Raw genomic sequence first — 72,089 nt, forward strand, 5'->3', positions numbered from 1 at the left:
CAACAGATCCAAAGCTACCCTCATGCTTTGGCACCGGTTTTTCTGAAGGTATATAAACCTCAGAATAGTTACTTCCAACCCTCTTTTTCAACTGTTCTTATTCAGTTTTCTACAAAGCACTCTGAAAGAGTTTGGCTTGCATTCTTTAAGCTCTTCGCCGAAAGGTGAATTCTACAGGAACTCAATTTTGAAAAGAGAGGTGTATTGTCAGTTGCTTTAGACCAGCAGATGTTCAAAGCTGCACAATATATATATTTTCTGTATGAACTGTGCATCTCATGCGGCTTGTACTATTGTCAGATAAATCACTGCCTTTTTTGTTGCCCTATTTCAGAACAAAATCACAGAGGTTTTTTTTTTTTTAATTTGATTTATATGCCGCCCTTCTCCAGAGACTCAGGGTGGCTTACAATGCGCTAAGCAATAGCCTTCATACTTTTGTATATTTATACAAAGTCAGCTTATTGCCCCCACAAACTGGGTCCTCATTTTACCTACCTTAGAAAGGATGGAAGGTTGGATAGCTCAGCAGACTAATGCATTGTAATTTAACTCCAGCTGTCTACAATTAGTAAGTTCAAATCTTGCCAGGCTCAAGGTTGACTCAGCCTTGGTTGATCTTCTCTGCACTCTTTCCAGAGTCTCCATATCTTTGAATATTCCTGGCTACATAGGCCTGACCGACAGATTATAAACAGTGTGCACTTTTGTAATATAATATAAAATTCCTTAGTTCCTTTATCTGACAGACTTGTCAAACCATCTCTCCCAATTGCCTTGCCTCTGATAACTTCATTAAAAGGAAGTCGCAAAGGGTAAGCATTCTCCCAATTATTTTCATCTTTATCCAAAGCCTGCATGCCAAAACAAAACTTTATATGATCTAACACATTAAGGAACTGCCGTACGAATGTATATAATTTGTACCATCTGTGTGATTGGGAGGAATGGCTGTGGGAATCTAAGACTTCTTTTCACCCTCACTGACTCCGTCTTTCCACCATCTGGCTCCATACAGTAATATTAACAATTAGCTATTAATTATCACCTTCTGTTGGAAATTTAAGTAGGGATACAGTGTAAATCGTACACCACAGAAACGAAAACATACAACAGTACCAGTGGTGGGTTGCTCCTGGTTCGCACCGGTTCGCAAGAACCGGTAATAAAAATTTCTAGTAGTTCAGAGAACCGGTAATAACATTGGCTGGCCATGCCCCCGAACCGGTCCCCGGCCCAGTCACTGCTCACTTACCCCGCCCACCTCATCAGAGGCTTTTTTTTTTTTTTTTACTTTTAAAAGCATTTTTTTCTGCAACCTCTTCAGCCGAAGAGGCTGTAGGAGAAAAAATGCCTTTAAAAGCCTCTGGCAATCTCAGCTGAGTTGCCTGATCGTCAGAGGCTTCTAAAAGCATTTTTTTCTGCAACCTCTTAAGGTTGTAGAAAAAATGCTTTTAAAAGTAAAAAAAAAAAAAAAGTTGGCCACGCCCACCCAGTCACATTACCCCCCACCAAGCCATGCCCACAAAATAAGCCACGCCCACAGAACCGGTAGTAAAAAAAATTAGAACCCACCCCTGAACAGTACCTCTGCTGTACCATCAAAAACCTGCTTTTCAGAACTGTCTATTTGGGCAGGACAGATTATTAGTCCTATTTTTAATTGGAGATAAACCACTGACGATATTCGCTGCGTAAAACTTTCATCTACAGGGAGCCCTCAACTTATGACCCATAATTGAGCCCAACATTTCTGTTCTTAAATGAGGCGTTTGTTAAGTGAGTTTGGCCCCATTTTATGAATTTTTTTGCCATGGTTGTTAAGCGAATCACTGCCGTTGATAAGTTACTAACCCGGTTGTAAAATGAATCTGGCTACCCCACTGACTTCGTCTGTCATCCATTTCATGGTTGTCCCAAAGGTGTTTTTTTTTTTCAAGAGAAAACTGGACTTTCTGGTTTTTCTTTGAAGACATTTCGCTTCTCCTCCAAGAAGCTTCTTCAGCTCTGACTGGATGGTGAGGAATGGAAGGATTTATATTCCTTGCAGACAGCTGGTCATTTGCATCCTTTTAGAGAGTCATTGAGGCCACTTGGAAGTTTGTCTGTGTCCTCAGAGTCACCTGAGTGGTGCAAATGAGTGTGGAGCCTTCTTGAAACTGTTGAAAGGACTGTGTTGTAGAGTGGGGATAGATGATGTCATATCCCTCCCTCTCTGTTGAGATAGGATCCGCTGCTCAGTTCTCTTCAATCGACTGTACCCTAATATTTTAAAAGATCAGTCAGTTGTGGGTCTATTGCAGCAAGTTTTTTCTATCCTTTTTGAAAACAAACTATTTATACCTTTCTTCCTTTTTTTACATTGATGTCAGCATTCTAATGCTGCCATAAAGAGAAGACGAAGAGGCTTGACTTTTCACCTACTTATTTTCTCTGTAGATAATATCCCCTAGGAAATGGGATGGGAGGGGGGACATTCCTGTGGGTTGAAGTCAGGAGGTGGGGAGACTGACTTGGAAGATGGCCAATGAGACGCTGAGAATTGGGGAACAGAAAGGGAAGGGTTTGGGGTCAGAGGGTTAGTATCGGCTACGACGGAGTCAGGACCAGATTGTTGTACTCAATAAATGGAAGATTTCAGCAAAGATTAATTGTTTGGAAATGCAATTTATTTGAGATGACATCGAAACCTAACAATTGCTTTATTCCGTTCCCCACTACAGATCCCTCTTTTCTAGAAGTATGTTGTGGGTCCTAAACAGAATTGACATCAAACGATGATGGACAATCCATAAGCTCAGAGCAATTCACAGGTGACACCAGCACCCTTCCAAATTAAGAGAAAGCTGCACTGTATTTTAGCGCATAGAACATAGAATAACACAGAGCCTTGGTGGCGCAGCAAACTAAAGTGCTGTTAAGTAGCACCAGCTGCCTGCAATTACTGCAAGTTCAAATCTCACCAGGCTCAAGGTTGACTCAGCCTTCCATCCTTTCGAGGTAGGTAAAATGAGGACCCGGATTGTGGGGGCAATAAGCTGACTTTGTATAAAAAAAGAACACCGCTTAAGGAGGGCCGAAAGCCCTATTAAGCAGGTATATACAAAAGTATGAAGGCTATTGCTCAACGCATTGTAAGCCTCCCTGAGTCTCTGAAGAAGGGCGGCATATAAATCAAACCAATAAATAAATAAATAATAAAGTTGGAAGGGATCTTGGAGGTCTTCTACTCCAACCCCCTGCTGAAGCAGAAGACCCTATGCCATTTCAGATAAATGTCTATTTTTGAAAGGCTCCAGTGAATCTCCAACTTCTGAAGCTATTCTATTGGTTGATTGCTCTCAGCGTTAGGAAATTTCTCCTGAGTTCTAGGTTGCATCTCTCCTTGGTTAGTTTCCAACCATTGTTTCTTGTTTTGCCTATTGCTACTTTGGAAAATAGTTTGACTATTAATATTGCTATCAATTCCCCCCTAGTCCTTCTTTTCATTAGACTAGACATATCTAATTCTTGCAACTTTTCTCTACTGTATATGCTTTAACCTCCAGCCCTGTAATTATTTTTGTTGCTCTTCTCTGCACTCTTTCCAGAGTCTCAACATCTTTTTTTATATATATAATGTAGTGACCAGAACTGTTCAAAATATTCCAAATGTAATCTTACAAAGGCTTTGTAAAGCAGTGCTTGGACTTCATGGGATCTTGATTCTATCCCTCTATTAATGCAGCCCAGGATTGCATTGGCTTTTTTGGCTGCTGCCTTATATTCTTGGTTTATATTTAAGCCCAACACAGTTCTGGGATGCAGAAACAGAGGGATAGAATCAAGATCACGTGAAGTGTTAATACCAGCTTATAATGCCTTGGTAAGGCCATACTTGGAATCCTGCATCCAGTTTTTGTTGCCATGATGTAAAAAAAAATGTTGAGACTCTAGGAAGAGTGCCGAGAAGAGCAACAAAGATGATTAGATGATTAGATGGAGGTTAAAACATATGAAGAACGGTTGCAGGAACTGGGTATGTCTAGTTTAATGAAGAGAAGGACTAGGGGAGACATGATAGCAGTCTTCCAATATCTCAGGGGCTGCCACAAAGAAGAGGGAGTCAAACTATTCTCCAAAGCACCTGAGGGTAGGACAAGAAGCAATGGGTGGAAACTAATCAAGGAGAGAAGCAACTTAGAACTAAGGAGAAATTTCCTGACAGTTAGAACAATTGATCAGTGGAACAACTTGCCTCCAGAAGTTGTGAATGCTCCAACACTGGACGTTTTTAAGAATATGTTGGATAACTATTTATCTGAACTGGCGGAGGGTTTCCTGCCTAGGCAGGGGGTTGGACTAGAAGACCTCCAAAGTCCCTTCCAACTGTGTTATTCTATTCAAGTGATTGTCCATTAGGATTCTTAATGGCATTTAGGGAGAACAGTTACACAGAAGGTACAGAGAGATGGACTTTATATTCCACTAGCTGATAAACCGGCATTGCCTGGGTATTTATTTATCCCAATCCTGTTTTATACAGGAAGAGCAACTTCATCCTGAGCTCTGATTTCATCGAGAATTAAATTAGTCAAAAACATTTTCCCTGTGCCCCCAGAAGCATCGAGTAAAATGATGCCTCCTTGTTGTTTTGATAGCTGATCTGTGATCATTTGGTATGCTTTTTTCTGATCTTGATTTAGAAGTGGCTTCTTGTCCACAATATATGCACTAAGCTGTTCAACATTGTAGTTGTTTTCTCGTATGTAATCTTCATGACGTATGTCGTGTCAGTCTTGTAGTGGTGCAGGCAGCCCGAGTTGCAGTAATGTTTTATTGATCATGGCCATATATTTGTCCTCAAGAATAATCAAAGCCTTGTTGAAAATGTCCCAACCAAACGTAATTTCTAATGTTGGATTTTCCCCCTTACTAGAGGGAGCCCCCTTGTGGAGTACTGTGAAACCATTACCATGGCAACTCCACTGTGCTGTACAGTAGAAGCCATTTTAAGGCAATCCAGTAGAAGCCATTTTAAGGCACAATTTAACAGAACACACACCCCAAAGGGGGTTAGGGGTGTCTTACCCCCACAGTATTTCTTTCCAGAGAGTAAGTCATCTGTGTACCAAGTTTGGTTGAAATTTCTCGAGGCGTTCCGGAGTTATGCTGGAACATACACATATACAGCCATTTTTATATATATAGATTGCTATGAAATTTTAAAGGCAAACTATTGTGGCAATAGCTCCAAGGAGGTTTATATTGAGGGCAGCCATTGTACCATAACAAAATCAGCTGTTTTACCCTTTGCTAGCACATTAAGGTTCTTAAGAGACATTTCACTTTTTTTTTTTGGCCCCATGCCACATTTCTTCCTCCAATGTAAGGGGGAAAAAATCATACATATTTAACAGCTGATCTTCTGTATAACTTCCCAGACAAATGTAACTCTGTGTCTTTTGCTGTTTTGCCAGCAAGTTATTTAGCCTCGTCAGCCTTGCTGTAAATTTCTAAACACCCACCGAGACCGAATTGAATTCAATCTTTTATGCATCTTGGGACATGTCCAAACATTTCCGATTTCCCCCCTCAAATCTCTCTGACTTGGAGCAGGTGTGCCTTAAAATGATAGCAACTCATCAAGACTCAATTGTTATCATTCTGACTGTGCTTTTTTTAACCGCTTCCTGTTGTGCACACCTGGCCCTAGAGGGAATGTTGCATTCATTGGAACAGACAACAGCCAATCTCGGAGTGGATTTTTCTTTTCTTAAATACTGTCAGTGAAAACATGAAAGACTCGTTGAGGCAGCAGGTGGTGAAAGGGGGAGGAATAGAATTAAACCTGGATGAGAGATAGAAACGGACTTGATTGTATTTGCAGAAAACGTTACGCACTTGTGTGTTTCTGGCACTAAGGGGTGAATATTTGCATTGGCGTTCGCTCGCAACTATTCTCTTTCTATTCCATCGGTAAAGAAAAGCATCTGAATCAGAGCTGACCTACTTAAAAAAAAATACCATCCTAAATTGTTGCAGTTTAATGTCTTGATGTGAATATTTGGGGGAAAATATTCCGTAATAGACCTGACTATTTTGGATCCTCTCTGCCGGAGAGGCAGAAGAAGCAACGGAACTACAACTTTTATGTTCATCTCAAAGACCAGAACTTAAAAGTATAATAACCTACTTGAAATTTGCAGTAGACACATCCCAATGAATGGCATTGAGCCGAAATGGCGCAGCGGTTAGAGTGCAGCACTGCAGGCTACTTCAACTGACTGCTAGCTGCAGTTCAGCTGTTCAAATCTTATCGGCTCAAGGTTGACTCATCCTTCCATCTTTTTGAGTCGATAAAATGAGAACCCAAATTGTTGGGGACAGTATGCTGACTCTGTAAACCGCTTAGAGAGTGCCGTAAAAGCACTATGAAGCGGTATATAAGTCTAAGTGCTATTACTATTGCTATTGTTTTGGAAAGTGGAGAAGAAGGACAGAATTACAGAGCTGAAAGAGACCTTGGAGGTCAATCAGAATCGAGTTGGAAGGGACCTTGGAGGTCTTCTAGTCCAATCCCCTGCACAGGCAGGAGACCTTATACTATTTCAGAGAGGTGGCTGTCCAGTTTTTTCTTAGAAACCTCCAGTGATGAAGCCCCTACAACTTCTGAAGGCAAGCTGTTGCAGTATTTAATTGTCCTGACTGTTAGGACATTTCTCCTTAATTCCAGGTTGCTTCTCTCCTTGATTAGTTTCCATCCATTGTTGCTTCTCTTGCCTTCTGGTGCTTTGGAAAATAAGCACAACCTATACTAATCTGGACAAAGGTTGTCCAATCTCTTCCTGAAAAGCTCCAGTGATGGAGAACCCACAACTCCTGGAGGCAAGTTGTTCCACTGATTAATTGTTCTCACTGTTGGGAAATGTCTCCTTATTTCAGACCGAACCTCTTTTTACTTCTTGTCCTGCCTTCAAATGCTTTGTAGAATAGGTCGAACCCCTCCACTTCTCTTTGACAGCCCCTCAGATATTGGAAGACTGCTATCATGTCCCCCTTAGTCCTTCTGTTTTAGACTAGACAAACCCAGTTCCTGCAGCTCTTCATCTTCTCTATATATAAAAGCCAAATACCACTCACTCATCACAAAATCTCCAGAACGATAAAGCCTACAAACTTAAAATTTGGCACGTATGTTCCTCTTGGCTTCTAGGTGCTCGCTAAGAAAGGATTTTTTTGAAATGACCATCAGATCATTAGTATTTCTATTTTCAGCCAGCACCTTAACAACTTCATCATATTGTCTCTCCTACCTCACCTTAACATGTTCATTAATGAGCGAAAACTATTTATTTTTTAACTTTGCATAATCTAATTCTTTCCCGAATTCACACAATTGTTCATTATATGCTTAAGCCTCCAGGCCTCTAATCATTTTTGTTGCCTTTCCCTGCACTCTGTCTAGAGCACGGGTGTCAAACTCATGGCATCATGTTGCCATCATGTGACGTTTCGTGATGTTTTTTCCCGTCATGGAGCTGGGGTGGGTGTGACTTGTGCATAACGGATCCGGCCTATGGGCCGCCAGTTTGACACTCCTGGTCTAAAGCTTCTTCATCTTTTTTGCATCATGGTGACCAGGATTAGATGCAGTGTTCCAAGTGTGGTTTTACCAGTGCAGTATAAAGCGGCACTACCACTTCACATGATCTTGATTCTGTCCCTCGGCTGATGCAGCCTCATCATCATCTTCATTTCCATCATCATCATTCATCAATGGGAAAACCTTCCACTGAAGCAGGAGTTTATCTGTAGGAAATAATCAGGCTGAAACCGAAGGAGGGGTCAAATGCGTCAGCAGTCTCGAGTCCCTTCGTGCCACGAGAGATCTAAATCCAACCCATCTTGAATTCCATTTGCTTTGACTGTTAGTAGTTCAGATTCTTGTAGAAAGCTTAAGCTTGCAATAAACTTTTATATATTCATTTGAACTGTCCGGACTACCTGATTTTCCCATGATTGACAGCAGCCCCTTCATGAATTAACTATTTCCAGACCAAAAGTCTGTAGAGATTCTCAGTCATACAGGTCAGGGATCCCCAACCTTTCGGACCTAAGGGACCACTAAATTCATAATTTTAAATCCTACAGACTACTAATATGATTACCTAATGACCGGATGGATGGGCGTGGCTAGGTGGTCATGTGACTGGGTGGGCATGGCCAATTCAATGTCACTCAAATCGAGGGGCAGCTTGCCGGCCTCTACTCACCCCTCTCCTGCCAGACCGGGCTCCTTAGAGCCCCAACAGGAAGCAGTTGTTGGAGCTAAGCAACCACCACGAAAAAGAGTTGGCAAAACAGCTCAGTTCAAACTGGATCTGACTGAGAAGGAGGCTCCTCAGTGAGGAGTATAGGAGCATAGGCTTTCCAAGCTGAGGGAAGACCTGCAGGAGTGCAAACCAGGTACCGGCGCCTGGAGGCCCAGCAGGCTGAGATGGTCAGCCAGTTCCAGGCCACAAGGCAGTCCCACTGGAACGAGGCCCTCTGGCTCATCACCACCAGCGACACTTCCCTCCAGCCTTTGCCCAAAGCCCCACACCAGGAGACCCCAAGTTGGAATTTCTGCCCCCCCTCCAACCCGTACAAAAAGACCCCGAAGAGGGAGACTCTCTCCAGCAACACAAACATTCATTGCACATATCTGGCCCAGGGGCCACAGTTTGAGGACCCTTGATTTAGTGCAATATAAAAAAATGCAAATAATTTTTCTGAGGACCACCAAAATTTTCTCACGGACTACCAGTGGTCCACGGACCAACAGTTGGTGACTGCTGTTCTAGTCCAACCCCCTGCCCAGGCAGGAAACCTTACTCCACTTACGCAAATAGTTATCCAACATCTTCTTAAAAATTTTCCAGTGTTGGAGCATTCACAACTTCTGCGAAAAACAAGCAAGTCCAGTTGTCTTCTGAAAAAGTACTTTTGGGATATTTCCATACCAGCTTTGAGAGGACTTGGTAGTGGAGACAGTGCTAAATATGCCACCTCCGTTCTGTCTTATCTCAAAAAATAATTAGAGCCGTGAGGAAAATAGTCATTTCTTCCTCTGCTTTGTATGGATGGAGGAGCTCTCGTGTTGGAGTTTGTCATCCCATAGATGGGAAAAAAATAATCCATTTTTTTACCCCCCCTCAGTTAGAGGAAAATGAATGAATTTTAATTTTATATAACCCTATTCAGGGTTGGGTTATAAGTGTTAATGGAATTTAAATGAATGTACCTTTACAATGCTTCCCTCACAGATAAAATACAAGCAGGGTGAGGGGACGAGGTTGGGAAGCCAAGATTATGAACTGTATTGCTATATTTGAATTTGTCATAGAAATCCTTCAAAGGACAAGTCCATTGTTCCATGACCTTCTCATTAAATGAACACAAATTGATTTAAAGTTCAGTTGGATTGATTTCTCCCCACTGTTTCCCCCATTCCCTATCTGGAAGTAAATAGCATTAAAATTAATGATACCATGTAAAGAGCTTTCCGACTTGGGTGCCAAAATATTTTGCCACCTCTTGCTTAATTTTGGATTGGAAGCCATCAATGCAGGCGGCTTTAACATTTGGAAATGTTGTACGCCCCATGGCTCAGCGGAAATGCTGCGGTGCTGTGGCATAAGGTACCAGCTGCCCGTGGGGCTATCCGGAAACTTATGAAATGCTCACAGTAGTCTCAGGTCTGTCCAAATCTAAAAAGAATGATTGTTTTACTTCACTCTGTTTATTTCTAATGGCTGCAGCCCGAAGGAAAAATAGTGCATGGAAAGAAAGAGGATAAATCCAATTTTTTTTACTGCCAGTTCTGTGGGTGTGGCTTGGTGGGCCTGGCAGGGGAAGGATACTGCAAAATCCCCATTCCCTCCCCACTCCAGGGGAAGGATACTGCAAAATCCCCATTCCCTCCCCACTCCTGGGGGAAGGATACTGCAAAATCCCCATTCCCTCCCCACTCCTGGGGAAGGATACTGCAAAATCCCCATTCCCTCCCCACTCCAGGGGAAGGATACTGCAAAATCCCCATTCCCTCCCCACTCCTGGGGGAAGGATACTTCACAATCTCCATTCCCACCCCACTCCAGGGGAAATATACTGCAAAATCCCCATTCCCTCCCCACTCCTGGGGGAAGGATATGGCAATCTCCATTCCCACCCCACTCTGGAGACAGCCAGAGGTGGCATTTGCCAATTCTCCGAACTACTCAAAATTTCTGCTACTGGTTCTCCGAAGTGCTCAAAATTTCCGCTACCGGTTCTCCAGAACCTGTCAGAACCTGCTGGATTTCAACCCTGATAGAAGCTCAGTTCAGAGCTACTTCATAGGTGGATTAATGCTGATCTACCCTGTAACATCAACAGTTCGATGTGATGAATGCAAATGGCATGGTTGCAAAATGGACTGCACGCTCTACTTTGAAAGTAAAGTTTACCAAACTGCAAGAGAGAGAGAGAGAGAGAGAGAGAGAGAGAGAGAGAGAGAGAGAGAGAGAGAGAGAGAGAGAGAGAGAGAGAGAGAGAGAGAGAGAGAGAGAGAGAGAGAGAGAGAGTTTTTTTCTTGTCAATTGCTTTACAGAATAATAGACTTGGAAAGGACCTTGGATCTTGGAGGTCTTCTAATCCAACCCCCTGATCAAGCAGGAGATGCTATACCATTTCAGACAAACGGCTGTCCAGACTCTTCTTTAAAAACTTAAGTAACGAAGGACCGACAACTTATCAAGGAAAGCTATTCCAATCTGGTAGATTGTTCTCATTGTTAGGAAATTTCTCCTTATTTCTAGCTTTCTTCTTTCTTTGATTAGCTTCCATCCATTGCTTCTCTTCTTGCCTTTTGGTGCTTTGGAGAATAGGTTGACCCCCTCCTCTTTGTGGCAGCCCCTCAAGTACTGGAACACTGCTATTGTCAGGGTTCCAAGTAATACCCCTAAGCAAGTAAGACTCCGGGGCAGGCAATTCCTCAAAGTTCCATTTTATTAGCGATGTCATATTGACACATCTGGAAAGACCTGAATCTGAAAGCTCCTGGGTTTTCCCCATCCAAAGGAAAGTCAAAGTCCCTTCCTCTGCACCCAAATGTCCATCACAGGGTCCAATAAATCCACCGTCCCAACTGGAGATGCCTCCCAGTCACTCCACTCCAAGTGCAGGCTGAACGTCCTTGACTCTCAGAGAAAAGAATGTCGTTATGGCTAAATATCTCTACCACTCCATGCAACCCCCCCCTCCCAGTTTCCCACATCACTAAGTGTGGCAGCCCTGAAGAGCCAAAGAAAAAGATGGCCTCCAGCGCTGACGGCTATCATGTCCTCCCTAGTCCTTCTTTTCTCTAGGCCGTTCTGACCTAGCCTTCCTGAGACAGTAAAAAGTACACAATTAGTCCCAAAAACCCTCTTTTTATTTCAATGGCTGTGAATTCTGTTCATTCACAGCCCATAATGAGTCACAAATAGTTTGTAAAGAGTCCGAGAGAAGTCTGCCACAGTCCTTCAGGATAAGGCTGATAAGCACCCACCTTTATCTCCCTTGACACGCTGCCAAAGATCTAATTGACAATTAACTTTGCAAGGTCACATGGAGCACAGAGTCAAAACGGAGCTTCAGAATTTAAACCAACCAGAACAAACAAAGTTGCTTCCTGCAAAGGCTTACGTGCCTTTGCTCCTTCTTTATGTCTTATGGGAGGGGCCAATCATCTCCAAGCCTTACTCCCGAGTTGCCCCTTTTGTTTTAACTGTTCTTGCCTTCTGGCAGCTCTGCGCATGCGCGCACTGGGAAGATGTTCCCCCTGTTCCTCTGTCTTGCTGAGGTCTGAATCTAGAGGCTCCGAAGTCCGCACATAACTTCCAGGTGGCCCTGATCTCCTCTCTGCCTCTGATATAGATCCCTCGTCCAATCCCTGCCCAGACTCCAGAACTGGCCCATGTTCCTCCCCAACCTCCTCACTGTCCGACTCTGCCGCCAGCTCTGCAGGCCGCTGGCGGACCACAACATAGACTTATGTCATGGACATGGTTCTGGATGCAAGTTAAGAGGAGGAGGAGGAGGAGGAAGTGGTGGTCCTGGCACCTCTGGAGAAGTGACTTTTTAAAGATCTCTTTAGAGCAGAGATGAACTACTCTTGCTTAATTTCAAAAGCCCTCTGAACATGGAGCTTCTCAAGAGACAAGTGGTGTCATGTGCATCGTGGTGTCCCTGAGCAAATGATGCCAATTATGCAATTTGCATGATGATGTCATGATTCTGGGTCTGCTTCGGGGATCCAGTGAAGGGGTGGACAACCCATTTTCCAAAGCACCCAAAGGCCAGACAAGGAACTGATCAAGGAGAGATTCAACCTAGAAATAAGGGAAAAAAATTTGACAGTGAGAACAATCAACCCATGGAACAGAAGTTGCCTTCGGAAATCATGGGAGCTTCATCATTTGTGACTTTCAAGAAGAGATTGGGCTGCCATTTGTCAGAAATGGTGTAGGGTTCTCCTGCTTGGGCGAGGGTTGGACTAGATAACCTACAAGGTCCCTTCCAAGTCTGTTATTCGGTTAATTGCAAGCACAACAGCCCCCTGTCTAATGAGACTATGAAACCAAAGACTGGAAGACATCTCTCTAAGTTGCCTGTTAGTTATGTTTGTCTCAGTCTTATGTCTGGGCCCCAGCAAAAGAGTAGAGCGTAATTTATCTGAAATTGCTAGGATCATCGTTCTCAACCCATTAAGCCCCATTTGGGAAGGGGGAATAATCTGATTGTCCAACGAGTAATAAGTAAATAGTGTTTGTTGAACAATGCATTCCCTGGTAATGAAATAGATAATTATGGTTCTTTCGTGCTATGGGTATATATCTTATTGCCTCTCCTGTTCCATGCTAATTCTAGGTTTCAAACTTACGAATAGTCAAAGGTTGGGGTGAGAGAGAGGGGGGGAGGGCTGGGGCACCAAATCAAAAACATTAGATTATTCCCATGATGGCGAACCTATGGCTCGTGTGCCCACAGCCATATCTGTGGGCATGCGAGCGTTGCCCTAGCTCAGCTCCAACGTGAATGCGTATGCCAGCCAGCTGATTTTTGGGCCTTTTGGGCCCACTGGAAATCAGGAAACGGGCTGTTTCTGGCCTCCGGGGAGTTGGGGAAGGCTGTTTTCGTCCTCCCCAGGCTCCTAGAAAGCCTCTAGAGCCTGGGGAGGGCCAAAAACAGGCCTACCGAGCCCACCGTGCCATCGTGGGCCAAAAGCGGTGGGAGCGCAGGGGGGGGCATGCGTGCATGCACGGGGGCGGGGCACATCGAATTATGGGTGTGGACACATGCGTGCTCAACCCCGCACTCCCCCCCCACTTTTGGGACACAACGGCAAAAAGGTTAGCCATCCCTGGATTATTCCATTCATCCCCTTCCTTCTTTTTCCCGCACCGCACTATGATTTCTTTTACTTTACTTTTACTTTTATTTGATTTATATACCACCCTACTCCCGAAGGACTCAGGGCGGTGAACAGCCAACAATAAAATACATACATACAAAATTTAAAAAGCAGAAATAAAATCGAATTAAATTGTTTGGCCCAGACAGATTAAAACCCCAATCAATTTAAAACAAATTTCAACACAAACAGTAAAATTAAATGGAAAAGGCGCTCAATTACAATGGAGCCAGGGAGCCCCAATTATCCTGAAATATTCTTCAAAGGAATCCTGGGAAAATACCTGCTGTTGTGAAGAAATCTGGTTCTTCGGAGCCTCTGCCGTTCCTCAGCAGAATCGTCCTGAAAACAGCAGAGGTCAAAGGACTAGGAAACGAAAATTGTATTCAGATTTATTTAAGAATCCAGCAGTAGATTCAGGAGCTACACGGACAAGGCTGTTCTTTTGTGTGTTAGAGAAATTTGTCACTACCACCATGGTAACAGCTGCAAGATTAAATGGGGTTGGAAACCATTTAAACATGTTTTCCTGATAAAGCCAGCAAAGCAGCTTCCATATTAGATTAGAGACTAGGTACCTCTGGATGTTGAATGCAAAGGATAACATCTCTATTACAGCCGTATCTTATACAGGTGCTTTCCGTTCAAGCTACCTTCCCATGATTGACAACTGCATGAATTATTATGCGGAGGTGAGTCTGATCCAGCAAACATGCTTGTATTCTTAAAATAACTTTTATATTTACCGGTATATTCTAAACAAAAAAAGAGAAGACGAAGAATCTAGAGAAATGATAAGTTTTGTTTTTGTTTAAAAGCAATATTAACCTTTTTCTTTAAAAAGTATTTTTTTTTTTTTAAGGAAAATACATAGAAAAATAGATCATGCAGGTCTGCCTTTCGATAGAAACAATGAAAGGAAAACAGAGCAGTTACAGAGTTGGAAGGGACTTTGGAGGTGATCTAGTCCAACCCCTACTCACGCAGGAGACCTGTACTAGGGATTCGAACCGGCGAACTGCCAACCTTTCTGATCGACAAGCTCAATGTCTTAGCCAGACCTGGCTGGTTAAAACAATGTGAGGAAGGAAATTCCGCCAGGCTGGGCTATCAATGTAAAGATTCTAATTGGTTTTAAATGGGATTTTAAATTTGGGGTTTTATAAATTGGGCCTATTATTTAATAATTCTAATTATTTTTAAATTTTGTCTGTCTTTGTGTTTTTAATTAGGCTGTACACCGCCCTGAGTCCTTCGGGAGAAGGGCGGTATAGAAATAAAATTAATTAATTAATTAATTAATGGGCTATTGAATCAGATTCAGAAGGAAATTGTAAAGTTTCTTAGGAGTTTTTTTTAAAAAAAAAACAATTTTATTAAATATTAATTTTACAATTGTATAATTGCAATTGTATGCAAACTAAAAGAAAGACGAGCAGAAAGGAAGAACAAAAAGTGTAAAAGAAAAGAAGAAGAAACAAAAATAATAGAAAGAAGGAAAAAAAAGAAAAGAAAGAATGCAATAAGTTTAACAGAAACATATAAAGAATTGACCTTTATTACCAGTATAAACAGTTTTATAGTAACTTTTAACCTCCTCTTAATTTGCAACTAGTGATATCTACATCCCATATATCCCATCTCTTAATTGTAAACCAATTTATGAAACATCACCTTTCAGTCCTAGGATCAGCAAAAGTCCAGTAAGCCTTATCAGAAACAATAACTTATATATTTCAATCTTAAACCAATTTAAATTCTTTTCTTTAAATTCCAAAATCTTACCTTTATTCCGTTCAAATAATCGTAAATTTGATTTCATATTTCACTTCTTTTTTTGATACCCCTTCTCACAGGATTCATTCAGACTTGAACAAACCTCTTCAATAAATTTAGACAAAAGAATTCTGCAGGGTATTCTATAAGTTTATTATTTGTAATTCCCTTTTGATTTTTAAAGTATCGACCAATTTTTTTCAGATGTCCAATGAAATGTTTTTCCATGTTATTCTTGTAGCCTGTTATTTATAATTCCATCTCTTCTATATCTATCTATCTATCTATCTATCTATCTATCTATCTATCTATCTATCTATCTATCTATCTATCTATCTATAATCTATATTGATCATCCATCCATCCATCCATCCATCCATCCATCCATCCATCCATCCATCCATCCATCTATCTATCTATCTATCTATCTATCTATCTATCTATCTATCTATCTATCTATCTATCTATCTTGATCATCCATCCATCCATCCATCCATCCATCCATCCATCCATCCATCCATCCATCCATCCATCCATCTATCTATCTATCTATCTATCTATCTATCTATCTATCTATCTTGATCATCCATCCATCCATCATCCATCCATCCATCCATCCATCCATCCATCCATCCATCCATCCATCCATCCATCCATCTATCTATCTATCTTTCTATCTATCTATCTATCTATCTATCTATCTATCTATCTATCTATCTATCTATCTATCTATCTATCTATTTATCTATTCATCTATCTATAATCTATATTGATCATCCATCCATCCATCCATCCATCCATCCATCCATCCATCCATCCATCCATCCATCCATCCATCTATCTATCTATCTATCTATCTATCTATCTATCTATCTATCTATCTATCCACACACACACACACACACACACACACACACACACACACACATTCCCAGAGACAAATTGCAGACTACAGGAACCAGGAATGCTACTCAGGTGTCCCTGAGAACACTGATAAATGTCCAAGGCCTGGAGGAACATTGTCCATAGGGTCATGATGGGTCGGACATGACTTCGCAATTAACAAAAAAAAAAGGTAGCCATTTGTCTGAAATGGTACAAGGTCTCCTGGTTGAGCAGGAGGTTGTGCTAGAAGATCTCGAAGGTGCCTTCCAACTCTGATATTCTGATATGGAGAAGTTGAAACTTTCAGCCTCCTGAAGGTTTTCCATAAGCATCAGTTCAACAGTGTGGGAAATAGAAGTGAAAAGAACTGGACAACCAAGGACTTTACGTTGAGAAGCAGCAACCCAACTGAAAGAGCCTTGAATCACAAAATTAGGCAACTGGAACAGGCTATTTAGGCCACAGAATAGAATCTCCTTGCAAATGGAAGAGAAGAGAAGAGAAGAGAAGAGAAGAGAAGAGAAGAGAAGAGAAGAGAAGAGAAGAGAAGAGAAGAGAAGAGAAGAGAAGAGAATAATGGAATGAAGAATAGGATGGGATGGGATGGGACGGAACGGAACGGAACGGAACAGAACAGAACAGAACAGAACAGAACAGAACAACAGAGTTGGAAGGGACCTTGGAGGTCAGGCAGGAAATCCTATACCATTTCAGACAAATGGTTGTCCAATTTCTTCTTAAAACTTTCCAGTGTTGGAGCGTTCACAACTTCTGGAGGCAAGTCGTTCCACTGATTAATTCTTCTCACTGTCAGCAAATTTCTCCTTAGTTCTAGGTTGCTTCTCTCCTTGATTAGTTTCCATCAGTGCAGCAGTACCAATTAAAGTATCCTTAATAAAGGCCTGTTGGTTGAAGCCTATGCTTAAAATGAATCCATGGACATGGAAGTCCGCAATCTTTCTGGCTCATTCATTCTATTGCTCAACTATTTTTATTTATTTTTTTTACTATTAGAACATTATTTTTCCTCCTTAACATTCAATATTGATAGGTTTGCAATTGCAATACTCCATATGGGCTGTCCTTCAGTCCTTCTGATGACCAAGCCAAATTATCCATGAATGATTCCCCAAGAAGACCTTGTATATTTTGCAAGCCCAAAATGGATATACGGTGTGTGTGTGTGTGTGTGTGTGTGTGTGTGTGTGTGTGTGTGTATGATTTCTGAGGTTTTTGCGGGTGTTTGTATGTAGGTCTTTGGTTATTCGGGTTTTCTCCCGCGTAAAATTGGAAGTGTCTTGGTGACGTTTCGACGAAGACTCATTCGTCATCTTCAGGCTGGTGTTTTCGGCTTCGTGCTTCTAGGAGCAATGTGTGATCGCAGCTGTTTCTTCCTTTTAACTGCCAGTGCAGGTGTGAACTGATTGGGTGGGAGCTTGGCTGTGTTCTGATTTGGTGGAGGTGTGTTCTGATTGGTTGGGGGCTTGGCTGTGCTCTGATTGGATGGGGGGTTGGCTGTGCTCTGATTGGATGGGGTGTGTTCTGTTTGGGTGGGAGCTTGATTGTGCTCGGGTTAGTCTGAATTGCAGGGGGATTTGAGCTGGTGAGCTGCGTTGCTGTTGTTCATCGAAACGTCGCCAAGACACTTCCAATTTTATGCGGGAGAAAACCCGAATAACCAAAGACCTACATATATATATATATATATATATATATATGCATATGCACATGCACATGCACACGCACACGCACACGCACACGCACACGCACACGCACACACACACACACACATATATATATATATATATATATATATATATATATATATATATATGTATATATATATATATATATATATATTTGTTTTCTATATATATAGTGACATTCAAGAAGCATGTGTATGTGTCACTTTATTTCACAGCACACTAGTTTAGGACAGCTTCCTGTAAATTACTGTGCAAATCTGCACACATAAAATGCTGTAAAAGATTATATATTATGAACGAGGAACCAGAAATTCAATTAAAAACATCGCTCCATAAAACGCAACCGTATCAAAATGGGCGGAGGCTAAAAAATTCAACCCCCCCACAAGAATGACTAGGTGAACAGTCATTTTCGTTCAGATAAAAATCATGCTTAGAAATTTTTTTAAAAAAAAAAAAGGGGGGGGGAAGTGCCATAAATCATGAATAAAATTAGCAATTCGATTTCGGCATATGCATATTGGCGCTATTCTCCCGGCTCTTATCTGTCTCAGATAATCACGGAATACCTTGGAGATGGTCTTTCGCCTCTCTTTAGTTTGTAAGGATTACATTAAGGCTATCCGAGGTGATGAATTGTATGCTGGAATTATTGTAGAGCATTTGTCGGTAAGTCGTATTAGATCCAACGACTCGTAATTCCACCAGGTAGGCTCAAAGGTGATTAATCATGTCTTCTTATTTTAGTTTAGTGACTAATTTGCATTTGATGTAAAAGAGCATCTAAGATTTTTAGCTCGCCATCTGGCACGTGACGGAGAGGCTCCTGGACGATGTACTGCTGTATTTTACAGTACAATGAATTGTGGGGTTTTTTTTCCCCCTACATCCAGCTGTCTTCAAGAAAACCCACAGGAGCTTGTTAAGTGAGCCTCCCTTCCATTCAATCAATTATTAGAGAAAAATTGGGATTTGTGGGCGAGCTTTATGCCTGTGTATGCATTGCAAGCCTCCTCTAAAACACGAATTCTCCCAAGTTGCTGGAAAACAAAACAATCTTGAAATAAAACAAAGCCTGAAAAATATATATATATATGAACCAAGTAGTGCCTTAAATTACTTATTTGGGAAACATCTAACTTGCATATTGATTACTCAGTTGGGATTTTGAAAGAAAAAAACACGATTAGAAAGCAATAAGATTTAGATTTATATACCTCTTCACAGTGCTTTATAGCCCTCGCTAAACGGTTTACAGATTTAGCATCTTGCCCCCAATAATCTGGGTCCTCATTTTACTGACCTTGGAAGCAGTGATGGATTTCAATTTTTTTTTTACCACCGGTTCTGTGGGCATGGCTTGGTGGGCGTGGTGTGGCTTGGTGGGCGTGGCAGGGGAAAGATACTGCAAAGTCTCCATTCCCACCCCACTCCAGGGGAAGGATACTGCAAAATCTCCATTCCCACCCCACTCCTGGGGGAAGGATATTGCAAAATCTCCATTCCCACCACACTCCAGGGGAGGGATACTGCAAAATCTCCATTCCCACCCCACTCTGGGGCCAGCCAAAGGTGGTTTTTTCTGGTTCTCTGAACTACTCTAAATTTCCGCTACCGGTTCTCCAGAACCTGTCAGATCCTGCTGAATTTCACCCCTACTCGGAAGGATAGAAAGCTGAATCAACCTTGAGTCCCTTGGGAGTTGGGCGGCATAGAAATGTGATAAATTAAATTAAATTAAATTAAATTAAATTAAATTAAATTAAATTAAATTAAATTAAATTAAATTAAATTAAATTAAATTAAATTAAATTAAATTAAATTAAATTAAATTAAATTAAATTAAATTAAATTAAATTAAATTAAATTAAATTAAGCTGGTCAGGATCGAACTCTGCGAATACTGCATTTTAACCACTGCACCAACATAGAAGGAAGGAAGAATTCCTTCCTTCCTTCCTTCCTTCCTTCCTTCCTTCCTTCCTTCCTTCCTTCCTTCCTCCCTCCCTCCCTCCCTCCCTCCCTCCCTCCCTCCCTCTGTAATATTTCAAAGTTCTCCTGAAAGTCACCAATAATATCATCTAGAGTGAAATTGAACTGTGTAGAATTTCCCTAGTGTCATGAGTGGGCCAGAAAGAAAACAAGATTTAGGGTGAAGTTTTGATTAAAATAGTCCTCTAGTTTGTCTGGCCATTAAAAAAAAAAAACTAGAAGAATTTCAAGAAGCAGGTGCTAAGTTAAATGACATGGATAGAAAACAATTAGGAGTATGTCGCGTTTAGGTCCTAATGAATAAAATGTGTTATCCAAGTCACTTCAAACAACTTCAGATATTAACAGGCACATAACTCAGCATGAAAACCCTTTGAAGGTTTTTGTACTGTTAATAGAAAGTCACTTTAAGAGTTGATCCCAAGCAGAAGATTAAATGTTTAGCACTAAGACCCAATAGTCTCTTTGTTTCCTAGATTAATTTATTTAAAGTATTGCATTGCTTTGATGTTAAAAATTAACACTATTAATTTCCAAGCTTTGGGTCTATGTCTTTTCCCCCTCCTCTTAATGGTGCTAATAATAGTAGAAGTATAAAAAACATTTCTTAGCATTACTTTTCTCGTTTAGTACTTAGGCACATAATAAATCATTAAGAAACACCCAGCTCTTTCTGGAGCATAATATAAATTGCAACCGTTTATAAATAATGAAAGAGAAGAGAAGAGGCTCAAAAGTTCAAATATAATTCTACAAGATATCTTTCCTTGTTATTTGATGGTCATTGAACCTCAGGAAATGCTGCATAATTGTCTCTACAATGATGCCTCTGGAGGAGAACTCAAAAGTCACTATGTGTTGTGGTCCGTCAGCAGCCTTTGGAGCTAGCAGCGGAGTTGGACAGTGAGGAGGCTGGGAAGGAACATGTGCCAGTTCTGGAGTCTGGGGAAGGCCCAGACAAGGGCTCTGCGTCGGAGGTAGAAATGGGGCCAGGGCCATCTGGGAGTGATATGCGGACTCCGGAGCCTCCAGAGTCGGACAGCAGAGAGACAGAGGAACAGGAGGAGCCTGTTCCTAGTGCGCACATGCGCAGAGCTAACAGAAGGCACAAACAGTTAAAACAAAAGGGACAACTTGGGAGTAAGGCCTGGAGATGATTGGCCCCTCCCATAAGGCTTAAAAGAGGAGCAAAGGCATATGGACACTTCATAGGAAAGCAATGTTGTTAATTCTGTTCCCAGTCGGCATCTCTGTTTGATTCTGGACTCCGTGTGGCTTTGCCAAGTAGGTCTTTGGCAGAGTGTCAAGGGAGATAAAGGTTGGTGATTATCGCGAAGGACTTCTCCCAAAGGACTTTTTGCAACCAATTGGGACTCAGCTGTGAATGAACGTAATTCACAGCTGTTGCAATAAAAGAGGTTTTTGGGACTACTCATGTGTTTTAATGACTCAGGAAGCCCTTGAATTTGACACTCCTGGTTTAGCTCTGCTTGATATTTATATTTATTTTGTTCTGCAGTCTTACACGTGCCTAGCAAATATCTGCTTGGGTCTCTTATTTCAGATTACTTTGAAAAAAGTAAAGGTCAAACCTTTGCAATTTATCTTAGAAATGAATGTTTTGGCTGGACATAAAGTTCCTAGGTAGGTAGGTAGGGGACATGGTGGCTCAGTGATTAAGATGCTGAGCTTGTCGATCGAAAGGTCTGCAGTTCAGCGGTTCAAATCCCTAGTGCCATTTAACGGGGTGAGCTCCTGTTACCTGTCCCAGCTTCTGCCAACCTAGCAGTTCGAAAGCACATAAAAAATGCAAGTAGAAAAATAGGGACCACCTTTGGTGGGAAGGTAACAGCGTTCCATGTACCTTTGGTGTTGAGTCATGCCGGCCAGATGACCACGGAGACATCTTCGGACAGTGTTGGCTCTTCGGCTTTGAAACGAAGATGAGCACCGCCCCCTAGAGCCAGGAATGACTAACACATATGTGCGAGGGCAGTGGTGAAATCCAAATTTTTTTACTACCAGTTCTGTGGACGTGGTTTGGTGGGCATGGTGTTGCTTGGTGGGAATGGCAGAGGAAGGATACTGCAAAATCCCCATTCCCTCCCCACTCCTGGGGGAAGGATATTGCAAAATCTCCATTCCCAGCCCACTCTGGGGCCATCCAGAGGTGGTATTTGCCGGTTCTCCGAACTACTCAAAATTTCCGCTACCGGTTCTCCAGAATCTGTCAGAACCTGCTGGATTTCACCCCTGCTTGGAACGATGGAAGGCTGAGTCAACCTTGAGCTGATCAGGATCGAACTCCAGGCTGTGGCCAGAGTTTGCCTGCAATACTGCATTCTAACCACTGCACCAACATAGAAGGAAGGAAGAATTCCTTCCTTCCTTCCTTCCTTCCTTCCTTCCTTCCTTCCTTCCTTCCTTCCTTCCTTCCTTCCTTCCTTCCTTCCTGTGTGAGGGGAACCTTTACCTTTAAAGTTCCTTAAGATTTTGTGAATGGCGAATCTTCATGCCGTGAAGTTATGGATTTCTATTTTGTATAGCGGAATGTCTATCATTGTTAGCTTTTTTCTTTTCTTTTTCTTTTCCTTTTTTTTTTTTGGTGGTGAGAGAAAAACCTCTTCCCTTCTATTACTTGTGACTGGATATTAGCTTAATATACCCTACTTGACCTTCAACTTTCGCACAGCAGTTGTATGGTCCAAATGACAGCAGGATTTTGATTGTTTTTCTCTATCCAGTGTTTACCAGTCTTCTACCACTGACAGCTTTCAATGGTATAAATAAAAGTTAGGGCTGCCCTGATTATTTTTTTAATCTCAGAGTGTCCTTCAAAAACAAGGCACCACAGCAGAAATCAGTGGAAATGTATTAAAACCCCTGTAGTCTATTAAATTTCTCTGAGCTATTGATGGTTAAATTACAGTGGATGGGGCATTTCACCAATTTTTTATTTTTTTTTTCTACAGAAGGAAGAATGTTTCCAACAATTGGCTCAGGATTAATAGTATAAGAGATGGTGGATCTAAGATATGTCTTCTATTTAGGCTAGGAATCAAAATGGATTTCTCATTCCAAATCAGTTTTGATTGCACTCAAGACCAATCAAAGTATTCTGGCATCTGTGAGCCACCTATATAAAACACACACAATAATAGCTAATAACCCAACTCCACTCTTTTTTTTCCGCCCCACGATTGTCAATGTCGTTTTCTTGAGAGAGTAGACGGATGCTTTCTCTGTGCTTAAAGAAGAATGGAATGGTATCTGTTGGGCATTTGTAAGGGTTAAGGTAAACTAAAATCAGGAACATCTGGAATTAAGGCTACTATTGGCATGGGGTTTCTATTGGAAGACTTAGAATCTTAGGACTGGAAGAGATCTTGGAGTCTTCTAGTCGAACCTTCTGGCCAGGGCAGGTTGTCCTTATTTCATCCTGAACAAATCGTTGTCCAAAGTCTTTCAAAAGATAGAGTAGAATAGAGTAGAGTAGAGTAGAGTAGAGTAGAGTAGAGTAGAGTAGAGTAGAGTAGAGTAGAGTAGAATAGAATAGAGCCTTGGTAGTACAGTGGTCTAAAGCACCCTGTTATTAAGACCAGCTGCCTGCAATTACTGAAGGTTCGAATCTCGCCAGGCTCAAGGTTGACTCAGCCTTCCATCCTTTCTAAGGTAGGTAAATTGAGGACCCAGTTTGTGGGGGCAATAAGCTGACTTTGTATAAATATACAAAAAGGATGAAGGCTATTGCTTAACGCACTGTAAGCTGCCCTGAGTCTCCGGAGAAGGGCGGCATATAAATCAAATTTAAAAAAAAGAATAGAATAGAATAGAATAGAATAGAATAGAATAGAATAGAATAGAATAGAATAGAATAGAATAGAATAGAATCACAGAGTTGGAAGGCACCTTGGAGGTCTTCTAGTCCACCCCCCTGCTTAGGCAGGAAACCCTACACCACTTCAGACAAATGGTTATCCAACCTCTTCTTAAAAACTTCCAGTGTTGGAGCATTCACAACTTCTGGAGACAAGTTGTTCCACTGGTTAATTGTTCTAACTGTCAGGGAATTTCTCCTTAGTTCTAAGTTGCTTCTCTCCTTGATGAGTTTCCACCCATTGCTTCTTGTCCTGCCCTCAGGTGCTTTGGAGAATAGCTAGACTCCCTCTTCTTTGTGGCAGCCCCTGAGATATTGGAACACTGCTATCATGTCTCCCCTAGTCCTTCTTTTCATTAAACTAGACATACCCAGTTCCTGCAACTATTATTTATATGTTTTAGCCTCCAGTCCCCTAATCATCTTCGTTGCTCTTCTCTGCACTCCTCCTAGAGTCTCAACATCTTTTTTACATTGTGGCAACCAAAACTGAATGCAGTATTCCAAGTGTGGCTTCACCAAGGCCTTATAAAATGGTATCAATACCATTTGATCTTGATTCTATCCTTCTGTTAATGCAGCCTAGAACTGTGTTGGCTTTTTCGGCAGCTGCAGCACACGGCTGGCTCATATATAAGTGGTTGTCCCATTGTGGCAAGAATTGGAGCGATTTTCATTTAACAACTCTCTCACTTAGCAACAGAAAGCTTGTTGCTCAATTGTATATACCTGTACGTATATATTATTTTATTTTATTTTTTTTATTATGTCTAAGCTGTCTAGAGTTACTCTGGACAGCCAGTTGAGCAGCATATAAATTTTCTTTTCCATCATGCCTACATTTCTAAAGAATCAAGGAAGGACAGAGAAAGCTTCTAAATTACTGGGAAAAACACAACAAAGTTTTTGTACCTTCCTTCCTTCCTTTTCAAGGAATGTGTTGTGGTGCGTCAGCAGCCTGTGCAGTTAGTAGCTAATTCTGACAGCGAGGAGACTGGTGTGGTGCTGCACCAGCAGCTGGCACTCAAGTCAGACAATGAGGAGGCTGGAGAAGATGTGGTGCCAGAGGCGGAGATTCAGCCAGGGCCTTCAGAACCTCCAGAAGCTCCCATAAGTGAAGAGGACGAAGAGGAGGAGCCTCTTCTCGATGCATGAGTGCGCAAAGCTGTTAAAAGGCAGGAGTGGCTCCTCAGGAGGAGGTCTCCTCGAGAGTAAGGCTTGGGGCTAATTGGCCACTCCCCTAGCCTATTTAAGGAAGGACAACGACTGAGGCAATTTGCAGGAAACAACTTCGTTCATATTCCTTCGCGTCTTGATTCCAGAAACATTTGATTCGACTCTTGTTTCTCTCTTCTCAGTTTTCCTGCAAATTGCTTCTGGGCATTCTGCCAACCATAGTAAGATTACGGTTATCTGAAATACTGTGCCTCAGAATTGAGTTATTATTCTTTGGATTCTTGTCGGCTGTTAATGAAGTTAAATTAACAGCCCTTGTTCAGAAAAGATTGATTTAAACTGTACTTGTGTTCGAACAACTACTAAGAAAGCTCATTAGTAGTCCTTAATTAGTAAACTAAGGTTTGTACGGACTTTGTGTGTGCTGCATTCTTTGGGGTCCGTAGCTGGGACGGAACTGAATGATAAGTATTGCCACTTAACTGAGTCCTCATATGACTTGAGGTGGTCATGAAAAGTATGTATTTCAGAATAACAGATGCTATTTTCTAGGGCCCAGCAAGATTTCTTCGTAGTCCCAGAAAAAAGACTTTGCACCTTTAAAGTCTTGCAAACAGTCCCTGCTTCTCTATTCTTTGGTCTTCTTTAAATAGCTCTTTCAAACGGAATACAAGATATTGCTATTGTCAACCTGGTGTTAGCTTTCATCACATGCCTGCACAAACACACACACACACAGAGAGAATGCAGATGAAAATTATATAAGGCAAGATGGTTTTTAAACATGGCACAAATCGAGGCAACAAGAAAATGATGGCCTTTTCTTTTTTTAACTAATGTCTCAATATCAGATGCAAGGTACATCTGATATGACATAGGTAAATCATAATATTTGCAGTGCTATGTCATATATACGTTTCAATAGTTTCTCCCTCCCTTCCTCCCTCATTCCTTCCTTCCTTCCCTCCCCCTCCACTTCCTTCCTTTCCTCCCTCCCTCCTTCCCTCCACTTGCTTCCTTCCCTCTCTCCCTCCCTCCAGTTCCTTCCTTCCCTCCCTCCTTCCCTCCCTCTTCCCTTCCTTCATCCCTCCCTTCCTCCATCCTTCCCTCCCTACCTGCCTGCCTGCCTCCTTCTTTCCTCCCTCTCTCCTTCCTAACTTCCTTCCCTCCTTCCTTCCTTCCTTATTTCTTTCCTTTCTATTCCTTCCTTCATTCTCTCACTCCCTCCTTCCTTCCCTCCTTCCTTCCCTCCCTCCCTCCACTTCCTTCCCTCCCTCCCTCCTTCCCTTCCTGCTTACCTGTCTCCTTCTTTCCTCCCTCCCTCCCTCCCTCCCTCCCTCCCTCCCTCCTTCCTTCCTTATTTATTTCCTTTCAGTTCCTTCCTTCATTCTCTCACTCCCTCCTTCCTTCCCTCCTTCCTTCCCTCCCTCCCTCCTTCCCTCCCTCTTCCCTTCCTCCATCCTTCCCTCCCTCCCTCCCTCCACTTCCTTCCTTCCTTCCCTCCCTCCCTTCAGTTCCTTCCTTCCTTCCCTCCCTCCCTTCAGTTCCTTCCCTCCCTCCCTTTTTCCTTCCTTCCTTCCTTCCTTCCATCCTTCACTCCCTTCCTCCAACCTTCCTTCCCTTCCTCCCTCCCTGCCTCCTTCCTCCTTCCCTCCCTCTCTCCTTCCTTCCTTCCTTCCTTCCTTCCTTCCTTCCTTCCTTCCTTCCTTCCTTCCTTCCTTCCTTCCTGATGTCTCATACAGTATCCTTTCTAATTGGCCACCCAAAAATACTTACATATATAGTCTTAGCAACATAAATTCTGGGCTCAATTGTGGTTGCAAGTCAACAACTACCTGTGCACACCATCAAGACAGACATTATATATACATATACATATATATCTATGCATATACATATAGCTCCCACCCAATCAGTTCACACCCCCACTAGCAGTTAATAGGAAGAAACAGCTGCGATCACACACATTGCTCCTAGAAGCACGAAGCCGAGAACACCAGCCTGAAGATGACGAATGAGACTTCGTCGAAATGTTGCCAAGAAACCTCCAATTTTACGCGGGAGAAAACCCGAATAACCAAAGACCTACATATACATATACATATACATATACATATACATATACATATACATATACATATACATATACATATACATATACATATACATATACATATACATATACATATACATGTGTTTTCCCTCTAGCCAGGTTTTTCCTACGTAACCAAGGTTTTTCTGCAGCCCTAGCTCAGTAGAATAACATCCACTCGATTCTGGGCTTTTTTCTTTTCTGGCAGCCAGCAAGTTTCAGCTGCCAGGTGAGAGACTTATATAGATCTATTTCCAGCTTGTTAGCTTTCATCAGTAAGCCACACCCACATCTCATGTATCCTCCCTGTAAAGGTATAGTATCTATTTTCTTACTTCTTCGTAGGGATTATGTGTGATTTTCCTCTAGCTAGGTTTTTCCTACGTAACCAAGGTTTTTCTGCAGCTCTAGCTCAGTAGAATCACATCCACTCGATTCTGGGCTTTTTTCTTTTCTGGCAGCCAGCAAGTTCTTCCTGCTAGGTGGGAGACTTATATAGATCTATTTCCAGCTTGTTAGCTTTCATCAGTAAGCCACACCCACATCTCATGTATCCTCCCGGTAAAGGTATAGTATCTATTTTCTTACTTCTTCATAGGATCTATTTCTATATAGATCTATAAACCTTGGTTAAGTAGGAAAAACCTGGCTAGAGGAAAAACACACATAAATCCTACGAAGAAGTAAGAAAATAGATACATATACATACATACATACATACATATATATATATATATATATATATATATATATATATATATATATATATATATATATATATATATATACACACACACACATATATATTTATCTTTTTAAAATTCATTCATTATTGAATACTTGCCCTGCCTTTCTGCTTATTCCTACTCTTAAATTTATCCAAACTATTCCCTCGTATGTATGCGACTCCTGATAAAATAATATGCGATTACTGGATAAGGATTTTAGAACAGAACTTCCGAAAACTCAAATCTTGTTTGTAATGTTCATTAGCACGGATGGTACAAGAGGTCAAAGATTAAAAAGACATGGCAATTTAGCACAAATTAAACCATGAATATGTATGCAAAACAGCGCTTATTATTAAGAGTGAGTCTCGTGTAGGAATGAGTCACGTCTCTTTCTATTGATATTGAAATAATAAGATGCATACATTGCGTACATTGTAGTTTGGGAAGACAAAGAAAGAAAATAAGGATGTTCAAAGTTTTCAAGAAAAAGTGTCCCTTTTTTTGTTGAGAACTTTGAGCATACTTATGAATAAGAAGAATAGCCGATGTGAAAATATGTGCCCGTATTTTCTCTACTATGAGTAAAGAATGAATGAGCAAAGAGGACTTAAAATAAGACAGATGGTTGTATCTTGACTGAAGGCGGCTAAGAGAAAAGGAATCGGTAACAGATGTTCATTCTGTGTTTGATTGTGGTTTGTAATTGGATCAAAATTAACCCAACATTTATCTAATTTGGGGGGAAAAAATCACTTAATTGATTCCAAATAAATCTACACCTTAGGGTAGATTTGCTTACAGCACATTGTAAGTAGCTTGAATTCAGCCCGAATGGTAATTTATTTTATATGTTTTTTTTTAAGTACAAAGACAATGAAGTTTACAATGCAGCCAAGACTTCAAAAATCAAACAAGAGCAAAACAAATCAACAATATAACTGAAAATAAAACAAAAGAATTAAGTACAAAAGAACTGTAAAAGGCTGCATTTTTTTTCTTGTTTTCTTTTTTAAGTTACACACCAAAGCTGCAATTGTATATACATATTATTGGCTGCAATTCCCAATGAGCATAGGACTGCATTGCTAAACTACTCTGTATTGATTACATTATATGGTATCATTAATATATTCCCTAACGTGTTATGCACTTACCCAAGAGCATGGCAGAAATAATAAATTATATCCTGTATAAATAATAAATTATAGGGAACTGAAAAAATAGTAAACGATATGGTAACAATGGTAAACAATATGGTAAACAAAACAATTTATGACCACAACTGAGCCCAAAATTGATTGATTATGCATGCCATTTGGACCTTTCTCTAACATGATTGTTCAGAGGTTTAAAAATAGCAAATGCTACAATGCATTGTTATGCTGCCACAGCCAACTTGCCCTGGCCAACTCACCATGGCCAACTCTCTATGGCCAACTCATCATGGCCAACTCATCATGGCCAACTCCCTATGGCCAACTCATCATGGCCAACTCCCTATGGCCAACTCTTTATGGCCAACTCATCATGGTCAACTCTCTATGGCCAACTTGCCATGACCAACTCACTATGGTCAACTCTCTAAAGTCAACTCACCAACTCTCTATGGGCAACTTGCCATGACCAAATCTCTATGGCCAACTTGCCATGACCAACTCACCATGGCCAACTCTCTAAGGCCAACTCTCTAAGGCCAACTCACCATGGCCAACTCACCATGGCCAACTCACTATGGCCAACTTGCTATGGCCAACGCATCATGGTCAACTCACTATGGCCAACTTGCCATGGCCACCTCTCTATGGTCAACTCTCTATGGCCAACTCTCTATGGCCAACTATCTAAGGTCAACTCACCAACTCTCTATGGCCAACTTGCCATGACCAAATCTCTATGGCCAACTTGCCATGACCAACTCACCATGGCTAACTCTCTAAGGTCAACTCACCAACTCTCTATGGGCAACTTGCCATGACCAAATCTCTATGGCCAACTCACCATGGCCAACTCTCAATGGCCAACTCATCATGGCCAACTCTCTAAGGCCAACTCACCATGGTCAACTCTCTATGGCCAACTCACCATGGCCAACTCTCTATGGCCAACTCACCATGGCCAACTCTCTATGGTCAACTCACCGTGGCCACTGCTTGCCATGAAGAAATAATGGAATAGATTCATTAAAGAAAGGATACCAAAAGAAGGGAAAAATGAAATGTGAATGACAAAAATTAAAATATATTTTTTAACTGTTTTAAATAAATAAATTGAGTTGTTGAGTTGTCCCACAGCGAGTTGGCCTGTGCGAGATGAACATGGCTTGTTGCCGTGGTAAGTTGTCTTATTCCCTTCCCCATCTTGAATAGGAGTGCAATATGTGCACTGCATGTAGTAGAAAGGGGGCAGGGGCAAGGGTGAAATCCAGCAGGTTCTGACAGGTTCTGGAGAACCGGTAGCAGAAATTTTGAGCAGTTCAGAGAACTGGTAATGGGAATTTTGAGTAGTTGGGAGAACCTGCAAATACCACCTCTGGTTGGCCCCAGAGTGGGGAGGGAATGGGGATTTTGCAGGATCCTTCCCCTGCCACACCCACCAAGCCACGCCCATCAAGTCACGCCCACAGAACCGGTAGTAAAGAAATTTGGATTTCACCACTGAGCAGGGCTCGCGTTGCCCCAACATCATAGTGCATTGGTCAAGCTGTCCCATTTAATTCCCACTGCGAACGTTGCTAGTGACACATTGAGAGTCCCAAGCTTTTCTTCTGCAATAGACTGAGCAGTGAACACTAGAACAACTACAGAGTTACTGTCATCTGTAGGTTTATTAGAAAGTAAGTCCTTTTTTTATTTTTGCAGTTCACCAAAGTTTGCCGCCGAGCAAACATATCTTCTCCCATTTATTTTCTGTATGTTAATCCTCCTGCATACTTGGTAAAAGACAGCTTGTGGGGTGCCTTACGGAGTATCACTTTAATTCCCTTGGCTTCAGCTGGGGAGCTATAATGCAATGGAAGTTGAACGAAATTGCCCTCGTGTTCTTTCTCTACACTGTAATGCTGGAGTATTCAAACACAGGATATGCTGAAAATTGTTTTTTTGAGGTTTTTTTTTTTGCTGGGAGTAGAGGAAACTTTTAGAAAGAAAGGGGGAATTTTTTTAAAGAAAAGAAAAGAAAAGTAAAAGCCTGGGGAAGGGGAAACCTAATAAAAGTTTAAAAACTTTTTACCCACCTTGGAAAGATGGAAGGCTGAGTCAACCTTGAGTCGGTCAGGATCGAACTGTTGGCTGTGAGCAGAGTTAAGCTGGCTTCTACCAATTGCAGGGAGGGAGAGAGAGAGAGATGAGAGATGAGAGGGGGAGAGAGAGAGATGAGATGGGAGAGAGTGAGAGAGTGAGAGAGAGATGAGAGATGAAAGGGAGGGAGGGAGAGATGAGAGATGAGAGGGAGGGGGGAGAGAGAGAGATGAGAGATGTGGGGAGGAGAGAGAGAGATGAGAGGGGGAGAGAAAGATGAGAGGGGAGAGAGATGAGAGATGAGAGGGAGGGAGAGAGAGATGAGAGATGAGAGGGAGGGAGAGAGAGATGAGAGATGAGAGGGAGAGAGAGATGAGAGGGAGGGAGGGGGAGAGAGAGATGAGAGATGAGGGGAGGAGAGAGAGAGATGAGAGGGGGAGAGAGAGATGAGAGGGAGGGAGGGAGAGAGAGATGAGAGATGAGAGGGAGGGAGGCAGAGAGATGAGAGGGAGGGAGGGAGAGAGAGATGAGAGATGAGAGGGAGAGAGAGATGAGAGGGAGGGAGGGGGAGAGAGAGATGAGAGATGAGGGGAGGAGAGAGAGAGATGAGAGGGGGAGAGAGAGATGAGAGGGAGGGAGGGAGAGAGAGAGATGAGAGATGAGAGGGAGGGAGAGAGAGATGAGAGATGAGGGGGGAGAGAAAGATGAGGGGGGAGAGAGAGATGAGAGGGAGGGAGGGAGAGAGAGAGATGAGAAATGAGAGGGAGGGAGGGAGGGAGAGAGATGAGAGGGAGGGAGGGAGAGAGAGAGATGAGAGATGAGAGGGAGGAAGAGAGAGATGAGAGATGAGGGGGGAGAGATCATTATGGAATTGACTCCAATTCCATCTGCGTTTGGCCAAAAGAAGCACTAAGGTGAATGTAGAGGTAAGAATTCTAGACGTCTCAGTTTAGGATAGCTTTCTTATGTATATGGTGACTACTTTAAAGGGATGGAACCTAAGAATGAAAAAATAAAGCAATTAAATAGAACATAGAATAATAGCATTGGAAGGAACCTTGGAGATCCTCTATTCTAACCCCCTGTTTGAGCAGGAGACTTTATTACTATTCCCGACAAATAGTTGGGTGGTCCCTTTTTGACCGCCTTTTACCGCTGATCAGCCGTAGGGCGGCCCTTTGAAGCGGCAAGAGTTTAAGCAGTTTTTTGCCGCTCTGCCACCACTGAGAGCATCAGAAACCACTTTCAGGCAGCTTGGCCTCAATTGCCAATCTACCACCACCGAGCGGTTTACAAGGAGCAGATCGGTTCTATCCGATCAGTTCGGAGGCTTCTTGGCTTCTCAATTTAAAGCTACGGTGTCTTTTTTCTCTCTCTCTCTCTTCTTTGTCAAGTGAGCCCTGATTTTTTCCTTCTAGCCGATCAGCTGGAACTCGGGAGGCAGCAAATAGATTGCGGGCGGGGCCAGGCAGAGGTGGTATTTGCCGGTTCGCCGAACTACTCAAAATTTCCACTACCAGTTCGCAAGAACCGGGAAGAACCGGTAGCAACTCATCACTGGCATGTTCACATTATCGGTGATGGGCGAACCTGTAGGCAGATTATGTGAATCCCATCTCTGTCTGTAATCACATGTATTTGTGGAAATAAGATGGGGATGAGGTGAGAAATTGAATCATCGTATCATTATCCAAAGTAAGATAATACTGACTAAAAGAAGGAATCATCTATTTAGCTCTTCCGTCCCACACAACTTGCCCTCTCTTGAGGAACACTAGATTTTGATGGGCTTGTTTTGGAGCAATTACTTCACACGTTGCAGCTGATATTTTACCCCAAGTAAATTATTAGCTTATTTAATGCCTTTAATAATGTAATAAGGACGTATGTAAAAATTAATTACGGACATAAAACAACCCCGTACAAACATTAACACATGTCACTAACTAATTATGTGCAGCCACGCTTTTGTGACAGCAAATGAACGCACTTTTAATATTGAATCCAATCTTTTCCTTCACATTTAGCTCAGCCATAATTTTTTTCTCCTCCTCTCGGGCTTTGCTGTCTCCTACATATGATGAATTCTCGTCTCCTACATATTATGAATTCTCGTTATCATTATTTCACCTCATCGACAATAGGTAGAAAGAGAGGTGGTGGTTTTTTTCCCCCCCTCAAAAAAGCAAATTAAACAAATAGAGCAGATCGTGTAACAGAGAATCGATGCATCCAATATACGATATTTTTCGGAGTATAAGATGCACCTTAGTTTTTGGGGAGGAAAATAAGAAAAAAGCTGATTGGTGGGTGGATCGGCATCCCAGAATACCCTTAATCAGGTGTTCCCAGAGGTGAATTTTAGCAACAGGTTTGTTGGTTGTGAGCTCTGTGATTTGCTTTTTTTTCTGCCTCCGAAAGGCTCCGAAACAGAGATTCAGAAAAAAAGGCTTTTTTTTACTGAAGCTCTGTTTGAAGGCTCTTTTTCTGAAGCTTCGTTCAGAGGCTTTTTTTTCTGAAGGACTATCTGTACTCTGTTCAATCTCCTTTCTTTGGTATTGGTACGTAGATTAACCTCCTCCGATCAGTTGGTTATTGTGTCATTCTCCAGATTTGTTAGCATAGTTTGGTTAGAACCTTTACTGATTCTTCTTTTGTTGCTTGCCATATTCTTTTAGATAAAAGCCTTTCAGAGGCTTTTTTTCTGAAGCTTCTTTCAGAGGCTTCTTTCAGCCTCTGAAATCTCCATTTGTGAGGCTGGGCGGGGCTACATTCGGAGTATAAGACGCACCCAGATTTTCAACCTCTTTTTTTGGGTGGGGGAAAGGTGCGTCTTATTCTCTGAAATACGGTATATATGAATACATTATAAAAACGGATAAAGAAAACATGTTTGGAACTTTTAGTTTTTAATGTATTTTAAAGAATATATATAGTCTTCCTTCCTTCCATACAGCTAGATTCCACTTAGGAGAAGGCTGTAAAGCACTGTGAAGCAATATATACAGTAAGTCTAAATGCTATTGCTATTGCCCTTCCTTCCTTCCTTCCTTCCTTCCTTCCTTCCTTCCTTCCTTCCTTCCTTCCTTCCTTCCTTCCTTCCTGTCAGATGTAAATGCCTTATTCTCCAATGTGTAAATAATGTATATATGGAACATCAGAGGTTAACTTATTCTTTGGACTTTAATGTATTCATAACTTACCACTCCCATTCCTAGCTCCACCCCTTGTATATATAAGGAGCCACCCTCACCATTCTCGTCGCTTCTACCTTGAATATTCAGTGAATATAGAATGCCTATCATAATTAAAAAGAAATATATTTAAAGCTCTAACTCCTATTATCTTTATTGAGTCTGATCCTGAAAATATTGCAACAAGCTGGTAGCAGAGGATGGTTAATTGACTCAATAAGTAATTAAAAATGTCCAAGAAAGATAGGCCCAACACCAGGGCCTACAGCAAAGAAATAGAAACTGATCAAGAGATGATCAACGAATCCACCAATGCGATTTCGAGAGAATCCGAAGAATACACCACTGAAGAAGAAGAACTAATGAGTGAAAATAATGACCAGAAAGAAATCGAAATAGAAAATAACGAACTCAGGTCGGAGATATTAAAGATACTAAAAAGCCAAAAGAATGATGAAAGTCTCATCGCGGACCTCCAGGAGATGCTGAAGAACAGCGGAGCAGCGAGAGAGAAAAACGTCATTAAAGAAAAACCCAAAGATCAAAAAACCGTAAGTGAGATGACTACTGAGAAAATAGTTGTTAAAAAGAAAAGATGTGATCCCGCGCGAAATTTTGAATGGCAGCCATCTTGGTTTCAACGAACTTCAAAAGAGAATGGAGCAGAGCCAATCAAAACGCTCAGTTCAAAATTTCTGGCGCGAAAAACACTATCAGACGAAGAAAGTGAGAAAGAAGTCTCAAACTCTTCAGATGATCCAAAATCAGAAAGTGAAGACGATTTAACAAAATCTCAAGTAAAATCAGCAATGAAAACGCTCTTTGCTGCTTTTGGGCCAAGACTGAAAATTACCAAGACATCTACGAAGAAGCAAGAAATCAAACCGGCGACTCAAGACCTGCACGCTCCCATCCTGACTTCGAAAGCGACGACGCCCGAGCCCAGAGAGCCATGCCGATTTCGCCCTACACCACAGACAAGATCGAATACCAACGCACACAAAAAGAAGAAAAGAACCGTCGCCACCACCAGAACCCCAAAAACCGAGCCAGAGACCGACTCATCTGAGGAGGAGCGGATCGAGAGAGCTGAAAGGGAGAGAACCTTCCACGACGCCACCAAAGAAGAAATGAGCAACGCGCATGTGCGAAACTACGTAGACGACCCAGAAGGACTTGAACTGGCCAGAGAACCGCGCAGACTCATTGCAAGCATCCCAATGCCGTTCTGTAATTTCCTGCACTTGAGAGATCACGGACTGCCCCAGGTTGTAAGTAATGGACAGAATAATGTAGGTAACTTACCCAGTGACTTCCCAAAACTTAGAATTGATGGCATTAATTTACAAGAGTGGTACCAACAGCTTCAGGTTATTTTCATGAAAGAAAATTTACTATTCTTTATAACTAGCCCTCCAAGAAGACCTTGGACTTTGAAAATAGATTGTTTACATCATAGAGCATTTTTCATAATAATATCTAGCGTGTCTCCTGCAATGTATCATAGCATCAAACCAAACCTAACTGTATCAGAAATAATTCAATGCATGTTTAATCTATTTCACAGCGATAGCGTAGCTACAACCACAAGAATGTCTAAGGATTTCTTTTCCTCTAGAGTAAAACCAGGGGTTTCTATAAGTGAGCATTTGATAAATCTAAACAAAATAAGAGCTGAGCTACAATTGAGGGGGGAAGTGATTTCAGATCAAACAATGAAAAGTGTTATTATCAATTCACTTGATCCATCATGGGATAGCTTTATGTCACACTTAGATACCATTAATTTGGGATATTTATCCATAGAAAGTCTATCTAACAAATTGATAGCAGAAGACAATTCAAGAAAAAATCGATCCAGTAACCAAACAGACCACAAACCTTTTAGGAAAGTAGTCTTTCAAGATAAACATAATGAGGCCTTTAGATGCTACAATTGTGGATCCAGGGAACATAGTAGAAGAGACTGCCCCAAAGTCTCAAGAGAGAGACATAGACCAGAATATAGGAGCAAATATAATTACAGACAATCTTCCACAGATAGACACAAATATAGAAGTCCACCAAATTACAAAGAAGGTAGAGGGGGTAGAGAAAATTCAAAAGAGAGGAAATCTGGGTCACTGAATGGGCTAAATAAACAAGACAGCACCAGAACACAACAGGATGAGAATAACAATTGGCTTATTGATTCTGGTGCAACAAATCACACCACCAACAACAAAAGTATATTATCTTCATTTATAGAAGATAAGTTTGTGATAAAGGTAGCTAATCAAGAAAAGGTTCAAGTACTAGGCAAAGGAAATGTGACCTTGCCTGGTCTAGGGAAAATAGAGGGGGTATTATTAATCCCAGAAATACCTCACAACATACTAAGTGCCATAAAATTAAGCAGAGAATCTGATATCAATATAGTTTTCTCAAAGGGGAAGGCAACTATAGAAAAGAACAAAACAAATGTAGGTACTGTAATGATAAAAGGAGGTCTACCTTATCTGATAACTAAAGAAAGATGTTTACATAACATTGATTCAAATATGGAAGATTGTATTGAAGCAGATGATGAAAATGTCAGTAACAGTGACAATGATGAGTGTAGAATAACTCATGATCACAAAAATACATACAAGGAAAAGAAACCAAAAATAGGTAAACCAATTCATGATGAGTGTGCTCACATCTTACACAGGAAGTTAGGACATGCAAGCTTTCCTGTAGTACAAAAAATGACTGAACACGCAGAAGGTGTCAAAATAAAAAATTGTGAAAATTATTTGGAATGCTCAGTATGTAAATCCACCAAACTAAAAACCAGTCCCAGACCAAAAAAATCTAACAGATCAACTAACAATATTTTTGATTTGGTACATATGGACTTAGTTGGTCCATTAAGTCCCTCAATTACCTATAGAAAACGTTACTTCCTAACAATAGTGGATGACTACAGCCGATATGGTTTTGTTTACACATTAAAGCACAAGGATGAAACATTTCAGAAATTTAAGGAATTCTACAAACGTATAGAAACACAACATAATATCAGAATAAAGCAAATTATGACAGATAGGGGATGTGAATTCATGTCTAAAGAATTCTCCCAATGGTTAAAGGATAGAGGAATGTTACATTTCACGTCCAATCCTTTTTCTGCATTTCAAAATGGAGTTGCAGAGAGGAAAAATTCCACACTACAAACCATGATTAGGTGCACATTAGAGGATGCTGGTTTAGGCAAACAATTTTGGTCAGAGGCATTACATTATTCGAATTACACTCAAAATAGAACCTGGTCCAGTATTGTGAATAAGACACCATATGAGGTGATGTACAATAGAAAACCCAAATTATCACACATGCACATATTTGGAGTCACTGCAGACGTACACATACCTAAACAATTGAGGAGAAAGGGAGAAAACGTATCCAGGAGATTAAGATTCATGGGATACGAAACTGGAACCAAAGGGTACAGATTTATTGATAGTAATAACAAATTTATAGTATCCAGAACAGCTGTGTTCCATGAACAGGCCAATTGGTCAAAATTGCACCTTAATGAAATATTTCCTAATAAATGTAAAGATACGATATCTTGCGAGGAAGGAACAACAGAAAATCAAAATATTAACAAAAGTAAGAACAAAACCAAAACTTGGACTAATAGTCAGCATAAAATAAAGACAGACACATTAACAAAAAAGGAAGCTAGATATTTGCATGATAACCATAGCAAGCCTGAAAGAACTATTAGAAACAATAGAAACCAAATACCAAATAAATACAAAGATTACGTAATGCATATGAATGGAGAACAAATAACACCTAATACATATGAAGAAGTATTGAAACTTCCACATGAAGAAAGAGAAAAATGGGAACTAGCTATGGAAAAAGAGATGGAAAGTTTACAAGGATTAAATGTATTCACACCTGCGATCGCACCTAAGGATAAAACAATTATAGGTACCAGGTGGATTTATAAAATTAAGAACTTAGAAGGAGGCAATACCTTATACAAGGCTAGACTAGTTGCACAAGGCTATGCACAAAAATATCCAGAAGACTATACTGATACATATTCACCCACAGTGAGAACAGAGAGTGTCAAAACAGCCCTTGTAGTAGCATCTGCACTCAATCTGGACGTATTCCAATATGACATACAGACCGCATACTTACATGCAAAATTAGATAAGGAAATATATGTAAGAGCACCACACAGTCAATACACTAATAAGAACGAAATTTGGTTATTAAATAAGAGTCTGTACGGATTAAAGCAATCCGGCAAAAGATGGTACGATTGCTTGGTAAAAGTACTTAAGACCATGGATTTCAACGCCACCACTGCTGATAACTGTTTCTTTGTAAAAAAGAGTAATGATCATATTGAATTTGTATTAATTTACGTGGACGATATTTTATACATTGGAAAGCATAAAGAGAGCAGGGAAATCTTTGTAAATAAGTTAAATGAACACTTCTCACTGAAATCTCTGGGTAAAGTGAATAAATACCTTGGTGTGCAAATTAACAAAACTAAAAGGGGATTCAAACTTACACAGAAAGATAAAATCATCGAACTCCTAAACAAATGTAACTTAAATAATGCCAAAACCTGTGACACCCCTATGCAAACTGATTTTCTTAGAAACACTGATGAATCTTCCCCTGAGTTTAAAGACAACACATTTTACAGATCAGTTATAGGTTCACTCCTTTATATATCTAATTGGACTAGGCCAGATATTGCATTACCTCTCAATCTATTGTCAAGATATGTTAGTAAACCAACCTTGTATCATTGGGAAGCTGTCAAAAGAATTCTAAGATATCTGAAGGGTACATTAGATTTTTGTTTAATGTTGGAACCCAATAATGACAGAGAACCAAAAATTACTTGTTATGCTGATGCAGATTGGGCTGGTGATACATCATGCAGAAAGAGTACTTCTGGTTATGTTTTTCTATTGAATGATTGTCCAGTTTACTGGTATACTGGTAAACAAGAACTAGTAGCCACTTCTACTACAGAAGCGGAATATGTTTGTTTGTCCAAGGCTGCAAATAACCTTGTATGGTTCAATGATCTGATCACTGATGTTTGGAAGAAACCCACTTTACCATTTATTATGCATGAAGACAATAAAGCGGCCATTGAAATATCCAGATCCGAAGCAATTGGACAAAGGTCCAGGCATATTGATATAAAGTTTAAGCATGTGAGACAACTGTCTCAAGACGGATTCATTAAAGCAATACATTGCGATACTTCTGAACAATTAGCTGACATATTAACAAAACCCTTACCTTCTAAACAACACAAATATTTAACTTCTAAATTATATGTATTATATTGTCCTGAATCAGAATGTAATTGGTGTTGTGTAACGAACCGGCATTTAGAGGGGGATTTGTCAGATGTAAATGCCTTATTCTCCAATGTGTAAATAATGTATATATGGAACATCAGAGGTTAACTTATTCTTTGGACTTTAATGTATTCATAACTTACCACTCCCATTCCTAGCTCCACCCCTTGTATATATAAGGAGCCACCCTCACCATTCTCGTCGCTTCTACCTTGAATATTCAGTGAATATAGAATGCCTATCATAATTAAAAAGAAATATATTTAAAGCTCTAACTCCTATTATCTTTATTGAGTCTGATCCTGAAAATATTGCAACACTTCCTTTCTTCTTTCTTTCTTTCTTTCTTTCTTTCTGTCTGTCTTTCTTTCTTTCTTTCTTTCTTTCTTTCTCTTTCTTCCCTCCCTCCTTCTTTTCTTCCTTTCTTCCAACTAGATTTCTACTGAGGGTAGAACAAGAAGCAATGGGTGGAAACTAATCAATGAGAGAAGCAACTTAGAACTAAGGAGAAATTTCCTGATAGTTAGAACAATTAATCTGTGGAACAACTTGCCTCCAGAAGTTGTGAATGCTCCAACACTGAAAATTTTTAAGAAGATGTTAGATAACCATTTGTCTGAAGTGGTGTAGGGTTTCTTGCCTGGGCAGGGGGTTGGACTAGAAGACCTCCAAGGTCCCTTCCAACTCTGTTATTCTATTCTATCTGGATCTTTCATTCAACAAGAAACCAAATCAAAATGCTCTGAATTGAATTCCTCTTAATCTTCAATAGCTCCAGAAGATACCCAACATCTGAGCAAGCCCAAACTTTTTAATCAAGATGAACATTGGAAAGAGTCACCTCATTTGATCTCCCAAAATAGTTACTTAAGATTTGCTCTATCCGTACAGCTAAAGGTAAGTAGGATTTCTTTTTTAAAAAAATGATCCTGGGGTGTCCTTAAATTTTATTTTTAATTAATGTTCAATATTGGTCATTTTTTAAAATATATATATTTGTAAGAGGGGCTCCTGGCTGAGAACGCTTGAAACATTCTCCTTTAAATGCTTCAAAGCTCCTTTGAACCCTAAAATATGCCTTGGTATTAAAAAGTATCACGATAGCAATAAAAGTTAGTGACTGCTGTACAACTACTCATTCAGAGACACCTTCAAATGGTTTTAATGATACTTTAAAAAAATAGCTGCTTTTTATTGCAATTACAGTCCATTTCAGAATAGGCACATGCTTTTAAATTTTATAGAATAATGGCTGCTTATCATTTTTGATGCCTCTGCATCAGAGGTGGGTTTCAGCAGGTTCTGACCAGTTCTGGAGAACCGGTAGCAGAAATTTTGAGTAGTTCGGAGAACTGGAAAATGCCACTTCTGACTGGCCCCGCCCCCATCTATTCTCTGCTTCCCGAGTCCCAGCTGATTGGGAGGAAATGGGGATTTTGTAGTATCTTTGCCCTGCCATGCCCACCAAGCCACGCCCACCAAGCCAGGCCATGTCCACCAAGCCACACCCACAGAACCGGTAGTAATTTTTTTTTTAATTGTATTGAACTGAAATGAACAATTTCCAAGTTTAAAAACCACAAGGAAAAAAAGGAAAAAGAAAAAAAATATAGAAAAAATAGAAATACAAACAAATAAAAAACACAAGCGTAATGTAATTTTACAGCTTTCCGTATCAACATGTATATTCTGTTGTTGTCATTCACTATTCAGTATTTGCCTTCTCGTATATTTTAACAATTCTAGTAATAGTATAATAATAATTATGTTGTAATACTGTGTTATGTTCTAATTATACGTGTATACATTTATCTTTATACTATAGTCAGTGGTTTTTATGGTTTTATTTCTTCTTTTGGCTTCTATTCTCTAGCCACTTGTACAGTCTACTCCAAATTTTATAATAGTCTAACTCAGTGTGAGATCCAATTTTTTTTTACTACAGGTTCTGTGGGCATGGTGTGGCTTGGTGGGTGTGGCAGGGGAAGGATACTGCAAAATCCCCATTCCCTCCCCACTCCTGGGGGAAGGATATTGCAAAATATCCATTCCCACCCCAATCTGGGGCCAGCCAGAGGTGGTATTTGCCGGTTCTCCAAACTACTCAAAATTTCCGCTACCGGTTCTCTGAACTGCTCAAAATTTCCACTACCGGTTCTCCAGAACCTGTCAGAACCTGCTGGATTTCACCCCTGATCCTACTCTTCTCTTTCTTTTAACTCCATGGTCATCCTGCCTATTTCAGCACATTCAAGTATCTTTCTAATTACCATTTCATCTGAGGGGGTAGTTTTTTTGTTTCCAGTTTTGTGCAAAACCAGCGGTTAATATGTGTAATATTATGTATTGATCATTGTTATCTGTTTTTGAATCCAGTATGCCTAATAAACATAATTCTGGATTTAATTCTATCCTATGTTCCGTGATTTCTTCCAGCCATTCCTTAATTTAAATCCCACCGCTGCTCGGCATTCTTGTGGAGAATATGCTCTGCAGTTGCATCTCAGCTATCTAATACTCGTGCAATATGTCCTTAGATTTATTTATTTATTTATTTATTTATTTATTTATTTATTTATTTATTTATTTATTTATTTATTTATTAAATTTGTATACCGCCCTATTCCCGAAGGACTCAGGGTGGTGAACAGCCAGATAAAATACATATAATATAAATGTTAAAAAGCATTAAAATACAATTAAATAATTTGGCCCAGAAAACAAAATTTAAAACACCCCAAATTCTTAAGACAAATTTAAAATTTAAAATATTTTAAAAGTTTAAAAGTTTAAAAGAGAGGTTAGGCCAGGCCGGCCTGCTGAAAAAGAAATGTTTTGATGTCACAGCCATCAAATTCCCAGTTTTATGGGAATTCCTTGTTTACCATCGATTCATCGTCTAGCGTTTTGCCTACGATGTGACGCTTTATTTTGTGAATTGTATTTGGACCCATTAGACTGACAAAACCTTCTGCAATATACATTTATTTTAGACCTCTAAGATACTTTACAAATCGGGACCGGGGAACTTCTTAGCAATGATAAATATCTTTGCACAGAGTTGCTCGTACTTTCAATATCCCGTTAGCCAGATTTGCATTCGTTTGCAAATGGGGCACAGGGGAAGAGGATCACAATGTATGTATTTCAGCAGATTTGTGCAAGTATATGGATTTTTTTTTTTTAAATTCATATCGTGCACAGATTTTAGAAATCATTTTTTTCCCCTCTAACGCACCGTGCTGGAAAAATCTGCTATTTTCCTCTTTTGCATATTTGTTTTTCTTAAATGTCAACATTTCTATGCACGTATTTGGGGTTGCAAATAAAATTGCTGAGGCAGCTGTCTTTGCACATAGGTTCAGGAACAAAATAAGGTTCAGAAAAAGAAGAAGGAGAAGGAGAAGGAGGAGGAGGAGGAGGAGGAGGAGGAGGAGGAGGAGGAGGAGGAGGAGGAGAAGAAGAGGAGGAGGAGGAGGAGGAGGAAGAGAAGAAGAAGAAGAAGAAGAAGAAGAAGAAGAAGAAGAAGAAGAAGAAGAAGAAGAAGAAGAAGAAGAAGAAGAAGAAGAAGAAGAAGAAGAAGAAGAAGAAGAAGAAGAAGAAGAAGAAGAAGAAGAAGAAGAAGAAGAAGAATTTATATACTCCTCAATTCCCAAGTAAACTCGGTTTTTTTTAAAAAAAAAAAATCAGGCCAAACCATTTTTTCCCCATTTCTTCCTCCTTTGGATCTGTCTTTACTGTCCTCTGTATTTTGTGGTCACCAATAAGAAAAAAAGCTACATCTTTTATTTTAATTTGGTTACATCAGGCGCCTTATCCGAGTGGTGCGGTGGCCTAGAGGTGGAGCTCTCGTCTCACAATCAGGAGGCTGTGAGTTCGATCCTCGATACAGATATTTCTCTCTCTGGGCACAATGAGAATATATCTGCTGAATATAACTCTGCATTGGCAACAGGAAGGGCATCCAGCCAGTAAAAACTCAGCTCCATTCAGTTGACCAGACTCCACCCCACAAGGGATTATGGGGTCATTAAAGGAAATATGATGATGATGATGATGATGATGATGATGATGATGATGATGATGATGATGATGACGATGACGATGATGATGATCAGGTGCCTTATCCATTCCCTTGAGTCCATACAAAAGGGATTATATTTTTCTTCCGTGTTTTGATAGGATTCTCTATTGCCTACTCCAAAAGAGAGGTAGTCTACTGATTTAATGGAATAACAGAGCTGGAAGAGACCTTGGAGGTCTTCTAGTCTAACCTCTGTTCAGGCAGCAAACGCTATACCATTTCAGACAAATGGTTGTCCAGTCTCTTTTTAAAAAATTCCAGTGTTGGAGCAAACTTCTGGAGGCAAATCGTTCCACTCATTAATTGTTCTCACTGTCAGGAAATTCCTCCTTAGTTCTAGGTTGCTTCTCTTCTTGATTAGTTTCCAACCGTTGTTTCTTGTCCTGCCCTCAGGTGCTTTGGAGAATAGCTTGACTCCCTCTTCTTTGTGGCAGCCCCTGAGATATCGGAACACTGCTATCATGTCTCCCCTAGTCCTTCTTCTCATTAAACTAGACATACCAAATCCTTGCAAGTGCAACCATTCTTCATATATTTTAGCCTCTAGTCCCCTAATCATTCTTGTTGCTCTTCTCTGCACTCTTCCCCAGAGTCTCAAACATATTTTTTTTTATATTGTGTATCTACATACATATGCATCTACATACTTAGGGACCTACACAAAGAACACACAAACAACAGTTTATCTTCTAGTCTGATTGCTCACTTGTTCTCTAACCTAGAATGGCAGTATAGTTATTTTCTTTCACTCTGCATTTCCCATTTGAAACTCACTTCAGTCATTTCAGTTATGTATCTGAGAAGTCCTTCCCTGACTAGGTGGCTCAGTAGCTAAGACACTGAGCTTGCCGATCAGAAAGGTTAGCAGTTCGGCGGTTCGAACCCCTAGTACAGGTCTCCTGCGTGAGCAGGGGGTTGGACTAGATTAACTACAAGGCCCCTCCAGCTCTATTAATATTACCCTTTCGAAGCGCCTTTCTCAGTTTCCTTCTGTCAGGCCTGGAAGCCATCTTTTTCATTGGATCTTCAGGCCTGCCACATTTACTACTGTGGGAAACTGGGAGGGGGGAATTGTATAGAGCCAGGTTGATATATAGTCAAAATAACATTCCTTTCTCAGAGAGTCAAGGACATCTTGCCCTGCACCTGGACAAGCGGAACTGGGAGGCATCCCCAATTGGGACGGTGCTTTGATTGGACCATGTGATGGACATGTGGGTGATGGGCAGGGACTTGAACTTTCCTTTGGGTGGGGGGAAAACCTGGAAACTTTCAGATTCGGGTTTTCCCAGATGTGCCAATATGACATCTCTAATAAAATGGAAAGGACGCGGTGGCTCAGTGGCTAAGTTGCTGAGCTTGTTGATCGAAGTTCAGCGGTTCGAATCCCTAGTGCCACATAACGGGGTGAGCTCCCGTGACTTGTCCCAGCTTCTGCCAATCTAGCAGTTCGAAAGCAGGTAAAAAAAAAATGCAAGTAGAAAAATAGGGACCATCTTTGGTGGGAAGGGAACAGCGTTCTGTGCACCTTTGGTGTTGAGTCATGCCGGCCACATGACCACGGAGACGTCTTCGGACAGCGCTGGCTCTTCGGCTTTGAAACAGAGATGAGCACTACCCTCTAGAGTCGGGAACGTCTAACACATATGTGCGAGGGGAACCTTTACCTTTACCGAATAAAATGAAACTTTGATGAAACTCAAGCCTCAGAGTTTTCTTTCATTGGGGGGTGTTACTTGGAATCCTGACACCTTCCTATTCAGCTTTGTCTAATTCCGAGGCACATTTTGGCAAGATGTACATGTCTAACCAGCGAGGGACCATTTCCTGTTTCCCTAGCTGTCCTTTTCGAGTTTGCTTGCGCTAGGTTTCCTAACCTCAGCTAAAACGAGTTGCATCTTTGACCTTCTTAAATTGCTCTGTTAACCTGAACTGAAATTGGATTCTTCCATTCTAACCTCGGAACTTTTTATCTTAAGAGAAGGAGGACTTCTTCAGCAAAAAAAAAAAAAAAAGAAAAATGGGGAAAAAAAATCAAACGGAGGACAATTTGTCCCTCCTGCAATATAATCTTACATTTATTTCAATCTGCTTAACCAGAGTTCTAACTTTAGCTGAGTGTAAAACAGACGCCTATTGTTCGCTTGGCTATATTTAGATGCTGACTAAGCACAGGATCTGAAATGTTAAAATGGTAGCGGGTTTATAAAAGAAACCTCACTGTCAAAAATAATGCTTTTCTAGAAACTGTTATTGGAACGGCCTAAGTGCCTCGGCTGCATAAATAATGCATGCTTTAAAAAAGTAATTACAGTGCAGAAGAACATTACACGGGTTTGCAACTGTTCTGCTTACCAGCAAAAAAAAGAAAAGAAAAAGGAAGAAAAAAGGGGGGGGAAAGAGAGGAAGGAGGGACTGGGAAGTGAAATGATAACAAAAACGATATACAGATAGTCCTTGATTTATGGCCACAATTGAGCTCAAAAGTGAGACAATAGACTAGACTAGACTAGACTAGACTAGACTAGACTAGACTAGACTAGACTAGACTAGACTAGACTAGACTAGACTAGAATAGAATAGAATAGAATAGAATAGAATAGAATAGAATTCTTTATTGGCCAAGTGTGATTGGACACACAAGGAACTTGTCTCGGTGCATATGCTCTCAGTATACATAAAAGAAAAGATACATCCATCAAGAATCATAAGGTACAACACTTAATGATAGTCATAGGGTACAAATAAGTAATCAGGAAACAATATCAATATAAATCATAAAGATACAAGCAACAAAGTTACAGTCATACAGTGGAAGGAGATGGGTGATGGGAACGATGAGAAGATTAATAGTAGTGCAGACTTAGTAAATAGTTTGACAGTGTTGAGGGAATTATTTGTTTAGCAGAGTGATGGGGTTTGGAGAAAAAACTGTTCTTGTGTCTAGTTGTTGTGGTGTGCAGTGCTCTATAGCGTCGTTTTGAGAGTAGGAATTGAAAGAGTTGATGTCCAGGATGTGAGGGGTCTGTAGATATTTTCACAGCCCTCTTTTTGACTCGTGCGGTATACAGGTCCTCAATGGAAGGCAGGTTGGTAGCCGTTGTTTTTTCTGCCGTTCTAATTATCCTCTGAAGTCTGTGTCTGTCTTGTTGGGTTGCAGAGCCAAACCAGACAGTTATGGAAGTGCAGATGACAGACTCAATCATTCCTCTGTACAACTGGATCAGCAGCTCCTTGGGCAGTTTGAACTTTCTGAATTGGCGCAGAAAGAATATTCTTTGTTGACAAGTGAGCTTTGCCCCATTTTACAAGTAAATCAAAGCAGTTGTTACCTTAGTAACCCAGTTGTGAAGTGAATCTGGTTTCCTCGTTGACTTTGCTTGTCAGAAAGTCACAATTTTGTCCCTTTTAAGGGAATTACCTGATCCCAGGACATTGCAACACCGTCATAAATCTGAGTCAGTTTCTAAGAATCTGAATTTTGTTCCTGTGTCCGTGGGGATGCTGCAATGGTCATAAGTGTGAACAATGGTCATAAGGAGCCTGAGTGGTGTAGGAGGCTAATGCCTCCTAAGGCAGCATTTAACATCCAGCTGCCTGCAATTACTGCGAATTCAATTCTCACCAGGCTCAAGTTTGACTCAGCCTTCCATCCTTTCTAAGGTGGGTAAATTGAGGACCCAGTTTGTGGGAGCAATAAGCTGACTTTGTATAAATATACAAAAAATATGAAGGCTATTGCTTAACACATTGTAAGCCGCCCTGAGTCTCCGGAGAAGGGCGGCATATAAATCAATTTTTTTTAAAAAAAAAGTCACTTTCTTCAGTGCCAATGTAACTTTGAACAGTCACTAATTGAATGGTTGTAAGTTGAGGATTACTTGTAGTAAACCACTTAGAGAGAGCTGTAAAGCCCTATGAAGCAGTATATAAGTCTAAGTACTATTGCTATTGCTATCCTTCCCTTCCCTTCCCCAGCAGGCAAGAAAGTGGCTACTGTTGGGTGGGGGAGGGAGTGAAGCATTCCAAGACTGGCTGGGAAGTGTTGGAAATGAAGATCGGACAACTGCAGCAGCAGCTCAGTAACACCCAGTATCCTGAAGCAGCCACAAGTTGTCCAAATTTCCTTCTTTCAGGAGTCACAGGTCCCAAAGTCAGGGTTCCAACAGATGCCCTAATTAAATCATGAGCCTCGAGCCAAGCTTCAAAAGAAATCCAGTTATTTATTAGGAGCTTCATGTCAACACGTTCCCAAGCGAAGCCAACTCTGACCCCACGTACTTTACGGCCCCAATCAAGACCCTATTTTCCTCCTCCCCCCAGGGTGTGTCATCAATCACATTTGCCAACAGAGCAATTTTGCGGGTTATAGAGATCGCTTCCCTCCAGCCGCTATGGGTATCCCTGGGAGACAGCCTTGAGAGAGATATGTCTGGAATATGCTCCTGTCTTTGGCTGCTGTGCTGCTTTATCGGTTTCCCATACCCCTTGCTTATGGCAACTCGAGAGCAGGCCAGGGATGCTTTGTGAGTTGACACCAAAAAATTGCAAAGAATGGTGGCAGGAATTGGGTATGTCTAGTTTTTTTTTTTTTTTTTAAATTTAATTTATATGCCGCCCTTCTCCAGAGACTCAGGGCGGCTTACAATGCATTAAGCAATAGTTTAATGAAAAGAAGGACTGCGGGTGACATGGTAGCAACATTCCAATATACTGTATAAGGGGCTGCCACAAAGAAGAGGGAGTCAGGCTATTCTCCAAAGCACATGAAGGTAGGACAAGAAGCAATGGATTGGAACTAGTCAAGGAGAGAAGCAACCTAGAACTAAGGAGATATTTCCTGACAGTGAGAACAATTAACCAGTGAAACAAAATTGTGGGTGCTCCATCACTGGAGGTTTTTAAGAAGAGATTGGACAGTCATTAATCTGGAATGGTGTACGATCTCCTACTTGAGTAGGGGATTGAACTAGAGGGCCTCTAAGGCAGGCGTGAAATCCAGCAGGTTCTGACAGGTTCTGGAGAACCGGTAGTGGAAATTTTGAGTAGTTCGAAGAACCGGCAAATACCACTCTTGGCTGGCTCCAGAGTGGGAATAGAGATTTTGCAATATCCTTCCCCCAGGAGTGGGGAGGGAATGGGGATTTTGCAGTATCCTTCCCCTGGAGTGGGGTGGAAATGGAGATTTTGTGGTATCCTTCCCCTGCCATGCCACACCATGCTCACCAAGCCACACCCACAGAACCGGTAGTAAAAAAAAAATTGAATTTCACCACTGCTCCAAGGTCTCTTCCAATTATGTTATACAGTTATTTTGGACACATCTGGTAAGTCAGCCTATTTGAGAGACCTTGGCTCTCAAAAATTGTTATAAAAAAAAGTTTCATCCAGTTAAAGGTCATGACAACAAGGTTTTTAGTGGCGTATAAATATGTTACAATCCTGTTATCTTTGCCCACGTGAACTGGATGAAAAAGAGGGCAGTTGGGTGTATCTAAATTTAAGTTCTACCATCCTTTGAATGGCAGGAGCAGAATGGAGAGAGAGGAAATATTGCTGTTGAAGAGGTTGGGCAGCCAAGCGGAGGGTTTTCTGGCATATCTCGCATAACTGTCCTGCATGTACATGCACGGAAGCAGCATCACTCTTTATTTTCTCCCACGCTCACTTATCAGTAGCATTGTACAGAATAATAGCTCACGGCTCACCTCTGGGGCAAAAGAACGCATGAGTTTCTCAGAACATAATGTGGCTGTCAAAATGACAGCCATGTTCCGGGCGGATGTCTCGGCATCTGTGGTTCTTTGCTACAGAGGATTTTTCTTATTGGGATGAGTTGAAGATGACCATGATGGTGATGATGACAGTTATGGTAATGATGACAATGACGACGATGATGATGATGATGATGATGATGAGTCTTATCATTGGGAAGTGGCAGGAAGAAAATGTATTGGTACCTTAAGATGAAAGAAGGAAGGAAAAGAAAGGGAAGAAAGGAAGAGGAGAGAGGGAGGAAGGAAGGAAGTTAGAAAGGAGGAAGAGGGGAGGAGGGAGGGAGAGGGAAGAGGGAAGAGGAGAGGGAGAGGGAAGGGAGAAGGAAGGAAGGAAGGAAGGAAGGAAGGAAAAGAAAGGGAAGAAAGGAATGGGAGAGAGGGAGGAAGGAAGTTAGAAAGGAGGGAGAGAGGAGGAGGGAGGGAGAGGGAAGGAAGGAAGGAAGGAAAAGGAAGGGAAGGAAGGAAAAGAAAGAGAAGGAAGGAAGGGGAGAGAGGGAGGAAGGAAGTTAGAAAGGAGGAAGAGGGGAGGACGGAGGGAGAGGGAAGGGAGGAAGGAAGGAAGGAAGGAAGGAAGGAAGGAAGGAAGGAAAAGAAAGGGAAGAAAGGAAGGGGAGAGAGGCAGGAAGGAAGTTAGAAAGAAGGGAGAAAGGAGGAGGGAGGGAGAGGGAAGGGAGGAAGGAAGGAAGGTAGAAAGGAGGGGGGACATGGGAGGTGGGAGAGAGTGAGGAAGACGAACAAGGAAAGTAAGGAAGTAAGGAAGGAAAGAAAGAAGGAGGAAGGGAGGGAGGAGGGAGGGAGGGAGATTCCTGTATTTGAGGCTCTATATAGGTCTTATCTTTTGTATATCAGAATCTTCATTTCAACTAAAGCCATGATCTTGATTTTGAAGCCCTTAGATCAAAGCTGACAATGACTCATGATATAACCAATGCTCTCTCTCCCTCTCCGTCTCCCTCTCCCTCTCCCCCCCCCCCCTCTCTCTCTCTCTCTCCCCCTCTCTTTATAATATAAAGCTTCTCGTTGCAAAATTTAGGCTTAAATTGAAGAATGTAGGGAAGAGCACTAGGCCACTCAGGTATGAACTAAATCATATCCCTGATGAACATACAGTAGAGGTGACAAATAGATTTAAGGAATTAGATCGGATAGACAGAGTGCCTGAAGAACTATGGATGGAGGTTCACAACATTATACAAGAGGTAGCAACTAAAACCATCCCAAAGAAAAAGAAATGCAAGAAAGCAAAATGGCTGTCTGAGGAAGTTTTGCAAATAGTTGAGGAATGAAGGGAAGCGAAAGGCAAGAGAGAAAGAGAAAGATACACCCAATTGAATGCAGAATTCCAGAGAATAGCTAGAAGAGATAAGAATGCCTTCATAAATGAACAGTGCAAAGAAATAGAAGAAAACAATAGAATAAGAAGGACCAGAGATCTCTTCAAGAAAATTAGAGATATGAAGGGAAAGTTTCATGCAAAGATGGGCATGATAAAGGACCAAAATGGCAGGGACCTAACAGAGGCAGAAGAAATTAAGAAGAGGTTGCAAAATTACACACAGAAGAACTATAGAAGAATGAACTTAACCTCCCTGATAATCAAGATGGGGTGGTCACTGACCTCGAGCCAGACATCCTAGAATGTGAAGTCAAATGGGCCTTAGGAAATCTGAGCAACAACAAAGCTAGTGGAGGTGAGAGTATTCCAACTGAGCTATTCAAAATCTTAAAAGACGATGCAGTAAAAGCGCTACACTCAATTTGCCAGCAAATTTGGAAAACTCAACGGTGGCCACAGGATTGGAAAAGGTCAGTTTACATTCCAATTCCAAAGAAAGGCAATGCCAAAGAATGTTCAAACTATCGCACCGCTGCACTCATATCACATGCTAGTAAAGTTATGCTCAAAATCCTACAAGCTAGGCTCCAGCAGTAAATGGATCGAGAACTACCAGAAGTACAGGCAGGATTTTGAAGAGGCAGAGGAACTAGAGATCAAATTGCCAACATACGCTGGATCATGGAGAAAGCTAGGGACTTCCAGAAAAACATCTACTTCTGCTTCATTGACTATGCTAAAGCCTTTGATTGTGTGGATCACAACAAATTGTGGCAAGTTCTTAGAGATCGGAGTACCAGGCCATCTTATTTGTCTCTTGAGAATCCTATATGTGGGTCAAGAAGCAACAGTGAGAACTGGACATGGAACCACTGATTGGTTCAAAATTGGGAAAGGAGTCTGGCAAGGTTGCATACTGTCGCCCTGCCTATTTAACTTATATGCAGAGCACATCATGAGAAAGGCGGGGTTAGATGAATCAAAAGTTGGAATTAAGATTGCCGGGAGAAATATCAACAATTATGACAATGGTTTTCCCAGTTGCAATATATGGCTGTGAAAATTGGACCATAAGGAAGGCTGAGCGCCAAAGAATTGAGGCCTTTGAACTCTGGTGCTGGAGAAGACTCCTGTGAGTCCCTTGGACTGCAAGGCAAACAAACCTGTCAATCCTAGAGGAGATCAACCCTGACTGCTCTTTAGAAGGCCAGATCCTGAAGATGAAACTCAAATATTTTGGCCACCTAATGAGAAGAAGGACTCACTGGAGAAGAGCCTAATTCTGGAAAAGATTGAGGGCAAAAGAAGAAGGGGACAGCAGAGAACGAGGTGGCTGGATGGAGTCACTGAAGCAGTCAGCGGGAGCTTAAATGGACTCCAGAGGATGGTAGAGGACAGAAAGGCCTGGAGGAATGTTGTCCATGGGGTCGCGATGGGTTGGACACAACTAACAACATCTAGCCTGCAAACGTCAATGGAAGTTCCTTTCCTTTCCTTCCTTGCAGCAACACCAATTGTTCCAAACTTATTCGCACAACTTGAACCAGCTAGATATCTTGAAGATTTGTGTGCTTCTCCATATTTTCTTCAATGGAAGATGCAGACTGGATGACTCCCCCCACCTTTTTTTTAAACTACCCTGAGCATCATTTTAAAAAAAAGTGTTTCTAGTGTCTTCCATTATGGAAAAAAATAAATGGCATCAGAGATGGACTTTGAGTGGCTAATGCAATTCTATTGGGTCTCCTGCTTGAGCAGAGAAGATCACCAAGTTTACTTCTTCCCTTCCCTTCCCTTCCCTTCCCTTCCCTTCCCTTCCCTTCCCTTCCCTTCCCTTCCCTTCCCTTCCCTTCTCTCCTCTCTTCTCCTCTCCTCTCCCTTCCCTTCCCTTCCCTTCTCTTTTACTTTCTCTCTTCCCTCTCCTCTCCTCTCCTCTCCTCTCCTCTCCCCTCCCCTCCCTCCCTTCTCTCTTCTCTTCTCTTCTCTTCTCTTCTCTTCTCTTCTCTTCTCTTCTCTTCTCTTCTCTTCTCTTCTCTTCTCTTCTCTTCTCTTCTCTTCCCTCCTCTCCCTCCCCTCTTTCACTTTCTCCCTTCTCTCTTCCCTCTCCTCTCCTCTCCTCTCCTCTCCCCTCCCCTCCCTCCCTTCTCTCTTCTCTTCTCTTCTCTTCTCTTCTCTTCTCTTCTTACTTCACCTGCAATTTCTAGACAGGGGATAGATTTGTCATCTATTTTTCAGACATTCCCTGTTTTAGATTAACAAAGATCAAATCAAAACTGATTTATGTAATTATGTTTCTCATATATCATATTAATTATGAAAGAGCAATTTTCCCTAGGAGTGAGTAGCTTCCACAAGATTTGAATATTAGCGTGTGGAACAAAAACAACCCATTATGTTCCAGGTTTACCAGCCTAATAAGCAGGTAAGCTTAGACAAATCAACAATAAATAGTGATGTAGTGAAAATGGTACCTGGTAATTTGCTATTTTCCTTTCATGCAAATTGAGATTATTTTATAGTTTAAATACTAAACAGTTATAAATAGGAAGTTCCCAAGCTCAAATACCCTGGCTTATGCCTGATTTAACTATGTCAAGTAGGAATAATTCTTAGATCTGATTAAATGGGATATAGGGAAACTTTCCAGTTCAATAAATCTATTAATATCAGTGAAAAAAGGTGTATCTTGATCTTTTTGTTTGTTTGTTTAACGTCACAATATTTATATTCTGCAAATAATCCCTGTGTGAGGGTTAGATAGTGTTGACCAAGAAGCTTGGCTTTGTTACTCAATATTGGGCTAAAATTGGTGGTAGCTGCCTTGGATACAGTTGCTATGGAACGAAGGCTTGAAGTTGACAGTTTAATAAATGGAATATGAGAACCAGAGCTGGTGGCTGACAGAAACAGAGCAGAGAGCTGAGGAAAATAGCAGGTCTTTTAGTCAGCGATAAGTCTGTTGGGAAAAGGCCTAAAGACCAGAGTTCCAAGGGCTAAGGAACATAAGAAGTTCTGCCAGATTGTGATAAAGCTTGCAGAAGGCAACTCAACCCAAAGACCAAATGTCTTCAGCAAAAGGTTTAAGGAAATCTCAGCTGGTACCTTTTGGGGGGCAAAAAATGACAATTTTTTATTTAAAAAAAGAAAAAAAGCTAAGGGAAAATAAAGTTGGAAGAGAAATTGCATTCTAAGAAGAGGTTGGTTTCAGCAGGTTCTGACCAGTTCTGGAGAATCAGTAGCAGAAATTTGGAGTAGTTTGGCAAACTGGTAGTACAAATTCTGACTGGCCCCGCCCTTATCTATTCTCTGCCTTCCAAGTCCCAGTTGATCAGGAAGAAATGGGGATTTTGCAGTAACCTTCCCCTGGACTGCGGACAGAATGGAGATTTTACAGTATCCTTCCACTGCCATGCCCACCAAGCGACACCATGCTCACCAAGCCACGCCCACAGAACGAGTAGTAAAACCATTTGGATTTCACCACTGGCGTGTTCTTTCCGTGCATACACTTTGCTTGCTCACGCGCCTTCCACGCATGTGCCTGGCCTCAAAAACATGCCTAAATAGGACAGCATAGAGGCGCGGTGGGTGGGTCGGCGCGCCCATCTGCAATTTCTACTACCGGTTCGCCCAAACCAGTACTAACCGGCTGAATACCATCTCTGATTAAGATGCTTGCAAGTCTGAAAATGTGTTTTCCCATCCATCCCTTTCACAGCCTGAGAACTGAAGGCGGGTCCTTTTTTAGTCACTTGCTCTGTCCACTTTTCTGCTGTGGGCTAAGTTGCCTTTTATTTGGCCATTCTCTTGACTGCATCTTTTTGTTCTTTGTCTACCAAGGTCCTTCCTACAAATCATTACATCAGAAGAGATGTTTTCAGAGAGGACAATCAGCCCCAAATCACCTACCGTATTTTTCAGAGTATAAGACACACCTTTTCCCCCCCAAAAAAGAGGGTGAAAATCTGGGTGTGTCTTATTCTCCGAATGTAGCCCCACCCAGCCTCACAAATGGAGATTTCAGAGGCTGAAAGAAGCCTCTGAAAGAAGCTTCAGAAAAAAAAAGCCTCTGAAAGGCTTTTATCTAAAATAAAATAAGGAGAATCAGTAAAGGTTCTAACCAAACTATGCTAACCAATCTGGAGAATGACACAATAGCCAACAGATCGGAAGAGGTTAATCTACATACCAATAGCAAAGAAAGGAGATTAAACAGAGTACAGATAGTCCTTCAGTGTCAACCTCATGCTTTCACAATAAATACCCTGATAAACCTTAATAAGTTGGGATTTATTCATATTATATGTATGTTAGATATTTTATCATTTCATTCTACTCTGTCTATTTCCATTTTCTTTTTTTCCTAGGACTAACGTCTCTTCTGCAGGGGGGCTGAATGTCAGCCTCATGCTGCTTGCTTGCTTTCAGCTGCCATTGTAATGGGAGGGGGGAGTATTGATGGTATTTGGGAGGGAGGGGGAAGTGAGCTGGTGGAGATGTCTCGAAAAAGGGAGCTTCAGAGAGTATTGATAACTGCCAAGGTCAGCCGTTTCGGCATACCAGGTAGATGGGGCCGCCTAAAGAAGCACCCCATATAACACCTTGGGGAGATGTGGATTAGACATTTGCTTTGGGACTGTGAGAGGAGGGATCTGGGGGATGCTTACAATATGTAATTTTTGCGCCTCTTGCCTCAGACTTTGCTTTTCTTTCGCTGCATTCAGTTCATACTCAGTAAAAGTACTTTTCTCTACAAACATGGAGTTGGGGTTTTTCTTTCTTGAGCTTTGAATGGAGGCAAGCCTGACATTCAGAATAAAAGCCTCTGAAAGAAGCTTCAGAAAAAAAGCCTCCAAACAGAGCTTCAGAAAAAAAGCCTTTTTTTTTCCCCAAAGCTCTGTTTCGGAGGCCTTCAGAGGCAGGAAAAAAAGTTTTTTTCTGGGTTTCAAAAGTTTCAGAGGCAGAAAAAAAAGTAAGGCACAGAGCTCACAACCAAGGAACCTGTTGCTAAAATTCACCTCTGGGAACAGCTGATTGAAAGAAGCTTCAGAAAAAAAAAAGCCTCCAAACAGAGCTTCAGAAAAAAAGCCTTTTTTCCTGAATCTCTGTTTCGGAGGCTTTCAGAGGCAGGAAAAAAAGATTTTTCTGAAACAGAGTTTCAAAAGTTTCAGAGGCAGAAAAAAAAGTAAGGCACAGAGCTCACAACCAAGGAACCTGTTGCTAAAATTCACCTCTGGGAACAGCTGATTGAAAGAAGCTTCAGAAAAAAAAGCCTCCAAACAGAGCTTCAGAAAAAAAAGCCTTTTTTTCTGAAGCTCTGTTTTGGAGGTTTTCAGAGGCAGGAAAAAAGGTTTTTTCTGAAACAGAGTTTCAGAAGTTTCAGAGGCAGAAAAAAAAGCAAGGCACAGAGCTCACAACCAAGGAACCTGTTGCTAAAATTCTGGGAACAATTGATTGGGGGTATTCCGGGAGGACAATCCACCCACCAATCAGCTTTTTTCTTATTTTCCTCCCCAAAAACTAAGGTGTGTCTTATACTCCGGTGCGTCTTATACTCCAAAAAATACGGTAGTTGGTTTTCATAGTGGAGCAAGGAATGTGGATCCTCCTGCCCTATGCAAAAGTTCAACTTTGATTTTCCTTATAAGTACAGTTACGTGACTGTTGTAAGGTTACCCAAGTGAATATGTGTGAAGCATTTCAAACACCACAAGTCCTAATTCGATAGCTTTTTAAGACCAGCTCGTGTTACTCATCCGATGAAATGGCTAGTTTCATGGGCCAGGGTTGGTATTATAGCCAGTTCAGTTTTTCTGCATTAGCCTATATTGTTCAATGAATATAAACGAATTCTGAGCAGCAGAATGTCTAACTTAGGAAAACCGTGGTGTAACAGGATAGGAAAGCCTGGTAGAAATTTGTAGCATTCCTGAACTTTTGCCAAGCTCCAAAGGATAATGGCAGATAAAGTCATTAGAATTTTATTAGCTTAAAGCTAAAACGGTGATTATACTCAGTGGCCAATTGAGTTGACATAAATTTTGGCAGGTAGAGGTGTTTTTTTTTTTTTCCAAGTGGGCTTGAGAGCAGGGAATCAGAAGAATTGGGGATGGAATGGAATAGAAAATGGAATAGGAGTAACAGGAGTAGGAATAGGAATAGGAATAGGAATAGGAATAGAAGAGGAGAGGAGAGGAGAGGAGAGGAGAGGAGAGAAGAGAAGAGAAGAGAAGAGAAGAGAAGAGAAGAGAAGAGAAGAGAAGAGAAGAGAAGAGAAGAGAAGAGAAGAGATTTTAATTTAATTTGTTTTAATTTGTAATTGGTTTTAACTGGGTTGTTTTAAATTGATGGCAAAATTATTTAATATCTTTTAAACTGCTTTTAAATTTTATATGTTGTGTTTTACCGTGGCTGTTCACCGCCCTGAGTCCTGTTGGAGAAAGGCGGTATACAAATAAAATAAAATAAAATAAAATAAAATAAAATAAAATAAAATAAAATAAAATAAAATAAAATAAAATAAAATAATAAAATAAAATAAAATAAAATAAAATAAAATAAAATAAAATAAAATAAAGAAGAGAAGAGAAGAGAAGAGAAGAGAAGAGAAGAGAAGAGAAGAGAAGAGAAGAGAAGAGAAGAGAAGAGAAGAGAAGAGAAGAGAAGAGAAGAGATAATGGGGAGGGTAGGATGGAATAGAATAGAATAGAATAGAATAGAATAGAATAGAATAGAATAGAATAGAATAGAATAGAATAGAATAGAATAGAATAGAATAGAATAGAATAGATAATTGGGAGGGTGGGATGGAACAGAACAGAACAGAACAGAACAGAATTCTTTATTGGCCAAGTGTAATTGGACACACAAGGAATTTGTCTCCAGTGCATAAGCTCTCAGTGTACATAAAAACTACAAACATACAGTGTACATATAAATATAAGCTGTGAGTGTACATACAAACAATAAATCCTTAAATCATACAATAAATCATAAGATTAAAAACAACAAAGTGATAAATCAAGTTATGGAAACCCCTAGTCCAGTGGTGGGATTCAAGTAATTTAACAACCGGTTCTCTGCCCTAATGATTTCTTCCAACAACCAGTTCGCCAAACTGCTCAGAAAGTTAACAACCGGTTCTCCCGAAGCGGTGAGAACTGGCTGAATCCCACCACTGCCCTAGTCCTTTGATGGTGGTCATATGGATTATTATTATTTTTTTTCTGCAGCCCATATGGGGTAGCCCAACTAGAAAATTACTAGATCAATCCTGATCTGTAAGAGCCTGACCCAGTTCATCAAACTCCTTCCTACCAATCATCATTGGCATTCCGTTTAGCTTCCCCCCCCATTTTCTTTTTGAACTTCCTTTTGTCAGACTGCAGTACTGTCTCAAAATTAAATGAATTTCCAAACTGCCAATCTTTACGGAAATCTTTCTTTAATTGAGCTCAGCCACCGGATCATGACTCCGCGTGAACAAGACTGACCTTTTGCCTCCCAATCCCTCTCTTTCCGACCGCCAAGACTCTGCTTCTCATTGGCTGTCTTCCAAGTCATTCTTCAGACTTCTTTTCCCCATCATTTCTCAGGAATGTGCCCCCTCCCCTGATCTCCACGACAACCGAGCTTCAAAGGGATTTTGCAGGCAAAAGTTTCAGAGTTTATCTTTCGCTGTCCTCTGCTCTCTATGCCAGCGTTGCAACGCTGACACCTTTCTTATTTAGTTCTTTAGATGCTGTTTCTCAAGAAGCTGTTCTTTTTTATGCTTGACCTTGGACTGGATTTATGAGATTAAATTGGTGGGTTTAGAGCCAAGATAACCTAGATCAAGGCCCATGGGGTGCTTAGTTCTGGTCTGCAGGGCCACCCTGGAAACAGTGAAGGACCGACCCACAGTGCCTCTGCCAGCGAAAACAGACCTCAGGAGGGCCGCACGCAGCCCTCCTGAGCTCTGTTTTCACTGACAAAGGGCTGCAGGAGGCCGTCACAGCTGAAAACGGAGCCTGGGTGTCCCCAACCACAGGTGCCCCCAACACAGATGATATCGAGCTGGCCGCGACCACCCTGGGCATGCCCACCCCAGCCATGCCCCCCCCCCCGAGGTCAAACACAACCCTGTTGCAGCTCTCAATGTAATCAAGTTTGCCACCCCGACCTAGATCATGATCTGCCATTTGGAAGGTCTAAATACATATTCCTCTTATTTTATTTATTTATTTAATAAATTTAAACTTAAACTTTAAGGTAAAGGTAAAGATTCCCCTCACACATATGTGCTAGTTGCTCCTGACTCTAGGGGGCGGTGCTCATCTCCGTTTCAGAGCCAAAGAGCCAGCGCTGTCCAAAGACGTCTCTGTGGTCATGTGGCCGGCATGATTAAATGCCAAAGGCGCCTGGAACGCTGTTCCCTTCCCACCAAAGGTGGTCCCTATTTTTCTACTTGCATTTTTTTTACGTGCTTTCGAACTGCTAGGTTGGCAGAAGCTGGGACAAGTCACGGGAGCTCACCTCGTTACGCGGCACTAGGGATTCAAACTGCTGAGCTGCTGTCCTTTCGATTGACAAGCTCAGTGTTTTAGCCACTGAGCCACCACGTCCTATATATAGACCTATATAGAGCCTCAAATACCAGGAATCAATCTGCCTGCCTCCCTCCCTCCTTCCTTCCTTCCTTCCTTCCTTCCTTCCTTCCTTCCTTCCTTCCTTCGTTCCTTCCTTCCTTCCTTCCTTCCTTCCCTTGTCTGACTTCCTCACTCTCTCCCAACCATGAACTGCTGATCTTTCAATCAACAAGCTCTGCATCTTAGCCACTGAGCCACTGCATCCCACTTCTTAAACTTTAAACTAGCATTATTTCTAAATGTGTCCATGGTACAGGGCGAAGTTGAACTCTTAAGTAACTTTCTTTAGGAGTAACTACTGAAATCGTCATCGGATTTCAGCTGACACTTGATCGTGATTTAGCTGTCATTGGTGGCTTCCTTTTTATGCATATTACATATTGCTCCTCAAGTTACCACCACAATTGAAACCAAGATTCCCATCGTTAAGCAAGGCAGATATTGAGTGAGTCACATTTAATTTTACGGCCTTTTATTAGCTTTTTTTTTTTTTGGCCATGGTTATTAAGCAAAACTGACTTCCTCCATTCACTTTGCTTGTGAGCAATAGTAATCCTAACTAAGAACTTAGTTTGACTAATGACTGGAGTTGTTGGTGGATGAATTGCTTTGGCACAGAAGTTTAATTCCTGCCTACTAATAAGTAACACCCAAGCTATGTAATCACACTGAAGTATTTTTTTAATTAAACTTTTGAAATAAAATTCAAAACAAAACAAAACAAAATATTGGAGGCGGCACAAAGAGAGAGAGAGAGAGGGAGGGAGAAAGAGAGAGAGAAATATACAGAAAAGAAAGGAAAAATACCTCTTGAAAGTTCCTTCTGAAAATGGCACACAGAATATCAAAGCCTTGGGGAATTCTTATAATTAGTTTTCAGTGCTCTCCTAGAAAGCCAACTCTTCGGTTTAATGCTCTTCACCTTTGTTGCTTAATGTTGTTTTCCCATTAGTGCTTACTAGTTAATTCAGCCGACCAATTTGAATGTTAGAAGGGATATATATATATTTTTAAAGAGCTTCTTTGTGGGTTTCAAGAGAGGTTTGTTTGCATAGATGGAAAGAGAAAGAGTCCTTCGGTTAGCAGAATCAGGATCCTGCATTGTCCTGAAATAGATCCCACCCTCTGTTGGGCTGAAAGAAGAATCTTCCCATTAACAGATTGACAGTGTTGAAGGGAACTTGTAGGTCATCTAGTCCAACCCCCCGCTCAAGCAAGGGACCTTACACCATTTCTGGCAGATGGCAGTCCATTCTCTTCTTGAAAGCTTCCAGGGATGAAGCTCCCACAACTTCTGAATAACAGAATAATAACAGACTAACTAACTAAAAGGGACGCCATGGCTCAGTGGGTAAGACGCTGAGCTTGTCGATTGAAAGGTCAGCAGTTCAGCAGTTCAGCAGTTCGAATCCCTAGTGCCGCGTAATGGGGTGAGCTCCCGTTACTTGTCCCAGCTTCTGACTAGACACAAGAACAGGTTTTTTTTCCCAAATGCCATCACTCTGCTAAACAAATAATTCCCTCAACACTGTCAAACTATTTACTAAGTCTGCATCAGGGGTGGGTTCTAAATTTTTTTACTACTGGTTCTGTGGGCGTGGCTTATTTTGTGGGCGTGGCTTGGTGGGGGGTAATGTGACTGGGTAGGCGTGGCCAACATATATATATATATATATACTTTTAAAAGCATCTTTTCTACAACCTTAAGAGGTTGCAGAAAAAAAATGCTTTCAGGAGCCTCTGACGATCAGGCAACTCAGCTGGGATCTCCAGAGGCTTTTAAAGGCATTTTTTTTTTTCTACAACCACTTTGACTGAAGAAGTTGCAGAAAAAAATGCTTTCAGAAGCCTCTGATGATCCCAGCTGAGCTGCACGATCATCAGAGGCTTTTTTTTTTACTTTTAAAAGCATTTTTTCAGCTAAAGAGGTTGTAGAAAAAATGCTTTTAAAAGTTAAAAAAAAAAGCCTCTGATGAGGTGGGCGGGGTAAGCGAGCGGCGACCAGGCCAGGGACTGGTTCGGGGGCGTGGCCAGCCAATGATATTACCAGTTCTCCGAACTACTACAAATTTTTTACTACCGGTTCTTGCGAACCGGTGCGAACTGGGAGCAACCCACCACTGGTCTGCATTACTATTAATCTTCTCATCTTTTCATCGTTCCCATCACCCATCACCTCCCACTTATGACTATATGACTGTAATCTTGTTGTTGGTGTCCTTACGATTTACATTGATATTGTTTCCTGATTGCTTATTTGTACCTTATGACTATCATTAAGTGTTGTACCTTATGATTCTTAATGAACATATCTTTTATTTTATGTACACTGAGAGCATAAGTACCAAGACAAATTCCTTGTGTGTCCAATCACACTTGGTTAATAAAAATTCTATTCTATTCTATTCTATTCTATTCTATTCTATTCTATTCTATTCTATTCTATTCTATTCTATTCTATTCTATTCTATTCTATTCTATTCTATTCTATTCCATTCCATTCTATTCTATTCTATTCCATTCCATTCCATTCCATTCCATTCCATTCTTCTACTCTACTCTACTCTACTCTACTCTACTCGACTCGACTCGACTCGACTCGACTCGACTCGACTCGACTCGACTCTACTCTACTCTATTCTATTCTATTCTATTCTATTCTATTCTATTCTATTCTATTCTATTCTATTCTGCCAACCTAGCAGTTCGAAAGCATGTAAAAAATGCAAGTAGAAAAATAGGGACCACCTTGGATGGGAAGGTAACAGCATTCTGTGTGCCTTTGGCATTTAGTCATGCCGGCCACATGACCATGGAGACGTCTTCAGACAGTGCTGGCTGTTCGGCTTTGAAATGGAAATGATTACTGCCCCCTAGAGTCAGAAATGACTAGCATATATGTTCAAGGGGAACATTTACCTTTACCTTAACAGACTAACATAGTTGGAAGAAACCCTGTAGGTCAACTAGTCCAACCCCCTGCCCAAGCAGGAGACCCTACACCATTTCTGACAGAGGGCAGTCCAGTCTCTTCTTGAAAGCTTCCAGGGATGAAGCTCCCACAACCTCTGAAAGCAACGTCTGTTCCATGTGATTGTTTTCTCACTGTCAGAAAATTTCTCCTTATTTCTAGGTTGAATCTCTCCTTGGTCAGTTTCCATCCATTATTCCTTGTCTGGCCTTTGGGTGACTTGGAAAATAGCTTGACCCCTTCCTCTCTGTGGCAGCCCCTCAAATATTGGAACACTGCTATCATGTCTCCCCTGAAAATCTATTTCATCTACTAGAAAAGGAAATTCTGGGACCAACTGTGCTTGGCTATATTTCTTTCCTTTCCTTTTTCATCCTGTCCAGTGGCCACCCAAATTGAATTCATGATTCTTCAGTGTAAAATAGGACAGGGAAGGAGGAAGGAGGGGTTAGAACAGAAGGCAGCTTGAGCTGGGGGTATCCTCTCTCAAAGATGTCATCTTTAACTAACCATAGCAAATGGATTATGGTTTAGTTTTGGGGGGTCAATGAATTGAAACTGAACACCTCCAAAAGTAGTGAATAAATTTAAGTCGAAATTGAAGTTCTTGATTTTCTCTTGGCTGGGTGATTTTCCAGATGTTTGATTCCAAGGCTAGGTAACATCACAAAGAATCCAAAAGGTGAAATATCTTTTAAATAAAAGGCCATTTCTACTGACTACATAGGCATGGACAGATTGATATATTTGGCAACAGTATAGAAAATGACTGAATTGTTCCTACTGGGTATCCTTATTAGCAAAGAAAATATTTCTTCGATTATACATGTAATAACAGCAGCAGGGATTATTTTTGCACAAAATTGGAAAGCAGAGAAAATACCTCTGGAAGGAGAAATAATTAAAAAAAATTTTTGACTGTGCAGAAATGAATAGATTAACTTTGATGATCAAAGAAAGAGAGGATTTAGAATATTTTAAGATATGGGATCAATTTTACCATTGGTTAGAAAAGGAGATATAGATAAGCAAACTAATAGTTATGTAAGAAAATGATATAATTGGAATATTGTACTTTTGGAGAAACGCTGTAAATAGATTTGGTGAAAATGAAGACAGAAGAAACGACAAAAAGATGAAGCCATGGAGAAAATGCCGAGATGTCACATGGAAGGAAGGACTGATGTATTAAATGTTGGTTTGTCTATACAATAAAAAAATGTAATTAATAAATAAATAACAGAATTGGAAGGGACCTGGGAGGTATACAAGTCCAATCTCCTGCTTGGGCAGAAGAGTTTACCTCAGTGATGGCAAACCTTTTCAGGACCGAGTGCCCAAACCAGAATGCGCATACATCAGAAACCAAAAGACAGGCGCACACATGCCTGGTTTTTTGGCTGTTTCCAGGCCATTTTGGGGCTGTTTTCAGATCACTTTCTGGGCCATTTTCAGGCTGTTTTCCAGGCTGTTTCCAGGCTGTTTTTGGGACATTTTCAGGCCATTTTGGGGCTGTTTTCAGGGTGTTTTGGGGGTGTTTTCCAGCCATTTTCTGGCTGTTTTTCAGGCCATTTTCAGGTTGTTTTTAGGGCTGCTTTTGGGCCTGAAAACAGCCTGAAAATGGCCAGAAAAAATGGTGAGAAAACAGCCCGTGAAACGCCCAAAAAATGGCTTGTTTTTTGGCCATTTTCAGGCCATTTTCTGGCACTCCATCATGGATTTATGCCATTCTGGGACAAATGGCGGTCCAATCTCTTCTTAAAAATCTCCACCCACAACTTTTGGAGGCAAGTTGTTCCACTGGTTAATTGTTCTGACTGTCAGGAAATTTCTCCTTAGTTCCAGGTTGCTTCTCTCCTTGATTATTTATTTTTTATTTATTTTATTTTAATTTGATTTATATGCCGCCCTTCTCCGGAGACTCAGGGCGGCTTACAATGCGTTAAGCAATAGCCTTCATTCTTTTGTATGTTTTATACAAAGTCAGCTTATTGCCCCCACAATCTGGGTCCTCATTTCACCTACCTTAAAAAGGATGGAAGGCTGAGTCAACCTTGAGCCTTGGAGAGATTCGAACCAGCAGAAATTGCAGGCAGCTGTGTTAATTACAGGGTGCACTAAACCCCTGTACTATCAAGGCTCTTCATTAGTTTCCATCCATTGCTTCTTGTCCTGCCCTCAGGTGCTTTGGAGAATAGATGTTTACCGATGTCTTCTTCAGCTGTCCTGTCTGGTTCACAGATCCGTCTTTTCCTGATACAACCCTTTCAACCACTGAGAAGATGTCTTATCCCCAGAGATTTTTCTTTTCTTTTGCAATCCTGAAATCTACAGTTTTGTGTGCCATTAGTCTATTATTAGTATGGAAGCTATTTCATACCATTAATGATTTTTATTCACCTTTTTACTCCTGCTATCCTTATTTTATTGGCAAGTAGAAAGTCCTGTTCTGAGGCTTGTCAAAATGGATCATTTCATAAGCAGCCAAGTAAAGCTAGGATTTTGTTTGTTTGCTTTTAATAAATTTGGTTTCCTAAGACAGTTTAATAAAGTGGGGGGGGGGGAAAAACTTTGATCTGTTTGAACTGAAGGCTTGTTCTATAGGATTTGTTACGCAATACATCAGTGAATTCAAGTGCAATGGTTTTAAAATTCCTTAAAGTCTTTATTTCTGTCTTGAAAGATTCCTTCCAATTAAGAAGGGCAAAAAAAAAAAAAAAAATCCACATAATCAACTTTTACTATGGCAAGTATGCATATTATTATCCGTCTTAATAACATAACCTAGCTGGAACCTTTGGAAAAAAAGACAGGACCTAATTCCCTCAGAAGATATGCCATAGATGGGATTTTGATGACAAATCTACTCCACAGTTAAATTTTAATTTTGATTTATTCAAAAGGAATGAATGAGTCATAACTGAAGTTTAACTATGGAGTAGATTTATCCTGAAATCTCATCTATGTGCAAAAGCCAGATGACAGGATCTGCTAAATAGAATAGAATGGAATGGAATGGAATGGAATGGAATGGAATGGAATGGAATGGAATGGAATGGAATAGAATAGAATAGAATAGAATAGAATAGAATAGAATAGAATAGAATAGAATAGAATAGATAATGGGGAGGATGGAATAGAATAGAATAGAATAGAATAGAATAGAATAGAATAGAATAGAATAGAATTTTTATTGGCCAAGTGTAATTGGACACACAAGGAATTTGTCTTGGTGCATATGCTCTCAGTGTACATAACATAAAATAAATTCTTGGTTTGGACAAATGCTTTGCTTTGGTTGCCGAGTATTATAGTTCCGAGGAGCGGTAAAACCACACTTGGAATACCCCATCTGGTTTTGGTTTCCATAATATAAAAAAGATCTTGAGATTCTAGAAAGAGTGCAGAGAAAAGTAATACTTTATTATTCATATCCTGACAGCGGCACGCATAGTGTATGCTCAAAATTGGAAATTCCAACTATTACCAACAGAAGGAAAAATAATTGCAAATATAACGGAATGTGCAGAAATGGATAGACTCACTAAAGAGCTCCAAGAGAAGGAGGATACCGATTACTACATAGTGTTTTTTTTTTTAATTTGATTTATATGCCGCCCTTCTCCGGAGACTCAGGGCAGCTTACAGTGCGTTGAGCAATAGCCTTCATCCTTTTGTATATTTATACAAAGTCAGCTTATTGCCCCCACAAACTGGGTCCTCATTTAACCTACCTTAGAAAGGATGGAAGGCTGAGTCAACCTTGAGCCTGGTAAAATTCGAACCTGCAGAAATTGCAGGCAGCTGTGTTAATAACAGGGTGCACTAAACCACTGTACTACCAAGGCTCATAGTTTGGCAAAGATGGTACTCATGGCTAGAGGGAAAAATAGGGCCAGTAAAATAAGACACTAGGAGAACCTAAATAAGAAGCACAGAAATTGGCACATGAGGAAAACTGTAGGACGGTATATATAAATAGTTAGTACAATTCGTAGAAAGCTACATTTGGATACGCATAAATGTGTCAAAGTGCAAACAAGCAAATATGCAAATTGTTAAATAAAGAAATAACAGGTGAATTAGAAAACAACCACCGATGCGATCGTTACTTAGGAGTTAGTCGATAGACTTCTTTTCTTTGTATTGTATCAATGTATACGTGTTTATATGTATTTGTGTTTTTGTTTGTTTGTGTAAAAAAAAAAAAAGATCTTGAGATTCTAGAAAGAGTGCAGAGAAAGGTAACAAAGATGATTAGGGAACTAGAGGCTAAAACATATAAAGAACGATTGCCGGAAATGGATAGGTCTAGTTTAATGAAAAGAAGGACTAGGTGTGACATAATAGCAGTCTTCCAATATCTAAGACGCTGCCACAAAGGAGAGGGAGTCAAGCTATTCTCCGAAAGCAGAACAAGAAGCAATGGATGGAAACCTGTCTTGGAGAGAACCAACCTTAGAAGCAAGTAGAAGTTTCCTGACAGTGAGAACAATTAACCAGTGGAGCGACTTGCCTCCAGAAGTTGTGAATGCTCCAACACTGGAAGTTTTTAAGTAGAGATTGGATGACCATTTGTCTAAAATGGTTTCCTGCCTGAGCAGGATTACAAGGCCTCCAAGGCCCCTTCCAACTCTATTATTCTGTTCTTAAGCATTATTAAATCTGGAGAACTCACTTGCCTGTACTGATATCACTCTTCTAGAATTGGGTGCTACTGAGCTACAGGTTCAGTGACTTTGTGTACAGGATGATTTAAAAAAAAAAAAGTCGTGTGTATGACTTTTGATATACACCTATACTTCCAATTTAAACCTGGCCTGTGCATTATAAGTTATATGCACAAAGACATTTGTTCTGCAAAACCTGTAAGTGAAGGGCTCCAAATCTAATAATGCTTGAAAATCTTCTCTGAAACTAAATTTGGTTTGGAATATGGTAGCTAGGCAAATTATTATGCTGATCGTCTGTCTATAGCGGGTGTCAGCAACCCGCAGCTCCAGAGCCGCATGCAGATCCTTGGGCCCTCTTCGGCGCCTCCCTGTACCATCACTGGCTGGCCCCGCCCCTTGCCCTCCCCTCCCAATCACTCCTCGCCTGGTCTTGGAAATCCGAGAGATACAGAGAGAGGAGGGGGAGAGAGGGAGAAAGAGACAGAGATACAGAGAAAGAGAGAGAGATACAGAGAGAGAAAGTGACAGAGATACAGAGAGAGAAAGAGAGAGAGATACAGAGAGAGAAAGAGAGAGAGAGAAAGAGAGAGAAAGAGAGAGAGAGAAAGAGAGAGAAAGAGAGAGAGATACAGAGAGAGAAAGTGACAGAGATACAGAGAGAGAAAGTGACAGAGATACAGAGAGAGAGAGAGAGAGATACAGAGAGAGAAAGAGAGAGAAAGAAAGAGAGAGATATACAGAGAGAGAAAGAGAGAGAGATACAGAGAGAGAAAGTGACAGAGATACAGAGAGAGAGAGAGAGATACAGAGAGAGAAAGAGAGAGATATACAGAGAGAGAAAGAGAGAGAGATACAGAGAGAGAAAGTGACAGAGATACAGAGAGAGAGAGAGAGATACAGAGAGAGAAAGAGAGAGAGATACAGAGAGAGGGGGGAGAGAGGGGGGAGATAGAGAGGGAGAGGGGGCGAGAGAGAGATACAGAGGGAGGGGGAGAGAGGGGAAGAGAGAGAGAGGGAGAGAGAGACACACACAGAGAGATACAGAGAGAGGGAGGGGGGAGAGAGAGAGAGAGAGAGAGGAAGGGAGGGAGGGAGAATGAGAGAAAAGGGTTTTGTGGTTCCTGGTGTTTTTTAACAACCGGTTCTCTGTCCTAATGACTGGCTGGGTAGGCGTGGCTAGGGGGGTCATGTGACTGGGTGGGAATGAGTGATGTGGAGTTGACCACGCCCAGCCAGGTTTTGTGGCTCCCGGTGTTTTCTTTTTTTTCCTGTGGGAAATGGGTCCAAATGCCTCTTTGAGTGTTTATGGTTGCAGACCCCTGGTCTATAGAATATTCACCAAATTTCTAGACATTTACAAGCACAGTATGAAACAATGTAAAACTTTTTTTAAAAAAAAAGTATTTTCCCTTACAAAATTGTATGGAAATTACCTTTCAAAAATCTTATAACCCTCAGCTCCTTTTCTTGATGGTATCCCATTCAGAAGTTCTTAATAAAATATCCCATTTCAGCGATATCCCAACAGGAATTAAGTTAAGAAAGGGAAAATGTTCAATGCTACATAAAGAACTCATCACTTTTCTGTGTGAGAGATAGTATGTAATCATGTACCACTTTTAATAATAACATTTTTTTCCCCCCTCCTCTAGTTTCATCCTGCAAAATAGCAAATTCATTTCCCAGGTGATTCAACTTTCCAATTCTAGCTAAAAACCTTTAAATAACCCTTGGCATACCAGGAGAAATATATATTCTAAAGTGAAGTGTTAATGCCACTTTATAATGCCCTGGTAAGACCACACTTGGAATACTGTATCCAGTTTTGGTCGCCACGATGTTAAAAAAAGATTTTGAGACTCGAAAGAGTTCAGAGAAGAGCAACAAAGATGGTTAGGGGATTGAAGGCTAAAACATATAAAGAATTGTTGCTGGAATAGAGTATGTCTAGTTTAATGAAAAGTAGGAGTAGGGGTGACATGATAGAAGTGTTCCAGTATCTCAGGGGCTGCCACAAAGAAGAGGGAGTCAAGCTATTCTCCAAAGCACCTGAGGTGTTGTGGCCCCGCCCTCTGAGCCTGTCCCATCGGAGGAAGAAAGCTCCGAGCATGAGGAAGAGGAGTCAGCCAGGCCTCCCTCTCCAGGCCCCTCCCCTCTGGCATTGTCTCAAGTGCCGGTCGAGGGAGAGGAGACAGCTGATTCCAGTCAAAGTGATAATGAGACATCATTCCTGGACGCACGCCTCCGAAGGCGTGATAAACGTTTGCAGCAGTTTAGGAGGCGTGCTAGGGATTAGCACTGAGTCACTGGACCACACCCCAGAGACCACACCCCAGAGACTATATAATAGAGAGTGGTGGTCAAGGAGCTTTTGTGACGAACAAAGCAAAACCTTGGAGTCACTAAAGCCTCGTCCGGAACTGCTGGGAGGAATATTATTTCTGTTTGGACTTTCTTGAACGTTCGTATTTTATCTGTCTGTTTGTGCAAATAAAGACCCTTGGCAGACGGTGTGTCTATCGCTGCCAAGTCGGAGATAAGAACTGGGTGCGTTCCAAAGTGTTTCCTTAACCCTCGGCTGGCTGTGTGTGTGTGTGTGGGGACGGGGACAGATCATCTTGTTCGTCACCCCATACTCCATCGTTAACCCACGATGGACCAACAGCTGCAGCAGCAGTTGCAGCAGATACTGCAGGCCAATCAGCTTCTGCAACAGCAAGTAGCACAGCTAACTGCCCAACTTGCTTTGGGAAATGCTCCTGCAGCTCCACCTCCTCCCCCTCCCCGTCCGAGATGCCCAGTGAACGTGCCAGATAGGTTTTCTGGGCAGCAGGAGATGTTTCCGGCCTTCTTGGGACAATGCCAACTGTTTATGGCGATGAGGCCGGATGATTTTCCGGATGACCGGGCTCGGGTGGCATTTGTTATCAGCTCCCTCTCTGGCACTGCCGCCCGATGGGCCACGCCCCTGTTGTTGCAAGATAGCCCCTTGCTCCTGGACTTTCAGGGCTTTTTACAACACCTGCGCACCATGTTTGAGGACCCCCTCCGGGTGCAGACGGCAGCGAGGCGCATCAAGGACCTCCGCCAAGGCAAGCGCCCCCTGCAGGACTATATTGCAGAGTTCCGACTGCTAGGCCAGGATTCGGCTTGGAATGAGGTGGCGCTGATGGACGCTTTCCAGGACGGCCTTTCCGACGAGATGCAGGATGAGCTGGTTCGTGTGGAGGCGCCACCGACCCTCGACGCGCTGGTGACCCAATGCCTGCGCATCGACGCCCGCCTGCAACGGCGACGGCCCCGTCGGGCTCTTCCGGAAGCACCGACAGCGTCGGCACCCCCGCGTTTCGCACCGACAGCGCTCCGGACCGCACAGCGTTTTGTGGCGACGGCTGAGGAGCCCATGGAGCTCGGAGCAGCCAGACCTCAACTGACGGCCCAGGAGCGGATGCGGAGACGTCAAGGGGGGTTGTGCCTCTATTGCGGCGAGGCGGGACATTTTGCCGCCTCGTGTCCCCGGAAGCGGAGTGGACCGCTCAAGCCTGTTCCGGAGTCTCGACGCGACCAGCCGGGAAACGGGCCAGGCCTGGCCTAGGGGAAACTCTGGGTCAGGCACGTGACCATGCCCCGCCGGAGTCGGCGGCTGTGGACTGTGAGCCCCCTCGGCACCTGATTTTGAACACCCGGGTGTTGTTGGCTAACCGGTCGGAGGGGCTCCAGGCGCACGCGCTGGTGGACTCGGGGGCCACCACGAACTTTATGGACCAGGCCTTTGTGGCCCATTACAAAGTCCCCTTGGTTCCAGTGGACCCTCCGTTGAGGGTCGAAACTATAGATGGGCGGGAACTCGTGGCGGGACCCATCAAAACTGCTACCCAGCCCTTGCGCCTCGCCATTGGAAACCACGAGGAGGCGATCCAGTTTTACGTAACGGCGGATCTGCACTTTCCCTTGGTCCTGGGGATGGCCTGGCTTCGGGCGCACGACCCTCAGGTGGCGTGGTCAAGAAACGCCATCTCGTTCCCGAGCCTGCAGTGTGTCGACCACCTTCGCCACACCTGCGCCGGCCACGACGTCTCTGCCCCAAATGCCTCCTTGCCTCCGGAGCTGACGCCCTTCGCCGACGTGTTCAGCGAGAAGGAGGCGGACCGCTTGCCCCCGCACCGACCCTACGACTGTGCGGTGGACCTAATGCCCAATGCACCCCTGCCCTCGGGACGCCTGTACTCCATGTCGGAGCCCGAGCTGGCCGCCTTACGGGACTTTCTGGAAAAGAACCTGGCCCGTGGGTTCATCCGGCCTTCGACCTCCCCGCTCTCGGCCCCGGTCCTCTTCGTTAAAAAGAAGACGGGGGATTTGCGCCTGTGTTGCGACTACCGGCGCTTGAACGCCATCACAGTGCGAAATCGCTACCCCCTACCGCTGATCCCAGAGCTTATGGAGAGGTTGCGGGAGGCCTCGATCTTCACTAAGCTCGATCTCCGTGGGGCCTACAACCTGGTGCGCGTGAGAGAGGGGGACGAGTGGAAGACGGCGTTCGGCACTCGGTACGGACACTTCGAGTATACCGTCATGCCGTTCGGATTGACCAACGCCCCCGTGGTCTTCCAGCACTTGATGAACGATGTGTTCCGGGACATGCTGGATCGGTTCGTGGTGATCTACTTGGATGACATTTTGATCTATTCCCGGACCCCGGAAAGTCACCTCCAGCATGTCCGCCAGGTCCTGCAACGCCTGCGGGAGCACCAGCTCTATGCGAAGTTGGAGAAATGCTACTTCTTCCAGACTTCCATAGAGTTCCTCGGGCACATCATCACCCCCGAGGGCATCGCGATGGACCCGCGCAAGGTGGAGGCCTTGCGCAGTTGGGAACCCCCGCGTCGGGTGAAGGACGTCCAGCGTCTGTTGGGATTCGCCAACTACTATCGGACCTTCATCCCGGGTTTCGCCACCCTGACCTTGCCGTTGACCCAGCTCCTTCGGAAGAAGGTCCCGTTCCAGTGGGGGCCCCCACAGCAGCAGGCCTTCGAGGTCCTCAAGCAGGCCTTCCTCACGGAGCCAGTCCTGAGGCACCCCAATCCACACCGTCCGTTCGTGGTGGAGACGGACGCGTCCAACGTGG

This window comes from Pantherophis guttatus, chromosome 8 (assembly GCF_059756535.1).
Source record: "Pantherophis guttatus breed Tessera chromosome 8, ASM5975653v1, whole genome shotgun sequence".
Lineage (NCBI taxonomy): Eukaryota > Metazoa > Chordata > Lepidosauria > Squamata > Colubridae > Pantherophis > Pantherophis guttatus.